The following is a 72089-nucleotide window of genomic DNA, read 5'->3' as shown; positions in this document are numbered from 1 at the left end:
CTTGTACTTTCTAAACTCCTCTAGGCTTTCTGCAGTATTGAGCTCTTGATGTCTGACATAAGTTTACCTTTTTTGCCTTATCTTACCCTGTATGTTCCTTGTCATTCTGGGGGCTCTAGATTTTTCTTTATGGGAACATGTTCACTCTGAGCCCCTTGAATCTCCCCTTTGATTGCCTCCCACTGCTCTGACACTGATATACCTTCAAGCAGCTGTTTCCAGTCCAATTTTGCTAACTCACATCTCAGCTTAGTAAAATTGGCCTTTGCCCAATTTAGAACTTTTACTCCTATTCTATCTTTTCCTTTTCCATAACTATGCTAAATCTAACTGAATTATGATCACTACCAGCAAAATGCTCTCCCACTGATACTCCTTCCACCTGCCCAGTTTCATTCCCTAAAACTAAATCCAGAACTGCACCCCCCACCCACCGCCCCCCCCCCAACCCACCCTGTTGGGTTTGCTACATACTGGCTAAAAACATTCTCCTGATTGCTATTTAAGAATTCTGCACTCCATATACCTTTTGCACTGATTGTATCCCAGTTAATATTAGGGTTGTAAAAATCCCTAATGTTACTGCCCTATTGTTTTTGCACTTCTCAGAAATTTGCCTACATATTTGCTCTTCTATCTCCCTCTGACTGTTTGGGGGTCTATAGTACACTCTCAGCAGTGTGACTTCCCTCTTTTTTTCTTTAGCTCAAACCATATGGCCTCATTTGATTATCCTTCTAACACATCAACCCTCCTCACAGCTATAATTGTTTCTTTAGCCAATATTGTCCCCGCCTCCTTTTTATATCCCCCTTTCTATCTCGTCTGAAAATCCTGTAAAAAGGAATGTTGAGCTGCCATTCCTGCCCTGTTTATGCCATGTTTTGGTAATAGCTATGATATCATACTTCCACATAACCATTTGTGCCCTTAGCTCATCTGCCTTATTCACCATATTCCTTGCCTTGAGGTAAATACTGCCAAAATCCTTTGTTGTCTGATTTCTAACCTTTCTTTCCAATGCCTTCCAAACACATTTACTAATTTTCTGCCTTCCATTTCCAGCTCTGCTTCTCTCCCTTCTGAATCTACGCTCAGGTTCCCATCCCCCTGTGAAGCTAGTTTAAACCCTCCCCCACAGCACTAGCAAACCTCCCTTCGAGGATATTGGTCCCGGCCCGGTTGAGGTGCAACCCATCCGGCTTGTACAGGTCCCACCTCCCCTGAACTGGTCCCAGTGCCCCAGGAATCTAAAGCCCTCCCTCCTGCACCATTTCTCGAGCCACGCATTCATATTCTCTGTCCTCCTACTTCTATACTCGCCACTGCGTGGCACCGGGAGTAATCCGAAGATTCCGAACATTGAAGTCCTGATTATTAATCTCTTTCTTAACTCCTTAAAATCTGCCTGCAGGACATCATCCCTCTTTCTACCTGTGTCGTTGGTACCGATGTGGACCACGACCTCTGGCTGTTCACCCTTCCCCTCAAGAATGTTCTGCAGCCGCTCAGTGAAATCCTTGACCCTGGCACCAGGGAGGCAACATACCATCCTGGAATTTTGGCTGTGGCTGCAGAAACGCCGATCTTTTCCCCTAAATATCGAATCCCCTATCACTATTCCTCTCCTGACATTTCTCCTCCCCCCCAGTACAGCTGAGCCACCCATGGTGCTGTGGACTTGGCTCAGGAACCCTCCACCCACATCAGTATTCAGAACTGGACACTGGTTAGAGAGCGAGATGTCCTCAGGGGACTCCTGCTCTACCTGCCTGGTCTTCCTTGTCTGTCTGCAGTCACTCAGTCCCTCTCTGCCTGCACTCTCTTAAGCTGTGTGGTGACCACCTCCTGAAACGTGCTATCCACGAAAATCTCAGCCTCGCGGACGCCAGCTGTTGTTCAAGCTCCGAAGCCCGGATGCTCTGCTCTTCCAGCTGATGACACTTCCTGCACCTGTGGTTGTCCAGGATACGGGCGCCGTCCTTGAGTTCCCGTGTGGAACAGGATGTGCTTTCGACGGGACTGAGGTGCCCTGCCAGGCCTCGATTTATTATATTATTAACTAAACTTAACCAAAATAAACTTAAGACTTAAAAAAAAACTCACCAAAAAAAGAACACTCACCAGTTACTCACCAATCAGCTCCTTCCCTTGCGCTGACGTCATTTCAGGTGTTTTTTCACATCTCTCCCCGCTCGTGCTCCACTCTCTCTCTCCACCTTTTATCACTGATCACACGCTCCGCTCTCTCTCTCCTCTCTCTCCACCTTTTATCACTGATCACACGCTCCACTCTCTCCTCTCTCTCTCCACCTTTTATCACTGATCACACGCTCCACTCTCTCCTCTCTCTCTCCACCTTTTATCACTGATCACACGCTCTGCTCTCTCCTCTCTCTCTCCACATTTTATCACTGATCACACGCTCTGCTCTCTCCTCTCTCTCTCCACCTTTTATCACTGATCACACGCTCCACTCTCTCCTCTCTCTCTCCACCTTTTATCACTGATCCCACGCTCCGCTCTCTCTCTTTCTCCTCCTTTTATCACTGATCACACGCTCCACTCTCTCCTCTCTCGCTCCTCCTTTTATCACTGATCCCATGCTCCGCTCTCTCTCTTTCTCCTCCTTTTATCACTGATCCCACGCTCTGCTCTCTCTCTTTCTCCTCCTTTTATCACTGATCCCATGCTCCGCTCTCTCTCTCTTTCTCCTCCTTTTATCACTGATCCCATGCTCCGCTCTCTCTCTCTCTCCTCTCTCGCTCCTCCTTTTATCACTGAACCCATGCTCTGCTCTCTCTCCTCTCTCGCTCCTCCTTTTATCACTGTCATGTTGTTCCTATTAATCCTTAATATTAAGCTGTGGATGTGGAATAAGCAGACAGAGAGGACAGCTCTCAGTCAATGAATGGCACCTTTGACAGTAGGACATTGCCTCACTACTGCATGGGACTGTCAGCAGGAATTGTGTCCTCAAGTCTGCAAAAGGAGTTGAACTCACTGATTTGTGATTCTGCAGCAAGAATACTTCTAACTGAGCTGGTACAGTTTGTTCTCATTGTTATCTCAAAATGAGAGAATCAGTTCTAGATTTCAGGATTGGAAAATTGCCGTTAATCCACTTGCAGCCGATCTGTGGTTTCAAATTGATTCAATGGCAGCAAATACAAATAATCAACCAAATCAGTGCAGACCAGTCATCTAACCTGGGACCACCCTTACCCAGAGAATGGATAGAATGTGGAACTTGCTAACACATGGATGAGTTTAGACGAATAGTGTAGATGCAATTAAGGGGAAGCTGGATAAGTACATGAGGGAGAGAGGAATAGAAGGATATCCTGATAGGCTTAGATGAAATAGGGTCGGAGGAGTTTCCTGTGGAGCATAAACACCAGCACAGACCAGTTGGGATGAATGGCCTGTTTCTGTGCTGTAAATTCAATGTAATTCTATGTAATTCATGATCTGTGTGGTTCAGAGGCAGCAGCTAACAATGGACACAAGGACTTAGATAAAATCAGAAATAGAAAACCAGTGACAGATCAAATTCAATGTTGACACGTGGAAGATACTAAACATTGGAAAAAGGAACGGGTGTCACAATTATCCTGTGGGTACTATCGAAAAAAAGCTAAAGATGAAATGACAAGAGATCTTGGACCATTAACATGTCAAACCACAGCAAGAAGTAAAGTGAACAGAATGATTAATTATGTGGCTGGCTCAGTTGAGAAAAATTCAGAAGATGAGGAGTCTTATAAAGTTGCCAGAAGAAGTAGCAAGCCTGAGGATTGGGAGCAGTTTAGAATTCAGCAAAAAAGGACCAAGAGGAAAAGTAGAGTATGAGAGTAAAGAGGAAAAGATTAGTAAAGACAAATGTAGGTCCCTTACAGTCAGAAACAAGGGAATTTGTAATGGGGAACAAGGAAATGGCAGAACAATTAAACAAATACTTAGGTTCTGTCTTCATGGAAGAGGGGACAAATAACTTCCCAGAAGTGCTCGGGAACCAAGGGTTGAGTGAGAAGGGGAATTAAAGGAAGTTAGTTTTAGTAAAAAAAAAGTGCTGGAGAAATTAATGGGACTGAAAGCCAATAAATCCCCAGGGCCTGATAATCTGCATCCCAGAGTGCTAAAAGAGGTAGCCATGGAATAGTGGATGCATTGGTTATCACCTTCCAAAATTCTATAGATTATGGAACAGTTCCTGCAGATTGGAGGGTGGCAAATGTAACCCCACAATTTGAAAAAGGAGGGAGAGAGAAAACAGGGAACTACAGACCGGTTAGCCTAACATCAGTAGTAGGGAAAATGCTAGAGTCTATTATAAAGGATGTGATAACAGGACACTTAGAAAATATCGACGGGATTAGATAAAGTCAACATGGAATTATGAAAGGGAAATTGTGTTTGACAAACCTACTGGAGTTTTTTGAGGATGTATCTGGTCGAATAGATAGGGGAGAACCAGTGGATGTGGTGTATTTGGATTTTCAGAAGGCCTTTGGTAGAGTCTCACAAAAGAGGTTAGTGTGCAAAATTAAAGCACATGGGATTGGGGGGAATATACTGGCATGGATTGAAAATTGGTTAACAAACAGGAAACAGAGTAGGAATAAATGGGTCTTTTTCAGGGTGGCAGGTGGTGACTAGTGGGGTACCGCAGGGATCAGTGTTTGGGCCCCAATTATTCACAATATATATCAATGATTTGGATGAGGGAACCAAATGTAATATTTCCAAGTTTGCTGACGACACAAAACTAGGTGGGATTTTGAGTTGTGTGGAGGATGCAAAGAGGCTTCAAGGCAATTTAGACAAGTTGAGTGAGTGAGCAAATACATGGCAGATGCAGTATAATGTGGATAAATGTGAAGTTATCCACTTCGGAAGGAAAAACAGAAAGGCAGAATATTAATTAAATGGTGATAGATTGGGAAATGTTGATGTACAAAGGAACCTGGGTGTCCTTGTATTCCAGTCACTGAAAGCAACCATGCAGGTGCAGCAAGCAGTTAGGAAGGTGAATGGATGTTGGCCTTCATTGCAAGAGGATTTGAGTAGAGGAGCAAGGATGTCTTACTGCAGTTATACAGGGCCTTGGTGAGACCACACCTCGAGTATTGTGTGCAGTTTTGGTCTCCTTACCTAAGAGAGGATATATTTGCCATGGAGGGGGTGCAGCATAGGTTCACCAGACTGATTCCTGGGATGGCAGGACTGTCGTATGAGGAGAGATTGGGTCGACTTGGCCTGTATTCACTTGAGTTTAGAAGAATGAGAGGGGATCTCATTGAAACGTATAAAATTCTGACACGGCTGGACAGACTGGATGCAGGGAGGATATTTCCTCTGGCTGGGGGGCCTAGAATGTGGGGTCACAGTCTCAGGATACGGGGCAGGACATTTAGGACTGAGATGAGGAGAAATTTCTTCTCTTGGGGTAGTGAACCTGTGGAATTCTCTATCACAGAAGGCTGTGGAGGCCAAGTCACTGAATATGTTTAAGAAGGAGCTCGATAGATTTCTAGACACAAAAGGCATCAAGAGGTATGGGGAGAGAGCGGGAACATGGTATTGAGATAGAGGATCAGCCATGATCATATTGTATGGCGGAGCAGGCTCGAAGGGCCGAATGGCCTACTCCTGCTGCTATTTTCTATGTTTCTATGTGCTAAAACCATACAGTGTCTTCATCACCTCAGTATGTGGTGAATGTTGGCCACCAGGACGTGAAGGAAACATTTAAACCATGGAGACAGTGCAAAGAGGAGGCAGAATACTGAATCTTAGTGTCAAAGAATTGAGTTCTGAGGAAAGACTGAAGAAATTAATGCTCAATAACCTTGAAGGGAGCTGACTGAGAGGCGACCTTATAGAAGCATGCAACATGTTAAACGGTATAGAAAGATTGTAAACAATTTTACAACACCAAGTTATAGTCCAGCAATTTTATTTTAAATTCACAAGCTTTCGGAGGCTTCCTCCTTCCTCAGGTGAACGTTGTTGGAAATGAAATCCTCTAAATGAAATCGCATTTATAAATCACAGAACAATGCTTGGTGATTACAGACAGTTTTTTCAACTGCCTGTTGCCAAGGCAATCAGTGTGCAGACAGACAGGTGTTACCTGCAAGGTCTCCGAATATACAAATCACCAAAAAAAAAAGAGATAGAGAGGTAGAAACATAGAAAAGACAGCAACTGACCCGTTATATTAAAAACAGATAACATTTGTTCGCTGGTGGGGTAACGTGTAGCGTGACATGAACCCAAGATCCCGGTTGAGGCCGTCCTCATGGGTGCGAAACTTGGCTATCAATTTCTGCTCAACGATTTTGCGTTGTCGTGTGTCTCGAAGGCCACCTTGGAGTACGCTTACCCGAAGGTCGGTGGCTGAATGTCCTTGACTGCTGAAGTGTTCCCCGACTGGGAGGGAACCCTCCTGTCTGGCGATTGTTGCGTGGTGTCCGTTCATCCGTTGTCGCAGTGTCTGCATGGTCTCGCCAATGTACCATGCTCTGGGGCATCCTTTCCTGCAACGTATGAGGTAGACAACGTTGGCCGAGTCACAGGAGTATGAACCATGCACCTGGTGGGTGGTGTCCTCTCGTGTGATGTTGGTATCTGTGTCGATGATCTGGCATGTCTTGCAGAGGTTACCGTGGCAGGGTTGTGTGGTGTCGTGGACGCTGTTCCCCTGAAAGCTAGGTAATTTGCTGCGAACGATGGTCTATTTGAGGTTGGGTGGCTGTTTAAAGGCGAGTAGTGGAGGTGTGGGGATAGCCATAGCGAGGTGTTCGTCGTCATTGATGACATGTTGAAGGCTGCGGAGAACATGGCGTAGTTTCTCCGCTCCGGGGAAGTACTGGACGACAAAGGGTACTCTGTTGGTTGCGTCCCGTGTTAGTCTCCTGAGGAGGTCTATGCGATTTTTCGCTGTGGCCCGTCGGAACTGTCAATCGATGAGTCGAGCGTCATATCCCATTCTTACTAGGGCGTCTTTCAGCGTCTGTAGGTGTCCATCGCGTTCCTCCTCGTCTGAGCAGACCCTGTGTATTCGCAGGGCCTGTCCATAGGGGATGGCCTCTTTGACGTGGTTAGGGTGGAAGCTGGAAAAGTGGAGCATCGTGAGGTTGTCCGTGGGCTTGCGGTAGAGTGAGGTGCTGAGGTGCCCGTCTTTGATGGAGATTCGTGTGTCCAAGAAAGAAGCACTTGCTTTTATAAATACCTTTCATGTCCTCGGGACATCCCAAAGCACATCACAGACAGCAGATTACTTTTCAAGTGCAGTTCTGTGGGCCATCGCAGCAGCCAATGTGCAGACAGCAAGATGCCGCAAACAACAATGAGCTAAATGACCAGTTAACCTGTTTTGATGGTGCTGGTTGAGGGATAAATGTTGGCCAGAACAGCTCCTCTGCTCTTCTTTGAATAGTGCCATGGGATCTTGTACATCCACATAAACAGGCAGACAGGGCCTCGTCTCATCGGAAAGACAGCACCTTTGACAGTGCAGCACACCCACAGTACAGCCTAGAATATGCCCCCAAGTTCTGCCCAGAAGGTTCTGCCTCAGAGGTGACAGCTGTACTCCTGACTAAGCCCTCGAGAACATCAGTCTCCAGTGTGACTTTACAGTGTGCCAGGATAGTGGGAGAAAGATCACAGGATACCACGTCCACACCGAAAATGTTTGGACATCCCTGTTCTAGAGGCATCGGTAATTCAGACCACGCCTGTGCATATCACTAATATCTCACTGAGTTATATCATTTATGTGCTTTAATACAGCTCAGAATTTGGGTTAATTGCCCCCAATTTTGTGGGGCTCCCGCTTTGATTTGACAGAGCAGCTCCCCTGAGTCACAAAATCGAAACGAGGACCCTATTCTCTCACCTCCCATCATTTGCTGGTTTGAGGTTGAATCTGTAAGAACCGTCCTCGCCCATGAGTCCTAATACTGAAGCAAAGATACCATTGAATCATTCACTCCATCATTCCCCACACTGCTCCATCACAAGGTTTAATCTCCACCATGAGACTGCACCAGATGGCAATGTGACCTTAAAGCATCATTTTATGCAATGTGGCCTGTTTAGACTCTTAACACTTTCCCTACACATTGTGTTGTCTTTAGGAATATCACTTATTTAACAAAGAGAATGGCACTTATCACATGACATGAAATAGCTTTATTTATTTAATGGGGTTGTTATTTTATGCCGAATTTTATGGGTTGTGATCGGCGGGGAATCGGGTGCAAAACCGGGGAAGGGGCGGGTCGGTCCGGGCAGAATGCACACGGAGCACCGAAGTGAATCAGCGGTTCCAGGTGGGAATTGCACCCGTCTCCTTCACTCAGAACACGACCCCAAAATATTCCTCAATAACAGCAATTTCCCAACATTTCCTGTGCGATCACCGTGAGTCTGAGCGTCTGCAGCACGTTTCACACCCACGGTCTGGGGGGTCCAGGACTGCATCTTCTGTTTTACGTTTTATTTCCCTTTTCACTCTGGATATCTTTTAGTTCCTGTGTTTCAGATTGTTCTCCCAGGTCAGCCCCAGCTCCCCATGTCCCAGAGAATTGTTCCACTTGCCTTGATATCTACAAGAGTTTGTATTCATGGCGTTTTCAACGTTGAAAAACGTCCCGAGGTTAATAAAAGGGACCCCCAGAGACGAAAGGTCATCGACCTGAAACGTTAACTCTGTTTCTCCCTCCACAGATGCTGCCTGACCTGCTGAGTGACTCCAGCATTTTCTGTCTTTATTTCAGATTTCCAGCGTCCACAGTATTTTGCTTTTTCAAAGAAGCAGAGACTCTTTCAAGGGGAGCCAAGATCTAAGATTTGTTAATATAGATCGTTTATCAGGGTCCTTTCTGATTCTAAATATTTACAGAGTTACTGAGAACAAATTCCAGTGTAGTTCAATCTTTAAACAGACAGGAAGGTGCACACGGTCCAAAGGTGACCTGAACTCCTCGCTCTGTGAACAGGCTCCTCACACTGACCGGGGGACTGGTCAATTCTCACCTCTCCAAACACGGCGGGTGTGAAACGTGCTGCAGATGAAAACACTTTATGAATGAAATCACTTTATGAATGAAAACTCTTGTAGACATCAAAGAAACTGGGAAAACTCTCTGTGACACAGGGAGCTGGGGTTGACCTGAAACTGAAACACGGAAACAAAAAAAATTATCCAGAGTGAAAGCGATAAATAAAACCTAAAACAGAAGATGCAGTCCTGGACCCCCCAGACCGTGGGTGTGAAACGTGCTGCAGACGCTCAGACTCACGGTGATCGCACAGGAAATGTTGTGAAATTGCTGTTATTGAGGAATATTTTGGGGTCGTGTTCTGAGTGAAGGAGACGGGTGCAATTTCAACCTGGAACCGCTGATTCACTTCGGTGCTCCGTGTGCATTCTGCCCGGACCGACCCGCCCCTTCCCCGGTTTTGCACCCGATTCCCCGCCGATCACAACCCATAAAATTCGGCTCCGATGCAGCAAACGGCACAAGATCGAGAAACGCTGATTCGGTGACGGCTCCAAACTGAAGAGGAAGTTAGTGAAATGTCTGACTCTAAGGCCTGTGTCTGCCTGGATGGTGAGTGGAGACTAGTCAGTCCTTTCAGCTCAGTGTCCCCGCTCAGTGTCACTGAGGTGGAGCAGGATTGGAGGGGAGGCTGTTTATTAAATTAACTGGAGATCAGAGGGTGACAAAGAGCCGGGGCTCCTCCACGCGGTGGGGATTTCTCAGGGTTTAAATCCCAACTCTGTGTCTTTATATTTGTTTGTTTTCCCTGTTTTCAGGATCCTGCTCCTGTGAAAACACCTGCAGGTGCTCCGACTGCCGATGTCCCACCAGCAAAGCTGGACGCTGCCGGAAAAGTGAGTAACTGTGGGACTGTTTAAAACCCCTCACATTGTATTTATGTGACTGATGGTTCTGGGCAGAACTCAGAATGGAACAGAATGTGAAGGTACAAGGTCGTCGGCATTTCACTCCAAACAGTTTGGCTGCAGTGTCTGGATTTAAGTTAACTCTAAACCTAACACCAAGGCTAACTCTAACGTTAACCCTAATCCTATCTCTAAGCGTAACCCTAACTCTAACCTTAACCTTAACTCTAACCCTAACCCGAATCATAAACCCCAGGCAAGCTCTAACCCTAACACTACCCCCTAAACCTAACTCCTACCTAACCCTAATCCTAACCATAGCTCTACCCCTCTGACCCTAATCCGATACGCTAACCATAAAATACCTCCAACCAAAAAAAAACCCAATCCCAACCCTGGCCCTAAAGCTGGAACAGATTTACCCTCTTTCAAGGATCCATACCCAAACTCCTGATGTTTAAGTTAATCCACAACAATCAAATAAACGGCACCCGCTAAGCAAATAACCCTAATATTAAAAGCATTCATTTGATAGGGATTGGTCACTGATCAGATGCAACCTCAGTGAGTCCGGATGGGTTATTGCTCCGATCTTCAAGCTGCTCCAATGGGCAGTACAGTAACGCTGATGACCCGTATCGCCCGCTATTGAGCTAAATTATTCCTTCAAGACATTGTTTCGCTTCAGACTAAACTATTATCAGATAAGGACAGAACATTTTCACCTACCAACGCTTAACTCGCTGCTGCTACATTCCTGTCGGTGCTATTTCCCCCCTGATTTACAGCAGCAACCGCAGCTTGCATTTATACAGCACCTTTTAACGTAGGAAAACGTCTCAGTGTTTCACGCAGATAAGAAGGGTGCATCCCAAATCGGGGAACAGCAGTGTTTAATAGAGCTCACAGGAATGGAGTTCCAGCTGCTTAAAGGTCCACACGTGAAACAAGCTGGTGGGAAGTTTTACTCTGAAGAGTTGATCACTGAACAGTGGGTGGGACAGACTGATGATATCACAAGGTCCCAAATCTTACCACAAATATAGAAGCTGGGAGATTGACAGGCAGGGCTTCTGAGGTGGGGCATTTTCAGATGGGTTATTTGGAGATATGACACAGTTTAGTTTTCAGTCTTGTAATGGGAGGGTCTGTGGGTGTTTCAGTGAATGATTCATTGTTACTGATTTCTGCCTTTTCCCTCTCCTCTCTCAGGTTGCTGCTCTTGCTGTCCTGCCGGATGCACTAACTGCGCCAATGGCTGTGTGTGCAAAGGGAAAACCTCCGATAAATGTAGCTGCTGCTCCTGAACAACTGGCTCTTCAGGCACAATATATAAAGTATTCTCCACACGTACTGTATTAAACAAGCCGCATGTCCTCGATATGTATGTCCTGATGAGTTGCATATTTATATAAACTAATGAAAAATGAATTAATTGTTTTTGAAAGTTTCATGTTTGGTATCAGTAAATAAAACAAAGCTATTTCAAGTCCTGTGATAAGTGGCATTCTCTTTGTGAAGTATGTGATATTCCTAATGACATCATGTGTAGGGAACGAGTTGCAGCCTAAACTGGTTACATTGCATAAAAGGATGCCGTGAAACCACATTACCATCTGGTGATGGAGCAGTGTGGGGAATGATGGAGTGAATGATTCAATGATATCCTTGCTTCAGTATTAGGACTCGTGGATGAGGACGGTTCTTACAGATTCAACCTCAAACCAGCATATGATGGAAGGTGGGAGAATAGGGGCCTTGTTTCCATTTTGTGACTCAGGGGAGCTGCCTGTTACCTCAAAGAGGGAGCCCCACAGAGCAGTGGCAAAAAATTCAAATTCTGATTTCTGAGGTGTATTAAAGCATAAAAATGATATAACTCAGTAAGATATTTTTTTTTTCCAAAAAATATACTTTATTCATAAAATTTGCAGCAGTACATACAATACAGTTGTCATATCACTTTCCAAACGTACACAATACAGATTATACAATTTGCAGGTTACGTCAAGTACAGTTCAATGAACACATTGGACATAATTACAGTTCATGACACTCTAGGGTGTCTCATTGCATCATACTCAACACAGATTATTGCTTACAGATTAATTTCAGATTCATTACAGGTACATTACAGCAATTTGAATTTTACATTCTGCCCGAGGGGGTTTTTCCCTGATTGCAGCCCCTCGGTTTACAATGGCGGGAAGGCTCTAAACGGTTGCCTTTCCCCACAGGGCCTTTGCGGCGGCCGCACCCATCCTCAGTGCATCCCTCAGCACGTAGTCCTGGACCTTGGAATGTGCCAGTCTGCAACACTCGGTCGAGGACAGCTCCTTGTGCTGGAAGACCAGCAAGTTTCGGGCAGACCAAAGGGCGTCTTTCACCGAGTTGATGGTCTTCCAGCAACAGCCGATGTCCGTCTCAGTGTGCGTCCCCGGGAACAGCCCGTAGAGCACAGAAACCTGTGTTACGGAACTGCTCGGGACGAACCTGGACAGATACCACTGCATCTCTCTCCAGACCTTCTTTGCAAAGGCACATTCCATAAGGAGATGGGTGACGGTCTCGTCTCCACCGCAGCCTCCTCTGGGACAGCGCGCGGTGGCGCTGAGAGTCCGGGAGTGCATGAAGGATCTGACGGGAAGGGCCCTTCTCACCACCAGCCAAGCAAGGTCTTGGTGCTTGTTTGAAAGCTCTGGCGATGAGGCGTTCTGCCAAATGACATTGACAGTCTGCTCGGGGAACCAACCGACAGGATCCACCATCTCCTTTTCCCGCAGGGTCTCGAGGACGTTACGTGCGGACCACTTGCTGATCGCCTTGTGGTCAAAGGTGTTTTCCTGCACAAACCTTTCCACGAAGGACAGGTGGGGCATGATATAACTCAGTAAGATATTAGTGACATGCGCTGATGTGGTCTGAATGAATGATGTCTCTGGAACAGGGGAATCCAAACCCCTTTCTCCGTGGACCACTTCACTGTGGATATGGTATCCTGTGGGTTGCATATTAACAATTACAACACAAAACACTAAAACTAAACTAAAGCCGTCAGTTGTGATATGCCACTTAATTTTCTACAATCAGCAGTCATTCATATTCACTTTCAAATAGAGAATTTTCTACACCTTTCCTCATTAATATTTTATAGAATACATTTTACAAATTCGCTCTTCCTACATGGAGCTTAGTTGACCGGAACACTTATTGAGAGTTCGGCTGTGCACTGTCCTCTCACAATTTCCATCCAGTAAAATAAAAATGCAAAGGAAGCTGGAAGAGATATTTATGTCCTGATACATTCATGGGGGGAGGGCAGAAGATCAGAAATCTGCTGCAGCTCAGAATCTTCTGTGGAACAACGTGGGAAGCCTGGTGGTATCTAAATTTCTAACTGATGTGAGCGGGTTGTGACAGCTGTAGGCTCTGTATGCACCAAATACTCAACACTCTCTGACTTGTCAGAATATTTGTGCAATGAAAAATGTTTACGTGTGCCAATTGAAATTGGTTGCGAAACTGGATGACACAGGTTAAGATGTCCAGCTATAACATAGAATGGTGCTGGTGGCTTTGTGTGTGTATGTCTTTAGGGCGGCTAAGAAAAATACGACTAGCTGTAACTCAATGTCCTGCAGGGCGCTGAGGTCAAATATATCTGCAGGGACATTTTCAAATGATGGGAGAGAGTTGTTAGTGGTCAGGATGTATGTCACTAATATTCAGGATTCAGAGTTGGAATTAGAATGAATACTAAATCTCACTCCCACTATTAGCTGAATTTGCAGTATCTAGCTATGTACACTAAATGGTATCGGACCAATCTTCACCCTTTTTCCTAACACATATACATAGAAAGTAAACTAAAATCTACCATTTATTTCTAAGGTTGTTAAGATTCCTCAATTAGCATCCCTTTAAGCCATCTTAGGACAGGTGACCAAAAGCTTGGTCAAAGAGGTAGGCTTTAAGGGGTGTCTTAAAGGAGAAGAGAGAGGCGGAGCAGTTTAGGGAGGGAATTTCAAAATTTAGGGCCTAGGCAGCTGAAGGCACAGCCGCCAATGGTGGAGCTTTTAAAATCAGGGATGCTCAAGAGGCAAGAATTGGAGGAGCACAGAGATCTCAGAGGGATGTAGGGCTGGAGGAGGTTACAGAGAAAGGGAGGGGCGAGGACATGGAGGGATTTGAAAAGAAAGATGAGAATTTTAAATTCGAGGCATTCCCAGACTGGGAGCCAATGTAGGTCAGCGGGGACAGGGATAATGGGTGAACGGGACTTGGTGCGAGTTAGGATACCGGCAACAGAGTTTTGGATGAGCTCAAGTTTATGGAGGGAGGAAAATGGGAGGCCGGCCAAGAGCGCATTGTAATAGTCAAGTCTAGAGGTAACAAAGGCAAGGATGAGGGTTTCAGCAGCAGATGAGCTGAGGCAGGAGAGGAGATGGGCGATGTTATGGAGGTAAAAGTTCACCTGAGGAAGGAGGAAGCCTCCGAAAGCTTGTGAATTTCAAATAAAATTGCTGGACTATAACTTGGTGTTGTAAAATTGTTTACAATTGTCAACCCCAGTCCACCACCGGCATCTCCACATCGAGGTAAAAGTAGGCAGTCTTGATGGTGAAGTGGATATGTGGTCAGAAGCTCATCAGCGTCAAATAGGACACCAAGGTTGTGAATGGTCTGGTTCAGCCTCGGACAATGGCTAGGGCGAGGGATGGAATCAGTGGCTAAGGAATGGAGTTTGTGGCACTATAGCGATATAGAGAAAGACATACGTACAGTTTTAGTTAATATTGGACAAGAAGGTGACTGACAAAGGGAGACAATGACCACAGACGGCAATGTGCTGTGGACATCCCCAGAGGTGAAGCTGAGCATCTCAGAGGAAGTAATAACATCCACTGAAGCAAGCACGAAGCTACTAGAAAGCCAAAGTTATAAGCCTATGTGCATATCACAGAGGGATGGCCTAAATATTCAAAGCTTGGTATTTATCAGTGATGTGTTGAATAGAATCTGTACACGTAACCATCCTAAGCCAATTTATATCCTCAGACATTGAACATACTTTGCTAAGTTATAAATAAGGGAACCCAGCTAGCGTTTAGATATTCATGATTCACTTAGTTCACAATTGTGCCCATAATTATCTAGTCTCTTTCACTGATCTTGTTAAATAAAAGTGTTAGTTAAAGCATCCCTGTATCTGTCCATGTCCTTAAAGTTTCTGTCAAAAAAAAGTTAACTAATATCACTTAGTATTGTATTGTGATGCCATGGTGATTGGACTGAGTACCATAAGATGGCTCAAAGTCATGTCAATAGAGGAATCTTATCAGCCTTAAAAGTAAATCATAGATTCCACTCTACTTTCTATGTATATGTGTTAGGAAAAGGGCTGAAGATTGGTCTAACACCCTTTAGTGTACATAGCCAGATAATGCAAATTCAGCTAATATATTCCTCACATAGTGGGGGTGGGATTTAGTATTCATTCTAATTCCAATTCTGAATCCTGAATATTAGTGCCCTACATCCTGACCACTAACAACTCTCTCCATCATTTGGAAATGTGCCAGCAGATATGTTTCCCCTCAGTGCCATACAGGACATTGAGTTATAGGTAGTAGTGATTTTCTTAACAACCCCACAAACACACACAAACAAAACCACCAGCACCATTCTATGTTATATATGGACATGTTACCCTGTGCCATCCAGTTTTGCAGACAATTTCTTTGCAGATTTCATTGCACAAAAATTTGGACAAATTAGAGGTCACTCCGTTAAGTGGGTGTTGAGTAGTTTGTGCATAAAGTGTCTACAGCAGTCACAACCCTCTCCCATCAGTTAGAAACTTTGATACCACCAGCCTTCCCACGTCGTTCAATGGATGATTCTGAACTTCTGCTCTCCCCCCATGAATTACATCAGGACATAAATATCTCTTCCAGCTTCCTTTGTATTTTTATTGTATTGAATGAAAAATCATGGAAGGACGGTGCACACCTGTTAACGAATACTTGTAGTAAGCAGAATACGGTAGGCTTCTTCCAATTAAAAGAAAGTCTATCCTGTATTAAGAGCAGTTCAACAAACAGGGTACAATCAAATGTATATATGTGTTCTTTAATTCCAGCCTGTCTCTGGACACGGTACAGTAGAGACAGCAACTTAAGTATTGTGCACAACTAACAGCCAAAGCTACCTATTCCTCATAGTTGGGACACGCCTACCAAAACTTATTTAATCTATTTTAACAGATTGATTAGTTTCTGTCTGCCATTTAAACACCACTTGAAACCAACTCGCTTTGGAGCAGCCATTTCCTTACAAAGATTTTGTGTCTTTGTTCACCTCAATTAGGTGTGAGCTTTCTCCCAGCAAAGCTTGATCTTGCACAGATCACTGTGTCCTGTTAAGAGTGACGTGCGACTTCCCTGTATTTGACTGATCTTTGTTTCCTAGACTAGCTGTCTCCATTTGTCATTCACCAATTCAAAGTATATTTTTCCTGGGCTTTGAGTAATACCCAATTTGCATCTGTACAATAGGAAGTCAACAGCTAGCAAAGACATGTCTTGACTTGTCTTTAGTTGGGTGGCTGTTCTACCCTATCAGTCTTCACACTGTTTCTTCCCCTAATCCATGTCTCAACAACACCCGAATTCTCAATAGGTGCTCCTGCCATGCAAAGCTCCATGTAGGAAGAGCTAATTCTAAAATGTACCTTGTAAAATATAATTGAGGAAATAAGTAGAAAGCTCTCTATTTGAAAGTGAATCAGAATACTTATAATAAATTTAGGGTCAAAGATTTACTTTTTAAAAGCAATGACTTCATTGTAGAAAATTAACTGGAAGCTCTTGGCATTAGTTTAATGTTGGTGTTTGGTGCTGTAATAGTTAATATTTCTTATGTTCTTATTTGGCCCACAAGTAACATGTCCACAGTGAAAATGTTTGGACACCCCTGTTCTAGAGACATCAGTAATTCAGACCACATCTGCCCATGTCATTAATATCTGATTGAGTTATATCACTTTTGTGCTTTAGAATTTGAATTTATTGCCCCAGCTCTGTGGGGCTCCCTCTTTGATGTTAAAGAGCAGCTCTCCTGAGTCATCAAATAGAAACAAGACCCCCTATTCTCCCACCTCCCAACATGTGCTGGTTTGAGGTTGAAGCTGTAAGAACCATCCTCGCCCATGAATCCTAATACTGAAACAAGGAAACCATTGAATCATTCACTCCATCATTCCCCACACAACACCATGACCACATGGTTTAACCTTTTCCATGAGACTGCACCAGATGGCAATGTGGCCGTAAAGTATCATTTTATGCAATGTGGCCTGTTTAGACTCTAACTCTTTTCCTACACATTGTGTTGTCATTAGGAATATCACATACTTCACAAAAAGAATGGCACTTATCACAGGACTTGAAATAGTTTTTTTATTTATTGATACCAAACATAATACTTTTAAAAACAATTAATTCATTTTTCATTAGTTTATAAAAACATACATAGTGATCAGGACATATATCCTGAGGACATGCAGCTTGTTTAATACAGTACATACAGAGAATACTTTACATATTGTGCCTGAAGGGCCAGTTGTTCAGGAGCAGCAGCTACATTTGTCGGAGGTTTTCCCTTTGCACACACAGCTATTGGCGCAGTTAGTGCATCCGGCAGGACAGCAAGAGCAGCAACCTGAGAGAGGAGAGGGAAAAGGCAGAAATCAGTAACAATGAATCATTCACTGAAACACCCCAGACCCTCCCATTACAGCACTGAGCTCCTCCCTAATAAACTAATCTGTGTTACATCTCCAAATAACCCATCTGAAAATGCCCCACCTCAGAAGCCCTACCTGTCAGTCTGTCAGCTGCTGTATTTGTGGTAAGATTTGGGACCTTGTGATATCAGCAGTTTGTCCCACCCACTTTCAGTGATCAACTCTTCAGGGTAGAACTTGCAACCCACGAGTTTCACATGTACCCCATTCCTGTGAGCTCTATTAAGACGCTGTTGGTCCTATGTTCAGTATGCGCCCTCCCTTTCTCCGCTGTGAAGCACCTTGAGATATATTTCTACATTAATAGGTGCTGTATAAATGCAAGCTGCAGTTCCTGCTGTAAATCCTGGGTAAAAATAGCACCGACAGCAATGTAGCAGCAGCAGGGTAAGCGCTGGTAGGTGAAGAGGTTCTGTCCTTATCCAATAAGGGTTTAATCAGAAGCGAAACCGTGACTTTAAGGATTAATTCGTTCAGTAGGGGGCAATATGGGGCACCTCAGTTACTGCACTGTCCACTGGAACAGCCTGAAGATCGGACAAATAACCCATCCGGGCTCACTGGGGCTCCATCAGTCCAGTGGGCATTTCTTATGTTAGGATTAGAGTTATAGTTAGAACTTCAGTTTGGGTTAGAGTTACAGTTAGTGTTGGGGTAGAGTCAGAGTTGGGGTTAAATTAATTCCCGACACTGCAGCCAAACTGATTTGAATGAAAACTCGGACACCTTGTAATTTTCCATTCCGTTCCAGTCTGAGTCCTGCCCAGAACCATCAGTCACATAAATACAATGTGAGGGGTTTTAAACAGTCCCACAGTTACTCACTTTTCCGGCAGCGTCCAGCTTTGCTGGTGGGACATCGGCAGTCGGAGCACCTGCAGGTGTTTTCACAGGAGCAGGATCCTGAAAACAGGGAAAACAAACAAATATAAAGACACAGAGTTGGGATTTAAACCCTGAGAAATCCCCACCGTGTGGAGGAGCCCCGGCTCTTTGTCACCCTCTGATCTCCAGTTAATTTAATAAACAGCCTCCCCTCCAATCCTGCTCCACCTCAGTGACACTGAGCGGGGACACTGAGCTGAAAGGACTGACTAGTCTCCACTCACCATCCAGGCAGACACAGGCCTTAGAGTCAGACATTTCACTAACTTCCTCTTCAGTTTGGAGCCGTCACCGAATCAGCGTTTCTCGATCTTGTGCCGTTTGCTGCATCGGAGCCGAATTTTATGGGTTGTGATCGGCGGGGAATCGGGTGCAAAACCGGGGAAGGGGCGGGTCGGTCCGGGCAGAATGCACACGGAGCACCGAAGTGAATCAGCGGTTCCAGGTGGGAATTGCACCCGTCTCCTTCACTCAGAACACGACCCCAAAATATTCCTCAATAACAGCAATTTCCCAACATTTCCTGTGCGATCACCGTGAGTCTGAGCGTCTGCAGCACGTTTCACACCCACGGTCTGGGGGGTCCAGGACTGCATCTTCTGTTTTAGGTTTTATTTACCGTTTTCACTCTGGATATCTTTTAGTTCCTGTGTTTAAAGATTGCTCTCCCAGGTCAGCCCCAGCTCCCTGTGTCCCAGAGAATTTTTCCAGATGCCTTGATATCAACAACAAGAGTTTGCATTGATATAACGTTTTCAACGTAGAAAAATATTCCCGAGGTTAATAAAAGAATGAGCCCCCAGAGAAGGAAGGAGATATTAGGAGGGCTAACCAAAAGCAAAAATGTAGTCAAAAGTAGGTTTTCTGGAGGGACTTAAAGGAAAGTGTGGTGGAGGGTTTTAGGGAGGTAATTGTCGAGCGTGGGCCATAGATGGCTGAAGGCCGCCAATCGATGAGAAAAGGGACGGGAGATGCACAAGAATCAGAGTCAGAGGATCGGAGAGTTTTTTGGAGGGGATAGGGGGTGTATTAGGACTCGAGGAGATTGTAGCGATATGGAAAGGTGAGGCCATGAAGTGATTTAAACATGAGGATTTTAAATTTGAAGCACTGGGGACCGTGAGCCAATGCAAGTCAGCAAGTGATGAGGACCAGGACCTGGGGCAGGATAGGATACAGGCAGCAGAGTTTTGGAAGAGTTGACATTTACAAAGGATGAAGAATGGGAGACCAGCTGTTAGAGCATTGGAATTGTAGAGTCTCAAGGTGACAAATGCATGGATGAGGGTTTCAGCAATGGATTGGATGAGGTAGAGTAGGAAGCAGGTGATGTTACGGAGGTGGAAGTAGTAAGCAGTGTTTGTAATGACAAGGCTGTGGGGTGGAAAGCTGAGCTTGGGGTCGAATAGTGCATGAGGTTGGGAACAGTCCAGTTCAGCCTGAAACAGTGGGCACAGAAGGGATGGTATTGGAATTGGTGGCAAGAGTACAGGATTTGTGGTGGGGCCAAAGACTTGGATTTGGTCTTCCCAGTGCTTACCTGGAGGAAACTGTGTCGCATCTGAGACTGGATTTTGGACAAGCAGTCTGACAACAAAGGGGCTGTGGAGCGGTTGAGACTGGTGGTAGAGAGATGGAGCTGGGTATCATCAGTATACATGTGGAAACTGACCCCATCTGGTTGATGTCAGCAAGGAGCAGCACGTAGATGAAGAAAGGGGAGTGTGTCAAGGATAGATCCTTGTTGAACTCCAGAAGTAATGGTGCAGGGGTGGGAGGGGAAGCCAGTGCTAAAAATGCTCTGGTACAATCAGATAGGTCAGAGTGGAACGAAGTGAGAGAAAATCCCACTGAGCAAGGCAGTGAAAGAGAGATGTTGGATGAGGAGGTGTGCTTGACCATGTTAAAGGCTGCAGAGGTTGAGGAGGATGAGGAGGGCTAATGGACTATCATTACAGTCATTTGTGACTTTGGTTAGAGCTGTTTCAGTGCTAAAACTGGATTGGAAAGATCCAAACTGGGAATTGTGGAAAAGATGGACATCAATTTGGGAGGTGACAATTCATTCAAGGAATTTGGAGAGGTTAGCGAGGTTGGAGATGGGCACCAGTTTGCAAGGACAGAGAAGTCCAAAGTAGAGATGGTACTGAAAGTGAAATTTGGTGGTGAAGGAAGAGGTGTGGTTCACCATGTTAAAGGCTGTTGCTGTCAGAAGTAACCTTAAAAGTGCATAACTGAGGCTAAACATAAGAATCAAACATTCTTTCAGTACCACAGCTGTAGGAGGGCAGTCAGAGAAGAGGCAAAAATGATAAGAGATGCAACAGATGAGGAAGATGGTAGTGGTTGTTGGAGGCCAATCATCTCACCCCAGACATTGCTGCAGGAGTTCCTCAGGGCAGTGTGCTAGGCCCAACCATCTTCAGCTGCTTCATCAATGACCTTCCCTCCATCATAAGGTCAGAAATGGGGATGTTGGCTGATGATGCAGTGTATTCAGCTTCATTCGCAACCCCTCAAATAATGAAGCAGTCCGAGCCCGCATGCAGCAAGACCTGGACAACATCTAGGCTTGGGCTGATAAGTGGCAAGTAACATTCGCAGCACATAAATGCCAGGCAATGACCATCTCCAACAAGATAGAGTCTAACCACCTCCCCATGACATTCAACGGCATTACCATCGCCGAAATATGCACCATCAACTTCCTGGGGGTCACCATTGACCAAAAACTTAACCGGACCAGCCATATAAATACCGTGGCTACAAGAGCAGGTCAGAGGCTGGGTATTCTGTGGCGAGTGACTCATTTCCTGACTCCTGAAAGCCTTTCCACCATCTACAAGGCACAAGTCAAGAATGTGATGGAATACTCTCCACTTGCCTGGATAAGTGCAACTCCATCAACACTCAAGAAGCTTGACACCATCCAGGACAAAGCAGCCCGCATGATTGGCACCCCATCCACCATCTTAAACATTCACTCCCTCCACCACTGGTGTACCATGGCTGCAGTGAGTACCATCCACAGGATGCACTGCAGCAACTCGTCAAGGCTTCTTCGACAGCACCTCCCACACCGCGACCTCTACCACCTAGAAGGACAAGGGCAGCAGGCACATGGGAATACCACCATCTGCACATTCCCTTCCAAGTCACACACCATCCCGACTTGGAAATATATCGCCGTTCCTTCATCATCATTGGGTCAAAATCCTGGAACTACCTACCTAACAGCACTGTGGGAGAACCTTCACCACACGGACTGCAGCGGTTCAAGATGGCGGCTCACCACCACTTTCTCAAGGGCAAGTAGGGATGGGCAATAAATGCTGGCTTTGCCAGCAATGCTCACATCCTATGAATAAATTTTTTAAAAGGGTTCCAAACTGAAGTTGAGTATCAAACAGTAAATCATAACAAAAACATGAAATACTTTGGAAGAGTAGTCACTGTTGTAATGCAGGGTAACAACACTGTCAATTTGCACCCTGCAAGGTCCTATAAATAGTTAAATGACCAAGTAATCTGATTTTACATAAAATAGACAGCACAGAAACAGGCCATTCAGCCCAACTGGTCTGTGCCTGTGTTTATGCTCGACATGGGCCTCCACTCTCCCTACTTCATCTAGCCCTATCAGCATATCCTTCTATTCCTTTCTCCCACATATACATATCTAGCTTCCTCTTAAATGCATCCATGCCATTCGCCTCAACTACTCCACGTGGTAGCAAGTTCCATATTTTAACCACTGTCTGGGTCAACAAGTTTCTCCTGAATTCCCTATTAGATTTATTAGTGACTATCTTATACTTGTGTCCCCTAATTTTGGACTTCTCCATAAGGAACAATAGAGGAGCTATTACGCTACTGGGTGTATACCAGAGGCCACCAAATAGTGGGAATGAGATAGAGGAGGAAATTTGCAGGCAAATTACAGAAAGATGCAAGAACTATAGAGTAGTGATAATGGGGGACTTAAATTATCCTAATGTAGACTACACAGGACAGTAAAAGGGCAAAGGGGAGAGGAATTCCTGAAATGTGTACAACAGAACTTTCTGGAACAGTGTGTTTCCAGCCAAACGAGGAAGCAAACAGTGCTGGATCTAGTTCTGGGGAATATATGGGGCAGGTGGAGCATGTTTAAGTAGGGGAGCATTTGGGGAAGAGTGTTCATAATATCATTAGGTTTAGAATAGTTATGGAAAAGGACAAGGAAAAATCAAGCATCAAAATTCTTAACCAGAGGAGGGCTAATTTCAGTGAAATAAAAGGGATCTTGCCCAGGTGGTTTGGAATCAAAAATTGGCAGGCAAAACAGTAATTGAACAATGAGAGGCCTTCAAGGAGTTGGTTTGGGTACAGAGGAGAGACATTCCTACGGGGGAAGGAAGGGCATCCAAAGCTGGAGCTCCCTGGATGACTAAAGATATAGAGATTAAAATGAAACAGAAAAAGGAGGCTTATGACAAATGTAAGGTTCATAATACAGTATAGAACCAAGTTAAATACAGAAAGTACAGAGGAGATTTAAAAAAGGGAATAAGAGGGGCAAAGAGAGAGTATGAGAATAGATTAGTGGCTAAAATAAAAAGGACCCCTAAAGTCTTTTTATAAATATATAATTAGCAAAAGGGAAGTCAAAGGAAGAGTGGGACCGATTAGGGACAAAAAGATCTTCTTGTGGGGGCAGAGGGCATGGCGCGAGGTACTAAATGAATACTTTGCATCCGTCTTCACTAGAGAAGAGGATGCTGCCATTGTAACAGTAAAGGGGGAGGTAGTAGCGATATTGGATAGGATAAAAATAGATAAAGAGGAGATAGATTAAACAATTTATAGATTAAACAATTGACAGTAATCAAAGTAGAAAGGTCACCCAGTCCAGATGGGATGCATCCTAGGTTACTGGGGGAAGTAAGGATGGTAATTGGGGAGTCTCTGGCCACAATCTTCCAATCCTCCTTAGATATGGGGATGGTGCCGGAGGACTGGAGGATTGCAAATGTTACACCCTTGTTCAAAAAATGGAAAAGGGATAAACCCGGCAATTACAGGCCAGTCAGCCTAACGTCGGTAGTGGTGAAACATTTAGAGACAATAATCCAGGACAAAATTAATTGGCACTTGGAAAAGTATGGGCTAATAAATGAAAGTCAGCATGGATTTGTTAAAGGAAAATCGTGTTTTACTAACTTGATTGAGTTCTTTGATGAAGTAACAGAGAGGGTTGATGAGGATAGTGCGGTTGATGTTGTGTACATGAACTTTCAAAAGGCATTTGATAAAGTGCCACATAATAGACTTGTCAGCAAAATTGAAGCCTATGGGATTAAAGGGACAGTGGCAGCATGGATACAAAATTGGCTAAGGGACAGAAAGCAGAGAGTAGTGGTTAATGGTTATTTTTCCTACTGGAGGGAAGTATACAGTGGTGTTACCCTGGGGTCAGTATTAGGACCACTGCTCTTTTTGATATATATTAATGACCCGGACTTGGGTATAGAGGGTGTAATTTCAAAGTTTGCAGATGACATGAAACTCGGAAATGTAGTAAACAATGTGGAAGATAGTAACAAACTTCAGGAGGACATAGACAGACTGGTGAAATGGGCAGACACACGGCAGATGAAATTTAATAGAGAGAAGTGCGAAGTGATACATTTTGGTAGGAAGAATGAGGGGAACAATATAAACTAAATGGTACAATTTTAAAGGGGGTGCAGGAACAGAGAGGCCTGGGGGTGCACACAGACAAATCTTTGAAGGTGGCAGGACAAGTTAAGAAGGCTGTTAAAAAAGCATATGGGATCCTGGGCTTTATTAATAGAAGCATAGAGTATAAAAGCAAGTTATGCTAAACCTTTATAAAATACTGGTTAGGCCTCAGCAGGACTATTGTGTTCAATCCTGGGCACCACACTTTAGGAAGGATGTCAAGGCCTTAGAGAGGGTGCAGAAGAGATTGATGAGACTGGTACCAGAGACTTCAATTATGTGGAGAGACTGGAGAAGCTGGGGTTGTTCTTCTTAGAACAGAGAAGGTTAAGGGGAAATTTGATCGAGGTGTTCAAAATCATGAATGGTTTTGACAAAGTAAATAAGGAGAAACTGTTTCCAGTGGCAGAAGGGTCGATAACCAGAGGACACAGATTTAAGGTGATCGGCAAAAGAGCCAAAGGAGAGATGAGGAAACATTTTTTTTTATGAGCGAGTTGTAATGATCTGGAGTGCACCGCCTGAAAGAATAGTGGAAGCAGATTCAATAGTAATTTTCAAAAGGGAACTAGTTAAACACTTGAAGGGAAAAAATTTACAGGACTATGGAGAAAGCAGGGGAATGGGACTAATTGCCAGCTCTTTCAAAGAGTCGGCAGAGGCACGATGAGCTGAATGGCCTCCTCCTGTGATGTACCTACTATGATATTAAGATCTTCTCTTTGTCTATCCTATCAAATCCTTCATAATTTTAACGATCTCTATTAGATCAACCCTCAGCCTTCTCTTTTCTAGACAAAAGAGCCCCAGCCTGTTCTGTCTTGCCTGATAGTTATAACCTCTCAGTTCTGGTATCATGTAAATCAATTTTGCACCTTCTCTAGTGCATCTATATCCTTATTTAATATGGAGACCAGAACCATGCACAGTACTCTAAGTGTGGTCTAACCAAGGTTCTGCACAAGTTTAACATAACATCTCTGCTTTTCCATTCTATTCCTCTAAAAATGAACCAGGTACTTTGCATTTTTATGACCTTGTTAACCTTTTATTTCGAATGATTTGTCAATATATACCCCAAAATCCGTTTGCTCCTCCACCCATTTAGATTCTTATTTCCCATGGAGTATGTGGTCTCCTTATTCCTACTACTAAAATGTGTCACCTCACACTTACCTATATTGAAATTCATTCGCCATTAGTGATGTTGGTTGCAGGATTGGTGTTGGTCAGGATGTTGGGAAACTCGAAAGTACCATTTTGGAAAGTTCAATAATTTCCAAGAGTAGGAATCATGCCGGTTTCTCTCTCTCTTTCCCTAACCCAATAAATGTGGTCTCTCAGGCTTATTAGCTGAACGACCGGTGGAGAAAACGAGAAGACCCAGGCACGGAGAGACGAGAGGCAACCGTGTGCAACAGTGAACATTAAACCAACTCAGCGCTAATTAAACTTTAACTAAGCTGAATTGGTGAGAATGAACGGGCACCTGTGCTCGTGTTTACAGCGTTGAAGCCTGGTGCTGGGGATTGATGGGAGCCGACTCAGAGAAGCAGAGACTCTTTCAAGGGGAGCCAAGATCTGAGATTTGTTATTATAGATCGCCATCAGGGTACTTTCTGATTCTAAATATTTACAGAGTTGCTAAAAACAAACTCCAGTGTCGTTCACTCTTTAAATAACCAGGAAGGTGCACACGGTCCAAAGGTGACCTGAACTCCTCGCTCTGTGAACAGGCTCCTCACACTGACCGGGGGACTGGTCAATTCTCACCTCTCCAAACACGGTGGGTGTGAAACGGGCTGCAGATGAAAACACTTTATGAATGAAAACTCTCGTTGCAGATATTAAGGCAAGTGGGAAAACTCTCTGGGACATAGTGAGCTGGGGCTGACCTGGGAGAGCAATCTGAAACACAGGAACTAAAAAATATCGAGTGAAAACGGTAAATAAAACCTAAATCAGAAGATGCAGTCCTGGACCCCCCAGACCGTGGGTGTGAAACGTGCTGCAGACGCTCAGACTCACGGTGATCGCACAGGAAATGTTGTGAAATTCCTGTTATAAACAAATATTTTGGGGACGTGTTAAGAGTGAAGGAGACGGGTGCAATTCCAACCAACAACCGCTGATTCACTTCGGTGCTCCGTGTGCATTCTGCCCGGACCGACCCGCCCCTTCCCCGGTTTTGCACCCGATTCCCCGCCGATCACAACCCATAAAATTCGGCTCCGATGCAGCAAACGGCACAAGATCGAGAAACGCTGATTCGGTGACGGCTCCAAACTGAAGAGGAAGTTAGTGAAATGTCTGACTCTAAGGCCTGTGTCTGCCTGGATGGTGAGTGGAGACTAGTCAGTCCTTTCAGCTCAGTGTCCCCGCTCAGTGTCACTGAGGTGGAGCAGGATTGGAGGGGAGGCTGTTTATTAAATTAACTGGAGATCAGAGGGTGACAAAGAGCCGGGGCTCCTCCACACGGTGGGGATTTCTCAGGGTTTAAATCCCAACTCTGTGTCTTTATATTTGTTTGTTTTCCCTGTTTTCAGGATCCTGCTCCTGTGAAAACACCTGCAGGTGCTCCGACTGCCGATGTCCCACCAGCAAAGCTGGACGCTGCCAGAAAAGTGAGTAACTGTGGGACTGTTTAAAACCCCTCACATTGTATTGATGTGACTGATGGTTCTGGGCAGGACTCAGACTGGAACAGAATGTGAAGGTACAAGGTCCCCGGGATTTCACTTCAATCAGTTTGTTCCCAGTGTCTGGATTTAATTTAATTTAACCCTAACTCTAAGCTGAATCCTAAACCTAAGGTAAACTCTAATCCTAACACTAACCCTAAACCTAACTCTTACTTAACCCTAACCCAACCCTAACTCTAACCTGCAGGACTCTGACCCTAATCCGCTATGCTATCCCTGAAACACCTCCAACCAAAAAACCCCACCCTTAATCCCAATCCTATCTCTAAACCTGCACCAGATTTACCCTCTTTCAAGGATTCATACCTCAACTCCTAATGCATAAGTTAATCCACAACAATCAAATAAATGGCAAACAACCCTAATATAGGGAGCCATCATTTTATAGGGAATGGTCACTGACCAGATGGAACCCATGGCATCTGGTTGGGTTATTGCTCTGATCTTCAGGCAGCTGCAATGGGCAGTACAGTGACTGTGATGTCCCCTATTTTCTGCTTTTGAAGTAAATTAACAGTGGGTGGGACAGACTGATGATATCACAAGGTCCCAAATCTTACCACAAATACAGCAACTGACAGACTGACAAGTAGGGCTTCTGAGGTGGGGCATTTTCAGACGGGTTACTTGGAGATGTGACACAGATTAGTTTATTAGGGAGGAGCTCAGTGTTGTAATGGGAGGGTCTGGGGTGTTTCAGTGAATGATTCATTGTTACTGATTTCTGCCTTTTCCCTCTCCTCTCTCAGGTTGCTGCTCTTGCTGTCCTGCCGGATGCACTAACTGCGCCAATGGCTGTGTGTGCAAAGGGAAAACCTCCGACAAATGTAGCTGCTGCTCCTGAACAACTGGCCCTTCAGGCACAATATATAAATTATTGTCCATATATACTGTATTAAACAAGCCGCATGTCCTCAGGATGTGTGTCCTGATCAGTTGTGTATTTATATTGTGTATTTAATGAAAAGTGAATTAATTGTTTTTGAACGTATCATTTTTGGTGTCAGTAAATAAAAAAAACAATTTCAAGTCCCGTGATAAGTTCCGTTCTCTTTGTGAAGTATGCAATATTCCTAATGGCAGCACAATGTGTGGGGAAAGAGTTAGAACCTAAACAAGGCATATTGCATGAAATGATGCCTTAAAACCACACTGCATCTGGTGCAGACTCATGGAAGAGGCTAAATCATGAAGTTATGGAGTGGTGTGGGGAATGATGGAGTGAATGATTCGATGATATCCTTGCTTCTGTATTAGGACTCGTGGGTGAGGAGGGTTCCCGCAGCTTCAATCTCTGATGGGAGGTGGGAGAATAGGGGCATGTTTCTACTTTGTGACTCAAGGGAGCTGCTCAAAGAGAGAGCACCACAAAATAGGTTGCATTAAATTCAAATTCTGAGAAGTATTAAAGTACAAAAGTGATATAACTCAGTCAGATATTAGTGACGTGCAGATGTGGTCTGAATTAGTGATGTCTCTCGATTCATCACAGGGGAGTCCAAACCACTTTTTCTATGGAACACTTCACTGTGAATGTGGTATCCTGTGGGCCGCATATTAACAAGTACAACAACAAACACTAAAATTAAACTAAGGCTGTCAGCTGTGAAAAGTAGGTGTTGGTCCCTGGAGGCTGAGACAGGAGAAATTATAATGGGGAATCAGGAAATGGCAGATGCGTTAAACAAATATTTTGTAGCTGTCTTCACAGAAGACACAAAAAGCATACCAGAGATAGTGGGGAATCAGAGGGGTTAATGATAGTGAGGAACTTAAAGTAATTATTATCAGTAGAGAAATAGTACTTGAGAAACTAATGGGACTAAAAGCCAATAAATCCCCTGGACCTGATGGCCTACATCCAAGGGTTCTAAAAGAGGTGGCTGCAGAGATAGTGGATGCATTGGTTATGATCTTCCAAAATTCACTAGATTCTAGAACGGTCCCAACGGATCGGAAGTTGGTAAATGTAACCCCGCTATTCAAGAAAGGATAGAGAGAGAAAACAGGGCCAGTTATCCTGACATCAGTCATCGGGAAAATGCTGGAATCCATTATTAAGGAAGTGGTAACAGGACACTTAGAATATCATAATATGATTAGGCAGAGTCATGGTTTTATGAAAGGGAAATCGTGTTTGACAAATTTATTAGAGTTTTTTGAGGATGTAACTAGTAGGGTAGATAAAGGGGAACCAGTGGATGTAGTATATTTGGATTTTCAAAACGCATTCGATAAGGCGCCACACAAAAGGTTGTTACGCAAGAAAAGGGCTCATGGGGTTGGGGTATCATATTTAGCATGGATAGAGGATTGGTTAACAGACGGAAAACAGAGAGTAGGGATAAACGGGTCATTTTCAGGTTGGCAGGGTGTAACTGGTGGGGTACCGCAAGGATCAGTGCTTGGGCCTCAGCTATTTACAGTCTAAATGACTTGGATGAAGGGACCGAGCGTAATGTATCCAAGTTTACTGACGATACAAAGCTAGGTGGGAAAGTAAGCTGTGAGGAGGACAGAACGTCTCTTCAAAGGGATATAGACAGGTAAAATGAGTGGGCAAGTAGGTGGCAGATGGAGTATAATGTGGGGAAATGTGAGGTTATTCATTTTGGTAGGAAGAATAGAAAAACAAAATATTTTTTAAATGTTGAGAAACTGTTAAATGTTGGCATCCAGAGAGACTTGGTTGTCCTGGTACAAGAAACACAAAAAGTTAGCATGCAGGTACAGCAGGCAATTAGGAAAGCAAATGGCATGTTGGCCTTTATTGCAAGGGGGTTGGAGGACAAGAGTAAAGAAGTCTTACTACAATTGTATAGGGCTTAGGTGAGACCTCACCTGGAGTACTGTGTACAGTTTTGCTCTCCTTACCTAAGGAAGGATATACTTGCCTTGGAGGCAGTGCAACGAAGGTTCACTATATTGATTCCTGGGATGAGAGGGTTGTCCTATGATGAGAGGTTGAGTAGAATGGGCCTATACTCTCTGGAGTTTAGAAGAATGAGAGGTGATCTCATTGAAACATATTAGATTCTGAGGGGGCTTGACAGGGTAGATGCTTAAAGGCTGCTTCCCCAGCCTGGATAGTATAGAACTAGAAGGCATAGTCGCAGGATAAGGGGTTGGCCATTTACAACTGAGATGAGGAATCTCTTCACTCAAAGGGTTGTGAGCCTTTGGAATTCTCTACCCCAGAGGGCTGTGGATGCTGAGTCATTGAGTATATTCAAGGCTGAGATTGATAGATTTTTGGAATCTAGGGGACTCAAGGGATATGGGGATTGAGCAGGAAAATGGAGTTGAGGTCGAAGATCAGCCACGATCTGATTGAATGGCGGAGCAGGCTCGAAGGGCTGTATGGCCTACCCCTGCTCCTATTTCTTATAAGTTAGTTAATTTCCTACAATCTGAGTTGTAGCTTAGGCAGATTTCTGATCTTGAAGACATGAATATCTCTTCCAGCTTCCTTTGCATTTTTAATTTTGCTGAATCGAAAATCATGGGAGGACGCTGCACAGATGAATTCTCAATAACTACTCCCGGCAGTTGAAGCTCCATATAGGAAGAGCTCATTTGTAAAATGTAACCTGTAAAATATTAATGAGGAAATGTGTAGAAAGCCCTCTAGTTGAAAGTGAATACTCATTATAATAAATTTAGGGTCAAAGATTTATTCTTTAAGAGTAATGACTGCTGATTGTAAAAATTTAACAGGCTGTTCAGTGACAGCGTCAGTATAATTTTAGTGTTTGCTGTTATAATAGTTAATATACGGCCCACAGGACACCATGTCCACAGTGAAGTGATCCACAGAGAAAGGGGTTGGGTAGGCTACTCTAGACTTAGCAGTAGTTCAAACGAGGCCTGCGCATGTCATCAATATCTGACTGAGTTATATCACTTTTGTGCTTCAATATACCTCAAAATTTGCAATTATTGCCCCTGCTCTGTGGGGCTCCATCTTTGATGGTGACAGGGCAGCTCCCCTAAATCACAAATTGCTGATTTGAGGTTGAAGCTGTAAGAACCCTCCTCGCCCACATGAGTCCTAATACTGAAGCAAGGATACCATTGAATCATTCACTCCATCATTCCCCACACTGGTCTATCACCACAAGGTTAATCCTCTTCCATAAGACTGCACCAGATGGCAAAGTGGCCTTAAAGTATCATTTTATGCAATGTGGTCTTTAGGCTATAACTATTTCCCTACACATTGTGTTGGCTTTAGGAATATCACTTATTTAACAAAGAGAATGGCACTTATCATAGGCCTTGAAACAGTTTTTTTTATTTAATGATACCAAAAATGATACTTTCAAAAACAATGAATTCACTTTTCATTTCTTTATATCAACACACATCTCATCAGGACATACATATTGAGGACAAGCGGCTTGTGTAATACAGTAAATGTGGACAATACTTTATATATTGTGCCTGAAGGGCCAGTTGTTCAGGAGCAGCAGCTGCATTTGTCGGAGGTTTTCCCTTTGCACACACAGCCATTGGCGCAGTTAGTGCATCCGGCAGGACAGCAAGAGCAGCAACCTGAGAGAGGAGAGGGAAAAGGCAGAAATCAGTAACAATGAATCATTCACTGAAACATCCCCAGACCCTCCCATCACAGCACTGAGCTCCTCCCTAATAAACTAATCTGTGTCATATTTCCAAATAACCCATCTGAAATTGCCCCACCTCAGAAGCCCTTGTCTGCTGCTGTATTTGTGGTAAGATTTGGGACCTTGTGATATCATCAGTCTGTCCCACCAAGTGTTCAGTGATCAACTCTTCAGAGTAAAACTTCCCACCAGCTTGTTTCACATGTGGACCGTTAAGGGGCTGATACTCCATTCCTGTGAGCTCTATTAAACGCTGCTGTTCCCCTGATCAGGATGTGCCCTCCCTTTCTCCTCTGTGAAACAGCTTGAGATGTTTTTCTACATTATAGGTACTGTATAAATACAAGCTACGGTTGCTACTGTAAATCCTGGGTAAAAATAGCACCAACAGGAATTTAGCAGCAGCGGGTTAATTGCTGGTAGGTGAAGAGGTTCCGTCCTTACTTGATAAGGGTTCACTCAGAAGTGAAACAGCGACTTTCGGAGTTAATTTAGTTCAATAACAGACAATACGGGGCATCACAGTTACTGTACTGCCCATTGCAGCAGCCTGAAGATCGGAGCAATAGCCCATCGGGAATCGCTGGGCTCCATCTGGTCAGTAACCATTCCCTATCAAATGATGGCTCCCCATATTAGGGTTGTTTGCTCAGCGGACGCCTTTATTTGAATGTGGGTTGATTTAAGCATCAGGAGTTGGGGTTGGGGCCTATCCTGAATCATTGAAATAGGGTAAATGTGGTTCAGGGTTGGGGTTCAGGATTAGGATTAGCATTGGGGTTTGTTTGGGGTTGCGGGTAATTTAAGGTTAGCATGTCAGATTAGGGTCAGAGTCCTGCGGGTTAGAACTAGGATTAGGTTTAGGATTAAGCTTCGGGTTAGGGTTGGATTAGGTTTTGGATTCGATTTAGGGTTAGAGCTAACATTAGGATTAGGGTTAAATTTGGTCCTGATACTGGAGCCAAACTGATTCTAATGAAAGCCCCAGGACCTTATACTTTTCCATTCTGTTTTGCTGCTGGAACATTAGCAGTCGGAGCACCAGCAGGTGTTTTCACAGGAGCAGGATCCTGAAAACAGAGGAAACCAACAAAGCTAAAGACGTTGAGTTGGCATTAAAACCCTGAGAAATCCCTACTTTCTGTTCCCTGGTTAATTTAATAAACATCCTCTCTTACAATCCAGATCCGCCTCAGTGACACTGAGCGGGGACACTGAGCTGAAAGGACTGGCTAGTCTCCACTCACCATCCAGGCAGACACAGGCCTTAGAGTCAGACATTTCACTAATGTCTTCTTCAGCTTAGAGCCGGCACCAAATCAGCAGTTGGATGAGCTCAAGTTCATGGGGGGTGGAATATGGGAGTCCAGCCAGGAGAGCATTGGAATAATCAAGTCATGGTAACAAAGGCATGGATGAGGGTTCCAGCAGCAGGGGTGGAGACGGGCGATGTTACGGAGGTGGAAGTAGGTGGTCTTGGTGATAGAGTGGATATATGGTCAGAAGCTCATCTCAGGGTCAAATAGGATGCTAAGGTTGTGAACAGTCTGGTTCAGCTCAGACAGTGGCCAGGGAGAGGGATGGAGTTGGTGCCTAGGGAACGGATTTTATGGCGGGGACTGAAGACATTGGCTTCGGTCTTCCCAATATTTAGTTGGAGGACATTTTTGCTCATCCAGTACTGGATGTCGGACAAGCAGTGTGCCAAATCGGAGACAATGGAGGGGGGTCGAGGGAGGTGGTGTTGAGGTAGAGCTGGGTATTGTCAGCGTACATGTGGAACCTGATGTGTTTTTGGATGATGTCGCTGAGGGGCAGCATGTAAATGAGAACTAGGAGGGAGAAAAAATAGATCCTTTGGGGACTCCAGAGGTAATGGTGTGGGAAAGGGGAAGAGAAGCCATTGCAGGTGATTCTCTGTCTATGGCTGGATAGATAAGAATGGAACCAGGTGAGTGCAGTCCCACCCAGCTGGACGACAGAGGAGAGGCGTTGGAGGAGGATGGTGTGGTCAACCATGTCAAAGGCTGCAGACAGGTCGAGAAGGATGAGGAGGGATAGTTTACCAAGTCACAGTCACATAGGATGTCATTTGTGACTTTGATAAGGACCGTTTCAGTACTGTGGCAGGGATGAAAACCTGATTGGAGGGATTCAAACATGGAGTTGCGGGAAAGATGGGCAGGGATTTGGGAGGCGACAACACGTTCAAGGATTTCGGAGAGGAAAGGGAGGTTGGAGATAGGGCGGTAGTTTGCAAGGACAGAGGGGTCAAGGGTGGGTTGATGAAAGTGACTAAATAATTATAGGCACAATTGTGAATTAAGTGAATCATAATATATTAGCACTAGCTGGGTTCTCTTGTTTACAGCGTAGCAAAGTTATGTTCAAAGTCTAAGGTTATAGCATGGCTTAGAAAGGTTACATTTACAGTTTGTATTCAAAACATCACTGGTAAATATCGAGCTATGAATATTAAGGCTATCCCTCTGTGATATGCATGTAGGCTTACAACTTTGGCTTTCTAGTAGATCAGTACTTGGTGCAATAGAAGTTATTTCTTCCTCTGGGATTCTCAGCTTCACCTCTGGGGATATCCATAGCCCATTGTCATCTGTGGTCATTATCTTCATTTAAGATAAGACATAAGAAATAGATGTAGGAGTAGGCCATATGGCCCCTCGAGCCTGCTCCGCCATTCAATAAGATCATGGCTGATCTTCGCCCTCAACTCCACTTTCCCGCCCGATCCCCATATCCCTTGATTCCCCTAGATTCCAAACATCTATCTATCTCAGCCTTGAATATACTCAACGACTCAGCATCCACAACCCTCTGGGGTAGAGAATTCCAAGGATTCACAACCCTCTGAGTGAAGAAATTCCTCTTCATCTCAGTCTTAAATAGCTGACCCCTCATCCTGAGACTATGCTCCCTAGTTCTGGACTCTCTAGCCAGGAGAAACAACCTCTCAACATCTATCCTGACAAGCCCCCTCAGAATCATATGGGGGAAAAGCTGGATATGGGCTGTTTTCGGGCGGGGCTAGCATGATGCGCTAGTACCCCACTCCCGATGGCCCTTGCGCAGGCAGGGGGAGACTTTTGTCAGGCCTGTGTTGGAAATCAGTGTTGAACTAGGATTCCATGCAATTTGCACTTTCCACCAGCAGGCGGAGCTCAATCTCTTAAAGGCAGGCCGTCTATTGGAAATCTCTCAAAGGTAGCTGGTACCTGTTATTTGCTGAAAATAACAGTCTGCTGTCTGCACGGAGTCTGAACGGAGATCAGACATCACACACAAAAAATACAGATGCAGGTCCTGTCCCTACATTTACAAACTGATGAGTTATGTTAAAATATTGAATAAAAGTTGCGCAGCACTAAATCCCATATCCTCCAATCTGCACGCCACACCTCACCAATCTGTCATCTGAGTTTGTACTAGGCCTGTGAGAGTGCGTGCACCAAGGTTCTCTGCTGATGAACTAGAGGCCTTAGTGCAAGAGGTGGACAGAAGGAGGGACATCCTATATCCTCAGGAGTGGGAGGGTGGGGCGGACAAGAGCCCCTCCAGACATATACCCAAAAGGCAGTGGGAGGCAGCGGGGGACGAAGTCAATGCCAGGGTCACAGCATCATGAACATGGATGCAGTGCAGGAAGAAGTTCAATACTTTGACATGAGTGGTCAAGGTGAGTGAGGTCAACTGTCAAGTGGTGACTCCTACCAACTACACTACTAGCCGCATCCACTGCTCCACCCCCCCACCAACAAACTCTTTCCATCAATACTCAACTCTTCCAATCAGATGCTTCCTCTCACCCTTACACATTACCACTGTTTCAAGCCGCCGACCCACAACTCACAGGCCACACAGATTGGCAGCTATTCAACCATGTCAGGCACATCACCTAGACACACGTCCCACTTTCTTGCAGGAGAAGGTGGCGCATATCAGGAGGCAGCAAGTAGCAGTGGCATTTAGCCCCTCGAGCCTGTTCCGCCATTCAATGAGATCATGGTGGACCTGTGACCTAACTCCATATACCCACCTTAGCCCCATAACCCTTAATACCTTTAGTTTACAGAAATCTATCAGTCTCAGATTTAGAATTCATAATTGAGCTAGCATCAACTGCCATTTGCAGAAGAGCATTCCAAACTTCTCCCACCCTTTGAATGTAGAAGCATTTCCTAACTTCACTTCTGCATGTCCTGGCTGTAAAAGTTAGGCTATGTCCCCAGCTCCCCTGAATCACAAAATTGAAACAAGGACCCGATGGGGTCACCTCCCATCTTTTGCTGGTTTGAGGTTGAAACTGTATGAACTGTCCTCACCCACAAGTCCTAATACTGAAGCAAGGATACCATTGAATCATTCACTCAATCATTCCCCACTCTGCTCCTTCACCACATGGTTTAACCTCTTCCACAAGGCTACACCAGATGGCAATGTAGCCTTAAAGCATAATTTTATGCAATGTGGTATGTTTAGGCTATAAATATTTCCCTACACATTGTGTTGTCTTTAGGAATGTCACTTATTTAACAAAGAGAATGGCACTTATCATAGGCCTTGAAAAAGTTTTTTATTTAATGATACCAAAAATGATACATTCAAAAACAATTCATTCACTTTTCATTGGTTTATATAAACACACATCTCATCATTATATACATAGAGGACAAAAAACTTATTTAATATAGTAAATATGGACAATACTTTATATATTGTGCCTGAAGGGCCAGTTGTTCAGGAGCAGCAGCTACATTTGTCAGAGGTTTTCCCTTTGCACACACAGCCATTGGCGCAGTTAGTGCATCCAGCAGGACAGCAAGAGCAGCAACCTGAGAGAGGAGGGGGAAAAGGCAGAAATCAGTAACGATGAATCATTCACTGAAACACGCCCATATCCTACCATTACAGCACTGAGCTCCTCCCCAATAAACTAATCTGTGTCATATCTCCAAATGCCCCATTTCAGAAGCCCTACCTGTCAGTCTGTCAGCTGCTGTATTTGTGGTAAGATTTGGGATCTTGTAATATCAGCAGTCTGTCCCAACCACTGTTCAGTGATCAACTCTTCAGGGAAGAACTTCCCACCAGCTTGTCTCACATGTGGACCGTTAAGGGGCTGGTACTCCATTCCTGTAAGCTCTATTAAACACTAATGTTCCCCTACTTGGGATGCGGCCCCCGCCCCCTTTCTCCTTTGTGAAACACCCTGAGGTATTTTTCTACATTAAAGGGTTCTGTATAAACGCAAGTTGCGGTGGCTGCTATAAATCCTGGGTAAAAATTGCATCGTCAGGAATGTAGCAGCAACGGGTTAACCGCTGGTAGGTGAAGAGGTTCTGTCAAATTCAAGAGACAAATTGATTTGAATGAAAACTCGGGAACTTTGTGATTCTCCATTCTGTTCCAGTCTGAGTCCTGCCCAGAACCATCAGTCACATAAATACAATGTGAGGGGTTTTAAACAGTCCCACAGTTACTCACTTTTCTGGCAGCGTCCAGCTTTGCTGGTGGGACATCGGCAGTCGGAGCACCTGCAGGTGTTTTCACAGGAGCAGGATCCTGAAAACAGGGAAAACAAACAAATATAAAGACACTGAGTTGGGATTTAAACCCTGAGAAATCCCCACCGTGTGGAGGAGCCCCGGCTCTTTGTCACCCTCTGATCTCCAGTTAATTTAATAAACAGCCTCCCCTCCAATCCTGCTCCACCTCAGTGACACTGAGCGGGGACACTGAGCTGAAAGGACTGACTAGTCTCCACTCACCATCCAGGCAGACACAGGCCTTAGAGTCAGACATTTCACTAACTTCCTCTTCAGTTTGGAGCCGTCACCGAATCAGCGTTTCTCGATCTTGTGCCGTTTGCTGCATCGGAGCCGAATTTTATGGGTTGTGATCGGCGGGGAATCGGGTGCAAAACCGGGGAAGGGGCGGGTCGGTCCGGGCAGAATGCACACGGAGCACCGAAGTGAATCAGCGGTTCCAGGTGGGAATTGCACCCGTCTCCTTCACTCAGAACACGTCCCCAAAATATTCCTCAATAACAGCAATTTCACAACATTTCCTGTGCGATCACCGTGAGTCTGAGCGTCTGCAGCACGTTTCACACCCACGGTCTGGGGGGTCCAGGACTGCATCTTCTGTTTTAGGTTTTATTTACCCTTTTCACTCTGGATATCTTTTAGTTCCTGTGTTTCAGATTGCTCTCCCAGGTCAGCCCCAGCTCCCTATGTCCCAGAGAGTTTTCCCACTTGCCTTAATATCTGCAACGAGAGTTTTCATTCATAAAGTGATTTCATTCATAAAGTGTTTTCATCTGCAGCACGTTTCACACCCGCCGTGTTTGGAAAGGTGAGAATTGACCAGTCCCCCGGTCAGTGTGAGGAGCCTGTTCACAGAGCGAGGAGTTCAGGTCACCTTTGGACCGTGTGCACCTTCCTGGTTATTTAAATATTGAACTACACTGGAGTTTGTTTTTAGCAACTCTGTAAATATTTAGAATCAGAAAGTACCCTGATGGCGATCTATAATAACAAATCTCAGATCTTGGCTCCCCTTGAAAGAGTCTCTGCTTCTCTGAGTCGGCTCCCATCAATCCCCAGCACCAGGCTTCAACGCTGTAAACACGAGCACAGGTGCCCGTTCATTCTCACCAATTCAGCTTAGTTAAAGTTTAATTAGCGCTGAGTTGGTTTAATGTTCACTGTTGCACACGGTTGTCTCTCGTCTCTCCGTGCCTGGGTCTTCTCGTTTTCTCCACCGGTCGTTTAGCTAATAAGCCTGAGAGACCACATTTATTGGGTTAGGGAAAGAGAGAGAGAAACCGGCATGATTCCTACTCTTGGAAATTATTGAACTTTCCAAAATGGTACTTTCGAGTTTCCCAACATCCTGACCAACACCAATCCTGCAACCAACATCACTAATGGCGAATGAATTTCAATATAGGTAAGTGTGAGGTGACACATTTTAGTAGTAGGAATAAGGAGACCACATACTCCATAGGAAATAAGAATCTAAATGGGTGGAGGAGCAAACGGATTTTGGGGTATATATTGACAAATCATTCAAAATAAAAGGTTAACAAGGTCATAAAAATGCAAAGTACCTGGTTTATTTTTAGAGGAATAGAATGGAAAAGCAGAGAAGTTATGTTAAACTTGTACAGAACCTTGGTTAGACCACACTTAGAGTACTGTGCATGGTTCTGGTCTCCATATTAAATAAGGATATAGATGCACTAGAGAAGGTGCAAAATTGATTTACATGATACCAGAACTGAGAGGTTATAACTATCAGGCAAGACAGAACAGGCTGGGGCTCTTTTGTCTAGAAAAGAGAAGGCTGAGGGTTGATCTAATAGAGATCGTTAAAATTATGAAGGATTTGATAGGATAGACAAAGAGAAGATCTTAATATCATAGTAGGTACATCACAGGAGGAGGCCATTCAGCTCATCGTGCCTATGCCGACTCTTTGAAAGAGCTGGCAATTAGTCCCATTCCCCTGCTTTCTCCATAGTCCTGTAAATTTTTTCCCTTCAAGTATTTATCTAGTTCCCTTTTGAAAATTACTATTGAATCTGCTTCCACTATTCTTTCAGGCGGTGCACTCCAGATCATTACAACTCGCTCATAAAAAAAATGTTTCCTCATCTCTCCTTTGGCTCTTTTGCCGATCACCTTAAATCTGTGTCCTCTGGTTATCGACCCTTCTGCCACTGGAAACAGTTTCTCCTTATTTACTTTGTCAAAACCATTCATGATTTTGAACACCTCGATCAAATTTCCCCTTAACCTTCTCTGTTCTAAGGAGAACAACCCCAGCTTCTCCAGTCTCTCCACATAATTGAAGTCTCTGGTACCAGTCGCATCAATCTCTTCTGCACCGTCTCCAAGGCCTTGACATCCTTCCTAAAGTGTGGTGCCCAGGATTGAACACAATAGTCCTGCTGAGGCCTAACCAGTATTTTATAAAGGTTTAGCATAACTTGCTTTTATACTCTATGCTTCTATTAATAAAGCCCAGGATCCCATATACTTTTTTAACAGCCTTCTTAACTTGTCCTGCCACCTTCAAAGATTTGTCTGTGTGCACCCCCAGGCCTCTCTGTTCCTGCACCCCCTTTAAAATTGTACCATTTAGTTTATATTGTTCCCCTCATTCTTCCTACCAAAATGTATCACTTCGCACTTCTCTCTATTAAATTTCATCTGCCGTGTGTCTGCCCATTTCACCAGTCTGTCTATGTCCTCCTGAAGTTTGTTACTATCTTCCACATTGTTTACTACATTTCCGAGTTTCATGTCATCTGCAAACTTTGAAATTACACCCTCTATACCCAAGTCCGGGTCATTAATATATATCAAAAAGAGCAGTGGTCCTAATACTGACCCCAGGGTAACACCACTGTATACTTCCCTCCAGTAGGAAAAATAACCATTAACCACTACTCTCTGCTTTCTGTCCCTTAGCCAATTTTGTATCCATGCTGCCACTGTCCCTTTAATCCCATAGGCTTCAATTTTGCTGACAAGTCTATTATGTGGCACTTTATCAAATGCCTTTTGAAAGTTCATGTACACAACATCAACCGCACTATCCTCATCAACCCTCTCTGTTACTTCATCAAAGAACTCAATCAAGTTAGTAAAACACGATTTTCCTTTAACAAATCCATGCTGACTTTCATTTATTAGCCCATACTTTTCCAAGTGCCAATTAATTTTGTCCAGGATTATTGTCTCTAAATGTTTCACCACTACCGACGTTAGGCTGACTGGCCTGTAATTGCCGGGTTTATCCCTTTTCCATTTTTTGAACAAGGGTGTAACATTTGCAATCCTCCAGTCCTCCGGCACCATCCCCATATCTAAGGAGGATTGGAAGATTGTGGCCAGAGACTCCCCAATTACCATCCTTACTTCCCCCAGTAACCTAGGTTGCATCCCATCTGGACTGGGTGACCTTTCTACTTTGATTACTGTCAATTGTTTAATCTATAAATTGTTTAATCTATCTCCTCTTTATCTATTTTTATCCTATCCAATATCGCTACTACCTCCCCCTTTACTGTTACAATGGCAGCATCCTCTTCTCTTGTGAAGACGGATGCAAAGTATTCATTTAGTACCTCGCGCCATGCCCTCTGCCCCCACAAGAAGATCTTTTTGTCCCTAATCGGTCCCACTCTTCCTTTGACTTCCCTTTTGCTAATTATATATTTATAAAAAGACTTTAGGGGTCCTTTTTATGTTAGCCACTAATCTATTCTCATACTCTCTCTTTGCCCCTCTTATTCCCTTTTTTAAATCTCCTCTGTACTTTCTGTATTTAACTTGGTTCTATACTGTATTATGAACCTTACATTTGTCATAAGCCTCCTTTTTCTGTTTCATTTTAATCTCTATATCTTTAGTCATCCAGGGAGCTCTAGCTTTGGATGCCCTTCCTTCCCCCGTCGGAATGTCTCTACTCTGTACCCAAACCAACTCCTTGAAGGCCTCTCATTGTTCAATTACTGTTTTGCCTGCCAATTTTTGATTCCAAACCACCTGGGCAAGATCCCTTTTATTTCACTGAAATTAGCCCTCCTCTGGTTAAGAATTTTGATGCTTGATTTTTCCTTGTCCTTTTCCATAACTATTCTAAACCTAATGATATTATGAACACTCTTCCCCAAATGCTCCCCTACTTAAACATGCTCCACCTGCCCCATATATTCCCCAGAACTAGATCCAGCACTGTTTGCTTCCTCGTTGGGCTGGAAACACACTGTTCCAGAAAGTTCTGTTGTACACATTTCAGGAATTCCTCTCCCCTTTGCCCTTTTACTGTCCTGTGTAGTCTACATTAGGATAATTTAAGTCCCACATTATCACTACTCTATAGTTCTTGCATCTTTCTGTAATTTGCCTGCAAATTTCCTCCTCTATCTCATTCCCACTATTTGGTGGCCTCTGGTATACACCCAGTAGCGTAATAGCTCCTCTATTGTTCCTTATGGAGAAGTCCAAAATTAGGGGACACAAGTATAAGATAGTCACTAATAAATCTAATAGGGAATTCAGGAGAAACTTGTTGACCCAGACAGTGGTTAAAATATGGAACTTGCTACCATGTGGAGTAGTTGAGGCGAATGGCATGGATGCATTTAAGAGGAAGCTAGATATGTATATGTGGGAGAAAGGAATAGAAGGATATGCTGATAGGGCTAGATGAAGTAGGGAGAGTGGAGGCCCATGTCGAGCATAAACACAGGCATAGACCAGTTGGGCTGAATGGCCTGTTTCTGTGCTGTCTATTTTATGTAAAATCAGATTACTTGGTCATTTAACTATTTATAGGACCTTGCAGGGTGCAAATTGACAGTGTTGTTACCCTGCATTACAACAGTGACTACTCTTCCAAAGTATTTCATGTTTTTGTTATGATTTACTGTTTGATACTCAACTTCAGTTTGGAACCCTTTTTAAAAATTTATTCATAGGATGTGAGCATTGCTGGCAAAGCCAGCATTTATTGCCCATCCCTACTTGCCCTTGAGAAAGTGGTGGTGAGCCGCCATCTTGAACCGCTGCAGTCCGTGTGGTGAAGGTTCTCCCACAGTGCTGTTAGGTAGGTAGTTCCAGGATTTTGACCCAATGATGATGAAGGAACGGCGATATATTTCCAAGTCGGGATGGTGTGTGACTTGGAAGGGAATGTGCAGATGGTGGTATTCCCATGTGCCTGCTGCCCTTGTCCTTCTAGGTGGCAGAGGACGCGGTGTGGGAGGTGCTGTCGAAGAAGCCTTGACGAGTTGCTGCAGTGCATCCTGTGGATGGTACTCGCTGCAGCCATGGTACACCAGTGGTGGAGGGAATGAATGTTTAAGGTGGTGGATGGGGTGCCAATCATGCGGGCTGCTTTGTCCTGGATGGTGTCAAGCTTCTTGAGTGTTGATGGAGTTGCACTTATCCAGGCAAGTGGAGAGTATTCCATCACATTCTTGACTTGTGCCTTGTAGATGGTGGAAAGGCTTTCAGGAGTCAGGAAATGAGTCACTCGCCACAGAATACCCAGCCTCTGACCTGCTCTTGTAGCCACAGTATTTATATGGCTGGTCCAGTTAAGTTTTTGGTCAATGGTGACCCCCAGGAAGTTGATGGTGCATATTTCGGTGATGGTAATGCCGTTGAATGTCATGGGGAGGTGGTTAGACTCTATCTTGTTGGAGATGGTCATTGCCTGGCATTTATGTGCTGCGAATATTACTTGCCACTTATCAGCCCAAGCCTAGATGTTGTCCAGGTCTTGCTGCATGCGGGCTCGGACTGCTTCATTATTTGAGGGGTTGCGAATGAAGCTGAATACACTGCATCATCAGCCAACATCCCCATTTCTGACCTTATGATGGAGGGAAGGTCATTGATGAAGCAGCTGAAGATGGTTGGGCCTAGCACACTGCCCTGAGGAACTCCTGCAGCAATGTCTGGGGTGAGATGATTGGCCTCCAACAACCACTACCATCTTCCTCATCTGTTGCATCTCTTATCATTTTTGCCTCTTCTCTGACTGCCCTCCTACAGCTGTGGTACTGAAAGAATGTTTGATTCTTATGTTTAGCCTCAGTTATGCACTTTTAAGGTTACTTCTGACAGCAACAGCCTTTAACATGGTGAACCACACCTCTTCCTTCACCACCAAATTTCACTTTCAGTACCATCTCTACTTTGGACTTCTCTGTCCTTGCAAACTGGTGCCCATCTCCAACCTCGCTAACCTCTCCAAATTCCTTGAATGAATTGTCACCTCCCAAATTGATGTCCATCTTTTCCACAATTCCCAGTTTGGATCTTTCCAATCCAGTTTTAGCACTGAAACAGCTCTAACCAAAGTCACAAATGACTGTAATGATAGTCCATTAGCCCTCCTCATCCTCCTCAACCTCTGCAGCCTTTAACATGGTCAAGCACACCTCCTCATCCAACATCTCTCTTTCACTGCCTTGCTCAGTGGGATTTTCTCTCACTTCGTTCCACTCTGACCTATCTGATTGTACCAGAGCATTTTTAGCACTGGCTTCCCCTCCCACCCCTGCACCATTACTTCTGGAGTTCAACAAGGATCTATCCTTGACACACTCCCCTTTCTTCATCTATGTGCTGCTCCTTGCTGACATCAACCAGATGGGGTCAGTTTCCACATGTATACTGATGATACCTAGCTCCATCTCTCTACCACCAGTCTCAACCGCTCCACAGCCCCTTTGTTGTCAGACTGCTTGTCCAAAATCCAGTCTCAGATGCGACACAGTTTCCTCCAGGTAAGCACTGGGAAGACCAAATCCAAGTCTTTGGCCCCACCACAAATCCTGTACTCTTGCCACCAATTCCAATACCATCCCTTCTGTGCCCACTGTTTCAGGCTGAACTGGACTGTTCCCAACCTCATGCACTATTCGACCCCAAGCTCAGCTTTCCACCCCACAGCCTTGTCATTACAAACACTGCTTACTACTTCCACCTCCGTAACATCACCTGCTTCCTACTCTACCTCATCCAATCCATTGCTGAAACCCTCATCCATGCATTTGTCACCTTGAGACTCTACAATTCCAATGCTCTAACAGCTGGTCTCCCATTCTTCATCCTTTGTAAATGTCAACTCTTCCAAAACTCTGCTGCCTGTATCCTATCCTGCCCCAGGTCCTGGTCCTCATCACTTGCTGACTTGCATTGGCTCACGGTCCCCAGTGCTTCAAATTTAAAATCCTCATGTTTAAATCACTTTATGGCCTCACCTTTCCATATCGCTACAATCTCCTCGAGTCCTAATACACCCCCTATCCCCTCCAAAAAACTCTCCGATCCTCTGACTCTGATTCTTGTGCATCTCCCGTCCCTTTTCTCATCGATTGGCGGCCTTCAGCCATCTATGGCCCACGCTCGACAATTACCTCCCTAAAACCCTCCACCACACTTTCCTTTAAGTCCCTCCAGAAAACCTACTTTTGACTACATTTTTGCTTTTGGTTAGCCCTCCTAATATCTCCTTCCTTCTCTGGGGGCTCATTCTTTTATTAACCTCGGGAATATTTTTCTACGTTGAAAACGTTATATCAATGCAAACTCTTGTTGTTGATATCAAGGCATCTGGAAAAATTCTCTGGGACACAGGGAGCTGGGGCTGACCTGGGAGAGCAATCTTTAAACACAGAAACTAAAAGATATCCAGAGTCAAAACGGTAAATAAAACCTAAAACAGAAGATGCAGTCCTGGACCCCCCAGACCGTGGGTGTGAAACGTGCTGCAGACGCTCAGACTCACGGTGATCGCACAGTAAATGTTGGGAAATTGCTGTTATTGAGGAATATTTTGGGGTCGTGTTCTGAGTGAAGGAGACGGGTGCAATTCCCACCTGGAACCGCTGATTCACTTCGGTGCTCCGTGTGCATTCTGCCCGGACCGACCCGCCCCTTCCCCGGTTTTGCACCCGATTCCCCGCCGATCACAACCCATAAAATTCGGCTCCGATGCAGCAAACGGCACAAGATCGAGAAACGCTGATTCGGTGACGGCTCCAAACTGAAGAGGAAGTTAGTGAAATGTCTGACTCTAAGGCCTGTGTCTGCCTGGATGGTGAGTGGAGACTAGTCAGTCCTTTCAGCTCAGTGTCCCCGCTCAGTGTCACTGAGGTGGAGCAGGATTGGAGGGGAGGCTGTTTATTAAATTAACTGGAGATCAGAGGGTGACAAAGAGCCGGGGCTCCTCCACACGGTGGGGATTTCTCAGGGTTTAAATCCCAACTCAGTGTCTTTATATTTGTTTGTTTTCCCTGTTTTCAGGATCCTGCTCCTGTGAAAACACCTGCAGGTGCTCCGACTGCCGATGTCCCACCAGCAAAGCTGGACGCTGCCGGAAAAGTGAGTAACTGTGGGACTGTTTAAAACCCCTCACATTGTATTGATGTGACTGATGGTTCTGGGCAGGACTCAGACTGGAACAGAATGGAAAATTACAAGGTGTCCGAGTTTTCATTCAAATCAGTTTGGCTGCAGTGTCGGGACTTAATTTAACCCCAACTCTGACTCTACCCCAACCCTAACTGTAACTCTAACCCAAACTGAAGTTCTAACTGTAACTCTAATCCTAACATAAGAAATGCCCACTGGACTGATGGAGCCCCAGTGAGCCCGGATGGGTTATTTGTCCGATCTTCAGGCTGTTCCAATGGACAGTGCAGTAACTGAGGTGCCCCATATTGCCCCCTACTGAACGAATTAATCCTTAAAGTCACGGTTTCGCTTCTGATTCAACCCTTATTGGATAAGGACAGAACCTCTTCACCTACCAGCGCTTACCCTGCTGCTGCTACATTGCTGTCGGTGCTATTTTTACCCAGGATTTACAGCAGGAACTGCAGCTTGCATTTATACAGCACCTATTAATGTAGAAATATATCTCAAGGTGCTTCACAGCGGAGAAAGGGAGGGCGCATACTGAACATAGGACCAACAGCGTCTTAATAGAGCTCACAGGAATGGGGTACATGTGAAACTCGTGGGTTGCAAGTTCTACCCTGAAGAGTTGATCACTGAAAGTGGGTGGGACAGACTGATGATATCACAAGGTCCCAAATCTTACCACAAATACAGCAGCTGACAGACTGACAGGTAGGGCTTCTGAGGTGGGGCATTTTCAGATGGGTTACTTGGAGATATGAAACAGATTAGTTTATTAGGGAGGAGCTCAGTGCTGTAATGGGAGGGTCTGGGGTGTTTCAGTGAATGATTCATTGTTACTGATTTCTGCCTTTTCCCTCTCCTCTCTCAGGTTGCTGCTCTTGCTGTCCTGCCGGATGCACTAACTGCGCCAATAGCTGTGTGTGCAAAGGGAAAACCTCCGACAAATGTAGCTGCTGCTCCTGAACAACTGGCCCTTCGGGCACAATATGTAAAGTATTCTCTGTATGTACTGTATTAAACAAGCTGCATGTCCTCAGGATATATGTCCTGATCACTATGTATGTTTTTATAAACTAATGAAAAATGAATTAATTGTTTTTAAAAGTATTATGTTTGGTATCAATAAATAAAAAAACTATTTCAAGTCCTGTGATAAGTGCCATTCTTTTTGTGAAGTATGTGATATTCCTAATGACAACACAATGTGTAGGAAAAGAGTTAGAGTCTAAACAGGCCACATTGCATAAAATGATACTTTACGGCCACATTGCCATCTGGTGCAGTCTCATGGAAAAGGTTAAACCATGTGGTCATGGTGTTGTGTGGGGAATGATGGAGTGAATGATTCAATGGTTTCCTTGTTTCAGTATTTGGATTCATGGGCGAGGATGGTTCTTACAGCTTCAACCTCAAACCAGCACATGTTGGGAGGTGGGAGAATAGGGGTCTTGTTTCTATTTGATGACTCAGGAGAGCTGCTCTTTAACATCAAAGAGGGAGCCCCACAGAGCTGGGGCAATAAATTCAAATTCTAAAGCACAAAAGTGATATAACTCAATCAGATATTAATGACATGGGCAGATGTGGTCTGAATTACTGATGTCTCTAGAACAGGGGTGTCCAAACATTTTCACTGTGGACATGGTACTTGTGGGCCAAATATTAACTATTACAACACCAAACACCAACATTAAACTAATGCCAAGAGCTGCCAGTTAATTTTCTACAATGAAGTCATTGCTTTTAAAAAGTAAATCTTTGACCCTAAATTTATTATAAGTATTCTGATTCACTTTCAAATAGAGAGCTTTCTACTTATTTCCTCAATTATATTTTACAAGGTACATTTTAGAATTAGCTCTTCCTACATGGAGCTTTGCATGGCAGGAGCACCTATTGAGAATTCGGGTGTTGTTGAGACATGGATTAGGGGAAGAAACAGTGTGAAGACTGATAGGGTAGAACAGCCACCCAACTAAAGACAAGTCAAGATATGTCTTTGCTAGCTGTTGACTTCCTATTGTACAGATGCAAATTGGGTATTACTCAAAGCCCGGGAAAAATATACTTTGAATTGGTGAATGACAAATGGAGACAGCTAGTCTAGGAAACAAAGATCAGTCAAATACAGGGAAGTCGCACGTCACCCTTAACAGGACACAGTGATCTGTGCAAGATCAAGCTTTGCTGGGAGAAAACTCACACCTAATTGAGGTGATGTGGAGATGCCGGTGATGGACTGGGGTTGACAATTGTAAACAATTTTACAACACCAAGTTATAGTCCAGCAATTTTATTTTAAATTCACAAGCTTTCGGAGATTTTCTCCTTCCTCAGGCAAATGTTTCAAGAGCTCCTTGAAGCCTACGCATTTATACATATAGAACAATACATGGTGTTTACAGACTGCCCCTGCAACTGCCCGTTGCCAAGGCAATCACCGTGTTCAGACAGAGAGGTGTCACCTGCAGAACCCCCGAATACACATTCAACAAAAAAACAAACAGGGAAAAAAAACAGAGAAAAAAAAACACAGAGAGAGGCAGAAACATCCGGAAGGCAGAGAGAGCCAGCAAATGACCCATTATATTAAAAACAGATAACATTTGTTCGCTGGTGGGGTAACGTGTAGCGTGACATGAACCCAAGATCCCGGTTGAGGCCGTCCTCATGGGTGCGGAACTTGGCTATCAATTTCTGCTCGACGATTTTGCGTTGTCGTGTGTCTCGAAGGCCGCCTTGGAGTACGCTTACCCGAAGGTCGGTGGATGAATGGCCATGACTGCTGAAGTGTTCCCCGACTGGGAGGGAACCCTCCTGTTTGGCGATTGTTGCGCGGTGTCCGTTCATCCGTTGTCGCAGCGTCTGCATGGTCTCGCCAATGTACCATGCTCTGGGGCATCCTTTCCTGCAACGTATGAGGTAGACAACGTTGGCCGAGTCACAGGAGTATGAACCATGCACCTGGTGGGTGGTGTCCTCTCGTGTGATGGTGGTATCTGTGTCGATGATCTGGCATGTCTTGCAGAGGTTACCGTGGCAGGGTTGTGTGGCGTCGTGGACGCTGTTCTCTTGAAAGCTAGGTAGTTTGCTGCGAACGATGGTCTGTTTGAGGTTGGGTGGCTGTTTAAAGGTGAGTAGTGGAGGTGTGGGGATGGCCATAGCGAGGTGTTTGTCCTCATTGATGACATGTTGAAGGCTGCGGAGAACATGGCGTAGTTTCTCCGCTCCGGGGAAGTACTGGACGACAAAGGGTACTCTGTTGGTTGCGTCCCGTGTTAGTCTCCTGAGGAGGTCTATGCGATTTTTTGCTGTGGCCCGTCGGAACTGTCGATCGATGAGTCGATCGACAGTTCCGACGGGCCACAGCAACAATTGAGGTGAACAAAGACACAAAATCTTTGTAAGGAAATGGCTGCTCCAAAGCGAGTTGGTTTCAAGTGGTGTTTAAATGGCAGACAGAAACTAATCAATCTGTTAAAATAGATTAAATAAGTTTTGGTAGGCGTGTCCCAACTATGAGGAATAGGTAGCTTTGGCTGTTAGTTGTGCACAATACTTAAGTTGCTGTCTCTACTGTACCGTGTCCAGAGACAGGCTGGAATTAAAGAACACATATATACATTTGATTGTACCCTGTTTGTTGAACTGCTCTTAATACAGGATAGACTTTCTTTTAATTGGAAGAAGCCTACCGTATTCTGCTTACTACAAGTATTCGTTAACAGGTGTGCACCGTCCTTCCACGATTTTTCATTCAATACAATAAAAATACAAAGGAAGCTGGAAGAGATATTTATGTCCTGATGTAATTCATGGGGGGAGAGCAGAAGTTCAGAATCATCCATTGAACGACGTGGGAAGGCTGGTGGTATCAAAGTTTCTAACTGATGGGAGAGGGTTGTGACTGCTGTAGACACTTTATGCACAAACTACTCAACACCCACTTAACGGAGTGACCTCTAATTTGTCCAAATTTTTGTGCAATGAAATCTGCAAAGAAATTGTCTGCAAAACTGGATGGCACAGGGTAACATGTCCAGATATAACATAGAATGGTGCTGGTGGTTTTGTTTGTGTGTGTTTGTGGTGTTGTTAAGAAAATCACTACTACCTATAACTCAATGTCCTGTATGGCACTGAGGGGAAACATATCTGCTGGCACATTTCCAAATGATGGAGAGAGTTGTTAGTGGTCAGGATGTAGGGCACTAATATTCAGGATTCAGAATTGGAATTAGAATGAATACTAAATCCCACCCCCACTATGTGAGGAATATATTAGCTGAATTTGCATTATCTGGCTATGTACACTAAAGGGTGTTAGACCAATCTTCAGCCCTTTTCCTAACACATATACATAGAAAGTAGAGTGGAATCTATGATTTACTTTTAAGGCTGATAAGATTCCTCTATTAACATGACTTTGAGCCATCTTATGGTACTCAGTCCAATCACCATGGCATCACAATACAATACTAAGTGATATTAATTAACTTTTTTTTGACAGAAACTTTCAGGACATGGACAGATACAGGGATGCTTTAACTAACACTATTTTATTTAACAAGATCAGTGAAAGAGACTAGATAATTATGGGCACAATTGTGAACTAAGTGAATCATGAATATCTAAACGCTAGCTGGGTTCCCTTATTTATAACTTAGCAAAGTGTGTTCAATGTCTGAGGATATAAATTGGCTTCGGATGGTTACGTGTACAGATTCTATTCAACACATCACTGATAAATACCAAGCTTTGAATATTTAGGCCATCCCTCTGTGATATGCACATAGGCTTATAACTTTGGCTTTCTAGTAGCTTAGTGCTTGCTTCAGTGGATGTTATTACTTCCTCTGAGATGCTCAGCTTCACCTCTGGGGATGTCCACAGCACATTGCCGTCTGTGGTCATTGTCTCCCTTTGTCAGTCACCTTCTTGTCCAATATTAACTAAAACTGTACGTATGTCTTTCTCTATATCGCTATAGTGCCACAAACTCCATTCCTTAGCCACTGATTCCATCCCTCGCCCTAGCCATTGTCCGAGGCTGAACCAGACCATTCACAACCTTGGTGTCCTATTTGACGCTGATGAGCTTCTGACCACATATCCACTTCACCATCAAGACTGCCTACTTTTACCTCGATGTGGAGATGCCGGTGGTGGACTGGGGTTGACAATTGTAAACAATTTTACAACACCAAGTTATAGTCCAGCAATTTTATTTGAAATTCACAAGCTTTCGGAGGCTTCCTCCTTCCTCAGGTGAACTTTTACCTCCATAACATCGCCCATCTCCTCTCCTGCCTCAGCTCATCTGCTGCTGAAACCCTCATCCTTGCCTTTGTTACCTCTAGACTTGACTATTACAATGCGCTCTTGGCCGGCCTCCCATTTTCCTCCCTCCATAAACTTGAGCTCATCCAAAACTCTGTTGCCGGTATCCTAACTCGCACCAAGTCCCGTTCACCCATTATCCCTGTCCCCGCTGACCTACATTGGCTCCCAGTCTGGGAATGCCTCGAATTTAAAATTCTCATCTTTCTTTTCAAATCCCTCCATGTCCTCGCCCCTCCCTTTCTCTGTAACCTCCTCCAGCCCTACATCCCTCTGAGATCTCTGTGCTCCTCCAATTCTTGCCTCTTGAGCATCCCTGATTTTAAAAGCTCCACCATTGGCGGCTGTGCCTTCAGCTGCCTAGGCCCTAAATTTTGAAATTCCCTCCCTAAACTGCTCCGCCTCTCTCTTCTCCTTTAAGACACCCCTTAAAGCCTACCTCTTTGACCAAGCTTTTGGTCACCTGTCCTAATATCTCCTTATATGGCTCGGCTTCAAATTTTGTTTGAAAATCGTTCCTGTGAAATGCCTTGGGTCATTTTACTACGTTAAAGGCGTTATATAAATGCGGGTGGTTGTTGTAGTTGTTGTTGTTGTAAGGATTAGTTATATTAGTTAAAGTATCTCTGTGTCTGTCTTTCTCTTTGACGTCTCTGTCAAAATGAAGTTAACTAATTTCACTCAGTATGGTACTGTGATGATGATTGGACTAAGATGGCTTAAAGGGATGCTAATTGAGGAATCTTAACAACCTTAGAAATAAATGGTAGATTTTAGTTTACTTTCTATGTATATGTGTTAGGAAAAAGGGTGAAGATTGGTCCGATACCATTTAGTGTACATAGCTAGATACTGCAAATTCAGCTAATAGTGGGAGTGAGATTTAGTATTCATTCTAATTCCAACTCTGAATCCTGAATATTAGTGACATACATCCTGACCACTAACAACTCTCTCCCATCATTTGAAAATGTCCCTGCAGATATATTTGACCTCAGCGCCCTGCAGGACATTGAGTTACAGCTAGTCGTATTTTTCTTAGCCGCCCTACAGACATACACACACAAAGCCACCAGCACCATTCTATGTTATAGCTGGACATCTTAACCTGTGTCATCCAGTTTCGCAACCAATTTCAATTGGCACACGTAAACATTTTTCATTGCACAAATATTCTGACAAGTCAGAGAGTGTTGAGTATTTGGTGCATACAGAGCCTACAGCTGTCACAACCCTCTCACATCAGTTAGAAATTTAGATACCACCAGGCTTCCCACGTTGTTCCACAGAAGATTCTGAGCTGCAGCAGATTTCTGATCTTCTGCCCTCCCCCCATGAATGTATCAGGACATAAATATCTCTTCCAGCTTCCTTTGCATTTTTATTTTACTGGATGGAAATTGTGAGAGGACAGTGCACAGCCGAACTCTCAATAAGTGTTCCGGTCAACTAAGCTCCATGTAGGAAGAGCGAATTTGTAAAATGTATTCTATAAAATATTAATGAGGAAAGGTGTAGAAAATTCTCTATTTGAAAGTGAATATGAATACTCATTATAATGAATTTAGGGTCAAAGATTTATTCTTTAAAAGTAATGACTGCTGATTGTAGAAAATTAAGTGGCATATCACAACTGACGGCTTTAGTTTAGTTTTAGTGTTTTGTGTTGTAATTGTTAATATGCAACCCACAGGATACCATATCCACAGTGAAGTGGTCCACGGAGAAAGGGGTTTGGATTCCCCTGTTCCAGAGACATCATTCATTCAGACCACATCAGCGCATGTCACTAATATCTTACTGAGTTATATCATTTTTATGCTTTAATACACCTCAGAAATCAGAATTTGAATTTTTTGCCACTGCTCTGTGGGGCTCCCTCTTTGAGGTAACAGGCAGCTCCCCTGAGTCACAAAATGGAAACAAGGCCCCTATTCTCCCACCTTCCATCATTTGCTGGTTTGAGGTTGAATCTGTAAGAACCGTCCTCATCCACGAGTCCTAATACTGAAGCAAGGATATCATTGAATCATTCACTCCATCATTCCCCACACCACTCCATCACCAGAAGGTAATGTGGTTTCACGGCATCCTTTTATGCAATGTAACCAGTTTAGGCTCCAACTCGTTCCCTACACATGATGTCATTAGGAATATCACATACTTCACAAAGAGAATGCCACTTATCACAGGACTTGAAATAGCTTTGTTTTATTTACTGATACCAAACATGAAACTTTCAAAAACAATTAATTCATTTTTCATTAGTTTATATAAATATGCAACTCATCAGGACATACATATCGAGGACATGCGGCTTGTTTAATACAGTACGTGTGGAGAATACTTTATATATTGTGCCTGAAGGGCCAGTTGTTCAGGAGCAGCAGCTACATTTATCGGAGGTTTTCCCTTTGCACACACAGCCATTGGCGCAGTTAGTGCATCCGGCAGGACAGCAAGAGCAGCAACCTGAGAGAGGAGAGGGAAAAGGCAGAAATCAGTAACAATGAATCATTCACTGAAACACCCCCAGACCCTCCCATTACAAGACTGAAAACTAAACTGTGTCATATCTCCAAATAACCCATCTGAAAATGCCCCACCTCAGAAGCCGTGCCTGTCAATCTCTCAGCTTCTGTATTTGTGGTAAGATTTGGGACCTTGTGATATCATCAGTCTGTCCCACCCACTGTTCAGTGATCAGCTCTTCAGAGTAAAACTTCCCACCAGCTTGTTTCACATGTGGACCTTTAAGCAGCTGGAACTCCATTCCTGTGAGCTCTATTAAACACTGCTGTTCCCCGATTTGGGATGCACCCTTCTTATCTGCGTGAAACACTGAGACGTTTTCCTACGTTAAAAAGTGCTGTATAAATGCAAGCTGCGGTTGCTGCTGTAAATCTGGGGGGAAATAGCACCGACAGGAATGTAGCAGCAGCGAGTTAAGCGCTGGTAGGTGAAAATGTTCTGTCATTATCTGATAATAGTTTAGTCTGAAGCGAAACAATGTATTGAAGGACTAATTTAACTCAATAGCGGGCGATACGGGTCATCAGCGTTACTGTACTGCCCATTGGAGCAGCTTGAAGATCGGAGCAATAACCCATCCGGACTCACTGAGGTTGCATCTGATCAGTGACCAATCCCTATCAAATGAATGCTTTTCATATTAGGGTTATTTGCTTAGCGGGTGCCGTTTATTTGATTGTTGTGGATTAACTTAAACATCAGGAATTTGGGTATGGATCCTTGAAAGAGGGTAAATCTGGTCCAGCTTTAGGGCCAGGGTTGGGATTGGTTTTTTTTTTGGTTGGTGGTATTTTATGGTTAGCGTATCAGATTAGGGTCAGAGGGGTAGAGCTATGGTTAGGATTAGGGTTAGGTAGGAGTTAGGTTTAGGGGGTAGTGTTAGGGTTAGAGCTTGCCTGGGGTTTATGATTCGGGTTAGGGTTAGAGTTAAGGTTAAGGTTAGAGTTAGGGTTACGCTTAGAGATAGGATTAGGGTTAACGTTAGAGTTAGCCTTGGTGTTAGGTTTAGAGTTAACTTAAATCCAGACACTGCAGCCAAACAGTTTGGAGTGAAATGCCGACGACCTTGTACCTTCACATTCTGTTCCATTCTGAGTTCTGCCCAGAACCATCAGTCACATCAATACAATGTGAGGGGTTTTAAACAGTCCCACAGTTACTCACTTTTCCGGCAGCGTCCAGCTTTGCTGGTGGGACATCGGCAGTCGGAGCACCTGCAGGTGTTTTCACAGGAGCAGGATCCTGAAAACAGGGAAAACAAACAAATATAAAGACACAGAGTTGGGATTTAAACCCTGAGAAATCCCCACCGTGAGGAGGAGCCCCGGCTCTTTGTCACCCTCTGATCTCCAGTTAATTTAATAAACAGCCTCCCCTCCAATCCTGCTCCACCTCAGTGACACTGAGCGGGGACACTGAGCTGAAAGGACTGACTAGTCTCCACTCACCATCCAGGCAGACACAGGCCTTAGAGTCAGACATTTCACTAACTTCCTCTTCAGTTTGGAGCCGTCACCGAATCAGCGTTTCTCGATCTTGTGCCGTTTGCTGCATCGGAGCCGAATTTTATGGGTTGTGATCGGCGGGGAATCGGGTGCAAAACCGGGGAAGGGGCGGGTCGGTCCGGGCAGAATGCACACGGAGCACCGAAGTGAATCAGCGGTTCCAGGTGGGAATTGCACCCGTCTCCTTCACTCAGAACACGTCCCCAAAATATTCCTCAATAACAGCAATTTCACAACATTTACTGTGCGATCACCGTGAGTCTGAGCGTCTGCAGCACGTTTCACACCCACGGTCTGGGGGGTCCAGGACTGCATCTTCTGTTTTAGGTTTTATTTACCCTTTTCACTCTGGATATCTTTTAGTTCCTGTGTTTCAGATTGCTCTCCCAGGTCAGCCCCAGCTCCCCATGTCCCAGAGAATTGTTCCACTTGCCTTGATATCTACAAGAGTTTGTATTCATGGCGTTTTCAACGTTGAAAAACGTCCCGAGGTTAATAAAAGGGACCCCCAGAGATGAAAGGTCATCGACCTGAAACGTTAACTCTGTTTCTCCCTCCACAGATGCTGCCTGACCTGCTGAGTGACTCCAGCATTTTCTGTCTTTATTTCAGATTTCCAGCGTCCACAGTATTTTGCTATTTCAGAGAAGCAGAGACTCTTTCAAGGGGAGCCAAGATCTGAGATTTGTTATTATAGATCGTTTATCAGGGTCCTTTCTGATTCTAAATATTTACAGAGTTACTGAGAACAAACTCCAGTGCAGTTCAATCTTTAAACAGACAGGAAGGTGCACACGGTCCAAAGGTGACCTGAACTCCTCGCTCTGTGAACAGGCTCCTCACACTGACCGGGGGACTGGTCAATTCTCACCTCTCCAAACACGGCGGGTGTGAAACGTGCTGCAGATGAAAACACTTTATGAATGAAATCACTTTATGAATGAAAACTCTTGTAGACATCAAAGAAACTGGGAAAACTCTCTGGGACATAGTGAGCTGGGGCTGACCTGGGAGAACAATCTGAAACACAGGAACTAAAAATTATCCAGAGTGAAAAAGGAAATAAAACCTAAAACAGAAGATGCAGTCCTGGACCCCCCAGACCGTGGGTGTGAAACGTGCTGCAGACGCTCAGACTCACGGTGATCGCACAGGAAATGTTGGGAAATTGCTGTTATTGAGGAATATTTTGGGGTCGTGTTCTGAGTGAAGGAGACGGGTGCAATTCCCACCTGGAACCGCTGATTCACTTCGGTGCTCCGTGTGCATTCTGCCCGGACCGACCCGCCCCTTCCCCGGTTTTGCACCCGATTCCCCGCCGATCACAACCCATAAAATTCGGCATAAAATAACAACCCCATTAAATAAATAAAGCTATTTCATGTCATGTGATAAGTACCATTCTCTTTGTTAAATAAGTGATATTCCTAAAGACAACACAATGTGTAGGGAAAGTGTTAAGAGTCTAAACAGGCCACATTGCATAAAATGATGCTTTGAGATCACATTGCCATCTGGTGCAGTCTCATGGCGGAGATTAAACCTTGTGATGGAGCAGTGTGGGGAATGATGGAGTGAATGATTCAATGGTATCTTTGCTTCAGTATTAGGACTCATGGGCGAGGACGGTTCTTACAGATTCAACCTCAAACCAGCAAATGATGGGAGGTGAGAGAATAGGGTCCTCGTTTCGATTTTGTGACTCAGGGGAGCTGCTCTGTCAAATCAAAGCGGGAGCCCCACAAAATTGGGGGCAATTAACCCAAATTCTGAGGTGTATTAAAGCACATAAATGATATAACTCAGTGAGATATTAGTGATATGCACAGGCGTGGTCTGAATTACCGATGCCTCTAGAACAGGGATGTCCAAACATTTTCGGTGTGGACGTGGTATCCTGTGATCTTTCTCCCACTATCCTGGCACACTGTAAAGTCACACTGGAGACTGATGTTCTCGAGGGCTTAGTCAGGAGTACAGCTGTCACCTCTGAGGCAGAACCTTGTGGGCAGAACTTGGGGGCATATTCTAGGCTGTACTGTGGGTGTGCTGCACTGTCAAAGGTGCTGTCTTTCCGATGAGACGAGGCCCTGTCTGCCTGTTTATGTGGATGTACAAGATCCCATGGCACTATTCAAAGAAGAGCAGAGGAGCTGTTCTGGCCAACATTTATCCCTCAACCAGCACCATCAAAACAGGTTAACTGGTCATTTAGCTCATTGTTGTTTGCGGCATCTTGCTGTCTGCACATTGGCTGCTGCGATGGCCCACATAACTGCACTTGAAAAGTAATCTGCTGTCTGTGATGTGCTTTGGGATGTCCTGAGGACATGAAAGGTATTTATAAAAGCAAGTGCTTCTTTCTTGGACACGGACAACCTCACGATGCTCCACTTTTCCAGCTTCCACCCTAACCACGTCAAAGAGGCCATCCCCTATGGACAGGCCCTGCGAATACACAGGGTCTGCTCAGACGAGGAGGAACGCGATGGACACCTACAGACGCTGAAAGACGCCCTAGTAAGAATGAGATATGACGCTCGACTCATCGATTGACAGTTCCGACGGGCCACAGCGAAAAATCGCATAGACCTCCTCAGGAGACTAACACGGGACGCAACCAACAGAGTACCCTTTGTCGTCCAGTACTTCCCCGGAGCGGAGAAACTACGCCATGTTCTCCGCAGCCTTCAACATGTCATCAATGAGGACAAACACCTCGCTATGGCCATCCCCACACCTCCACTACTCGCCTTCAAACAGCCACCCAACCTCAAACAGACCATCGTTCGCAGCAAATTACCCAGCTTTCAGGGGAACAGCGTCCACGACACCACACGACCCTGCCACGGTAACCTCTGCAAGACATGCCAGATCATCGACACAGATACCAACATCACACGAGAGGACACCACCCACCAGGTGCATGGTTCATACTCCTGTGACTCGGCCAACGTTGTCTACCTCATACGTTGCAGGAAAGGATGCCCCAGAGCATGGTACATTGGCGAGACCATGCAGACACTGCGACAACGGATGAACGGACACCGCGCAACAATCGCCAAACAGGAGGGTTCCCTCCCAGTCGGGGAACACTTCAGCAGTCAAGGACATTCAGCCACCGACCTTCGGGTAAGCGTACTCCAAGGCGGCCTTCGAGACACACGACAACGCAAAATCGTCGAGCAGAAATTGATAGCCAAGTTTCGCACCCATGAGGACGGCCTCAACCGGGATCTTGGGTTCATGTCACGCTACACGTTACCCCACCAGCGAACAAATGTTATCTGTTTTTAATATAACGGGTCAGTTGCTGTCTTTTCTATGTTTCTACCTCTCTATCTCTTTTTTTTTTGGTGATTTGTATATTCGGAGACCTTGCAGGTAACACCTGTCTGTCTGCACACTGATTGCCTTGGCAACGGGCAGTTGAAAAAACTGTCTGTAATCACCAAGCATTGTTCTGTGATTTATAAATGCGATTTCATTTTGAGGATTTCATTTCCAACAACGTTCACCTGAGGAAGGAGGAAGCCTCCGAAAGCTTGTGAATTTAAAATAAAATTGCTGGACTGTAACTTGGTGTTGTAAAATTGTTTACAATCTTTCTATACCGTTTAACATGTTGCATGCTTCTATAAGGTCGCCTCTCAGTCAGCTCCCTTCAAGGTTATTGAGCATTAATTTCTTCAGTCTTTCCTCAGAACTCAATTCTTTGACACTAAGATTCAGTATTCTGCCTCCTCTTTGCACTGTCTCCATGGTTTAAATGTTTCCTTCACGTCCTGGTGGCCAACATTCACCACATACTGAGGTGATGAAGACACTGTATGGTTTTAGCACATAGAAACATAGAAAATAGCAGCAGGAGTAGGCCATTCGGCCCTTCGAGCCTGCTCCGCCATACAATATGATCATGGCTGATCCTCTATCTCAATACCATGTTCCCGCTCTCTCCCCATACCCCTTGATGCCTTTTGTGTCTAGAAATCTATCGAGCTCCTTCTTAAACATATTCAGTGACTTGGCCTCCACAGCCTTCTGTGATAGAGAATTCCACAGGTTCACTACCCCAAGAGAAGAAATTTCTCCTCATCTCAGTCCTAAATGTCCTGCCCCGTATCCTGAGACTGTGACCCCACATTCTAGGCCCCCCAGCCAGAGGAAATATCCTCCCTGCATCCAGTCTGTCCAGCCGTGTCAGAATTTTATACGTTTCAATGAGATCCCCTCTCATTCTTCTAAACTCAAGTGAATACAGGCCAAGTCGACCCAATCTCTCCTCATACGACAGTCCTGCCATCCCAGGAATCAGTCTGGTGAACCTATGCTGCACCCCCTCCATGGCAAATATATCCTCTCTTAGGTAAGGAGACCAAAACTGCACACAATACTCCAGGTGTGGTCTCACCAAGGCCCTGTATAACTGCAGCAAGACATCCTTGCTCCTCTACTCAAATCCTCTTGCAATGAAGGCCAACATACCATTCACCTTCCTAACTGCTTGCTGCACCTGCATGGTTGCTTTCAGTGACTGGAATACAAGGACACCCAGGTTCCTTTGTACATCAACATTTCCCAATCTATCACCATTTAATTAATATTCTGCCTTTCTGTTTTTCCTTCCGAAGTGGATAACTTCACATTTATCCACGTTATACTGCATCTGCCATGTATTTGCTCACTCACTCAACTTGTCTAAATTGCCTTGAAGCCTCTTTGCATCCTCCACACAACTCAAAATCCCACCTAGTTTTGTGTCGTCAGCAAACTTGGAAATATTAGATTTGGTTCCCTCATCCAAATCATTGATATATATTGTGAATAGCTGGGGCCCAAGCACTGATCCCTGCGGTACCCCACTAGTCACCACCTGCCACCCTGAAAAAGACCCATTTATTCCTACTCTGTTTCCTGTTTGTTAACCAATTTTCAATCCATGCCAGTATATTCCCCCCAATCCCATGTGCTTTAATTTTGCACACTAACCTCTTTTGTGAGACTCTACCAAAGGCCTTCTGAAAATCCAAATAAACCACATCCACTGGTTCTCCCCTATCTATTCTACCAGATACATCCTCAAAAAACTCCAGTAGGTTTGTCAAACACAATTTCCCTTTCATAATTCCATGTTGACTTTATCTAATCCCGTCGATATTTTCTAAGTGTCCTGTTATCACATCCTTTATAATAGACTCTAGCATTTTCCCTACTACTGATGTTAGGCTAACCGGTCTGTAGTTCCCTGTTTTCTCTCTCCCTCCTTTTTCAAATTGTGGGGTTACATTTGCCACCCTCCAATCTGCAGGAACTGTTCCATAGGCCCTGGGGATTTATCGGCTTTCAGTCCCATTAATTTCTCCAGCACTTTTTTTTTACTAAAACTAACTTCCTTTAATTCCCCTTCTCACTCAACCCTTGGTTCCCTAGCACTTCTGGGAAGTTATTTGTCCCCTCTTCCATGAAGACAGAACCTAAGTATTTGTTTAATTGTTCTGCCATTTCCTTGTTCCCCATTACAAATTCCCTTGTTTCTGACTGTAAGGGACCTACATTTGTCTTTACTAATCTTTTCCTCTTTACTCTCATACTCTACTTTTCCTCTTGGTCCTTTTTTGCTGAATTCTAAACTGCTCCCAATCCTCAGGCTTGCTACTTCTTCTGGCAACTTTATAAGACTCCTCATCTTCTGAATGTTTCTCAACTGAGCCAGCCACATAATTAATCATTCTGTTCACTTTACTTCTTGCTGTGGTTTGACATGTTAATGGTCCAAGATCTCTTGTCATTTCATCTTTAGCTTTTTTTCTATAGTACCCACGGGATAATTGTGACACCCGTTCCTTTTTCCAATGTTTAGTATCTTCCACGTGTCAACATTGAATTTGATCTGTCACTGGTTTTCTATTTCTGATTTTATCTAAGTCCTTGTGTCCATTGTTAGCTGCTGCCTCTGAACCACACAGATCATGAATTACATAGAATTACATTGAATTTACAGCACAGAAACAGGCCATTCATCCCAACTGGTCTGTGCTGGTGTTTATGCTCCACAGGAAACTCCTCCGACCCTATTTCATCTAAGCCTATCAGGATATCCTTCTATTCCTCTCTCCCTCATGTACTTATCCAGCTTCCCCTTAATTGCATCTACACTATTCGTCTAAACTCATCCATGTGTTAGCAAGTTCCACATTCTATCCATTCTCTGGGTAAGGGTGGTCCCAGGTTGGATGACTGGTCTGCACTGATTTGGTTGATTATTTGTATTTGCTGCCATTGAATCAATTTGAAACCACAGATCGGCCGCAAGTGGATTAACGGAATTTTCCAATCCTGAAATCTAGAACTGATTCTCTCATTTTGAGATAACAATGAGAACAAACTGTACCAGCTCAGTTAGAAGTATTCTTGCTGCAGAATCACAAATCAGTGAGTTCAACTCCTTTTGCAGACTTGAGGACACAATTCCTGCTGACAGTCCCATGCAGTAGTGAGGCAATGTCCTACTGTCAAAGGTGCCATTCATTGACTGAGAGCTGTCCTCTCTGTCTGCTTATTCCACATCCACAGCTTAATATTAAGGATTAATAGGAACAACATGACAGTGATAAAAGGAGGAGCAAGAGAGGAGAGAGAGCAGAGCATGGGTTCAGTGATAAAAGGAGGAGCGAGAGAGGAGAGAGAGAGAGAGCGGAGCATGGGATCAGTGATAAAAGGAGGAGCAAGAGAGGAGAGAGAGCAGAGCATGGGTTCAGTGATAAAAGGAGGAGCGAGAGAGGAGAGAGAGAGAGAGCGGAGCATGGGATCAGTGATAAAAGGAGGAGAAAGAGAGAGAGCGGAGCATGGGATCAGTGATAAAAGGAGGAGCGAGAGAGAGAGAGTGGAGCGTGTGATCAGTGATAAAAGGTGGAGAGAGAGAGGAGAGAGCGGAGCGTGTGATCAGTGATAAAAGGAGGAGAAAGAGAGAGAGCGGAGCATGGGATCAGTGATAAAAGGAGGAGAAAGAGAGAGAGCGGAGCATGGGATCAGTGATAAAAGGAGGAGAAAGAGAGAGAGCGGAGCATGGGATCAGTGATAAAAGGAGGAGAAAGAGAGAGAGCGGAGCATGGGATCAGTGATAAAAGGAGGAGCGAGAGAGAGAGAGTGGAGCGTGTGATCAGTGATAAAAGGTGGAGAGAGAGAGGAGAGAGCGGAGCGTGTGATCAGTGATAAAAGGTGGAGAGAGAGAGGAGAGAGTGGAGCGTGTGATCAGTGATAAAAGGTGGAGAGAGAGAGGAGAGAGTGGAGCGTGTGATCAGTGATAAAAGGTGGAGAGAGAGAGGAGAGAGTGGAGCGTGTGATCAGTGATAAAAGGTGGAGAGAGAGAGTGGAGCGCGAGCGGGGAGAGAGGTGAAAAAACACCTGAAATGACGTCAGCGCAAGGGAAGGAGCTGATTTGTAAGTAGCTAGTGAGTGTTCTTTTTTTGGTGAGTTTTTTTTTAAGTCTTTAAGTTTATTTTGGTTAAGTTTAGTTAATAATATAATAAATCGAGGCCTGGCAGGGCACCTCAGTCCCGTCGAAAGCACATCCTGTTCCACATGGGAACTCAAGGACGGCGCCCGTATCCTGGACAACCACAGGTGCAGGAAGTGTCATCAGCTGGTAGAGCAGGGCATCCGGGCTTCGGAGCTTGAACAACAGCTGGCGTCCGCGAGGCTGAGATTTTCGTGGATAGCATGTTTCAGGAGGTGGTCACCACACAGCTGAAGAGAGTGCAGGCAGAGAGGGACTGAGTGACTGCAGACAGACAAGGAAGACCAGGCAGGTAGAGCAGGAGTCCCCTGAGGGCATCTCGCTCTCAAACCAGTGTCCAGTTCTGAATACTGATGTGGGTGGAGGGTTCCTGAGCCAAGTCCACAGCACCATGGGTGGCTCAGCTGTACTGGGGGGGAGGAGAAATGTCAGGAGAGGAATAGTGATAGGGGATTCGATATTTAGGGGCAAAGATCGGCGTTTCTGCAGCCACAGCCAAAATTCCAGGATGGTATGTTGCCTCCCTGGTGCCAGGGTCAAGGATTTCACTGAGCGGCTGCAGAACATTCTTGAGGGGAAGGGTGAACAGCCAGAGGTCGTGGTCCACATCGGTACCAGCGACACAGGTAGAAAGAGGGATGATGTCCTGCAGGCAGATTTTAAGGAGTTAAGAAAGAGATTAATAAGCAGGACTTCAATGTTCGGAATCTTCGGATTACTCCCGGTGCCACGCGGTGGCGAGTATAGAAGTAGGAGGACAGAGAATATGAATGCGTGGCTCGAGAAATGGTGCAGGAGGGAGGGCATTAGATTCCTGGGGCATTGGGACCAGTTCAGGGGAGGTGGGACCTGTACAAGCCGGATGGGTTGCACCTCAACCGGGCCGGGACCAATATCCTCGCGGGGAGGTTTGCTAGTGCTGTGGGGGAGGGTTTAAACTAGCTTCACAGGGGGATGGGAACCTGAGCGTAGATTCAGAAGGGAGAGAAGCAGAGCTGGAAATGGAAGGCAGAAAATTAGTAAATGTGTTTGGAAGGCAGAGCAAACAAAGGTTAGAAATCAGACAACAAAGGATTTTGGCAGTATGTACCTCAAGGCAAGGAATATGGTGAATAAGGCAGATGAGCTAAGGGCACAAATGGTTATGTGGAAGTATGATATCATAGCTATTACCAAAACATGGCATAAACAGGGCAGGAATGGCAGCTCAACATTCCTGGTTACAGGATTTTCAGACGAGATAGAAAGGGGGATAAAAAAAGGAGGCGGGGGGCAATATTGGCTAAAGAAACAATTATAGCTGTGAGGAGGGTTGATGTGTTAGAAGGATAATCAAATGAGGCCATATGGGTTGAGCTAAAGTAAAAAAGTGGGAAGTCACACTGCTGGGAGTGTACTATAGACCCCCAAACAGTCAGAGGGAGATAGAAGAGCAAATATGTAGGCAAATTTCTGAGAAGTGCAAAAACAATAGGGCAGTAACATTAGGTGTTTTAACTACCCTAATATTAACTGGGATACAATCAGTGCAAAAGGTATATGGAGTGCAGAATTCTTAAATAGCAATCAGGAGAATTTTTTTAGCCAGTATGTAGCAAACCCAACAGGGCGGGTTGGGGGGGGGGGGCGGTGGGTGGAGGGTGCAGTTCTGGATTTAGTTTTAGGGAATGAAACTGGGCAGGTGGAAGGAGTATCAGTGGGAGAGCATTTTGCTGGTAGTGATCATAATTCAGTTAGATTTAGCATAGTTATGGAAAAGGAAAAGATAGAATAGGAGTAAAAGTTCTAAATTGGGCAACGGCCAATTTTACTAAGCTGAGATCTGAGTTCGCAAAAGTGGAATGGAAACAGCTACTTGAAGGTATATCAGTGTCAGAGCAGTGGGAGGCAATCAAAGGGGAGATTCAAGGGGTTCAGAGTAAACATGTTCCCATAAAGAAAAATCGAGAGCCCCCTGAATGACAAGGAACATACAGGGTAAGATAAGGCAAAAAAGGGAAGCTGATGTCAGACATGAAGAGCTCAATACTGCAGAAAGTCTAGAGGAGAATAGAGAGTACAAGGGTGAAATTAAAAAGGAAATTAGGAAAGCAAATAGATGGCATGAAAAAATACTGGCAAGTAAAATTAAAGAAAACAAAAAATGTTTGGTAAATACATAAAGAGCAAGAGGAGAACTAAGGAAAGAGTAGAGCCTATTAGAGACCAAAAAGGTAATCTATGTGTGGAGGCGGACGACGTGGGTATGGTTCTTAATGAATACTTTGCGTCTGTCTTCACAAAAGAGGGGGACTATGCAGGGATTGTAGTTACAGAGGAGGAGTGTGAAATATTGGATGAGAGAGGAAGTATTAAGGGGATTAGCATCTTTGAAAGTAGATAAATTACCAGGCCCGGATGAAGTGTATCCTAGGCTGTCAAGAGAAGCAAAGGAGGAAATAGCGGAGGCTCTGACCATCATTTTCCAATCCTCCCTGACTACCAGCATGGTGCCGGAGGATTGGAGGACTGCTAACATTGTACCGTTGTTTAAAAAGGGAGAAAGAGTTAGACTGAGTAATTATACGCCAGTCAGTCTAACCTCGGAAGTGGGCAAATCATTGGAATTGATTCTGAGGGACAGTATAAATCGTCACTTAGAAAGGCACGGGTTAATCAAGGACAGTCAGCATAGATTTGTTAACGGAAGGTCGTGTCTGACCAACTTGATTGAATTCTTTGAGCAGTTAACAAGGAAGGTCGATGAGAGTAATGTGTTTGATGTAGTGTATATGGATTTTAGCAGGGCTTTTGACAAGGTGCCACATGGCAGACTGGTCAAAAAAGTAAAAGCCCATGAGATCCAAGAGAAAGTGGCTAGTTGGATCCAAAATTGGCTCAGTGGCAGGAAGCAAAGAGTAATGGCTGACGGGTGTTTTTGCGACTGGAAGGCTGTTTCCAGTGGGGTCCCGCAAAGCTGAGTACTCGGTCCCTTGCTTTTTTGGTATATAATTAATGATTTGGACTTGAATGTGGGGGGCTTGATGAAGAAGTTTACAGATGATACAAAAATTGGCCATATGGTTGATAGTGAGGAGGAAAGCTGCAGACTGCAGGAAGATATCAATGGGCTGGTCAGGTGGGCAGAAAAGTGGCAAATGAAATTCAATCCAGAGCAGTGTGAGGTAATACATTTGGGGAGGGCAAAGAAGGCGAGGGAGTACACAATAATTGGAAGGATACTGAGAGGTGTAGAGGAACAAAGGGACCTTGGAGTGCATGTCCACAGATCCCTGAAGGTAGCAGGTTAGGTAGATAAGATGGTTATGAAGGTATACAGGATACTTCCCTTTATTGTCCAAGGCATAGAATATAAGAGCAGGTAGGTTATGCTAGAACTGTATAAAACACTAGTTGGGCCACAGCTTGAGTACTGCATACAGTTGTGGTCACCACGTTACAGGAAAGATGAAATTGCACTAGAGAAGGTACAAAGGAATTTTATGAGGATTTTGCCAGGGCTGGAGAATTTTAGCTATGAGAAAAGATTGGATCGGCTGGGGTTGTTTTCTTTGGAACAAAAGAGGCTGAGGGGACATTTAATTGAGGTTTGTAAAATTATGATGGGACTAGATAGAGTGGATAGGAAGGACCTATTTTCCTTAGTAGAGTGGTCAGTTACCAGAGTGCATAGATTTAAAGTAATTGATAGAAGGGTTAGAGGGGAGCTTAGGAGAAACTTTTTCACCCAGAGGATGGTGGGGGCCTGGAACTCACTGCCTGAAAGGGTAGTAGAGGCAGAAACCCTCAACACATTTAAAAAGTACTTGGATGTACACTTGAAGTGCAGTAACCTACAGGGCTATGAACCAAGTGCTGGAAAGTGGGACTAACCGAGATAGCTCTTTTTCGGCTGGCACAGGCATGATGGGCCAAATGGCCTCCTTCTGTGCCGTAACTTTCTCTGATTCTATGATTCTATTCCTTGGCACTATTGACAGAAGAGCAGGCAGTTACTTTGGTGTCCTGCCTCAACCAACCAAAATAGATGAATTGGTCATTCCTCTCATTGCTGTTTGTAGGTCTTGCTGTGTGTATAATGGATCCTGTGGTTGCTTAACTAAGAACAGTCACTGGTCTTTAAAATAAGACATGGTTGGTAGAGCAAAGCATTTTGAGAGCTTTCTGAACGATAAAAAGGTTTCTAGATCAATGCAAGTGTGTTCCTCTTTTGGCAGCAAAAATGATTAATACTGGGATTCTGGGAGATGGAGCAAGCTCTCACAGAGAAGATGCAACAGAGTCACACAGAAAGACAGACACTAAATGGTGCTAATGAACCCTGGATCCACATGGTGATAAATCTGTTAAGACTGAAAATCTAAAAGATACTTCATGGGTCATAATGTGGGAGCAAACAATTATCAGAGATGATTGGATCGGCTGGGGTTGTTTTCTTTCGAACAAAAGAGGCTGAGGGGACATTTAATTGAGGTATGTAAAATTATGATGGGACTGGATAGAGTGGATTAACAGAGATGATTTAAAGAAGACAATATTATCAGAAGATGGCTTTGATGATGTGATTTAGGTGCTGGAAGAGTTAGATTTTAGAGCATCTGATTGAAAGGCCTGGTCTGCACAAAGATACTTGAATTGTGAGTATTCGAGCTGCTTTCCATGTCTGCCCATTTGAATGAGACCTTGGTTGGTCACTATTAGTCATGTGCGCATAAGTTGGATTTGCTTTCTGAAATAATCATATGAACAGTTGTGCTTGGCCCGTCTAAACTGGAAGATTTTGAGAGCTGGTAGAAGTAGAATAAACCAAATCGTTCTGTGCAGAAATATTTTGGAGAATGGTCTCTAATCTAGAGATGGTGCTGAAAGTGAAAAATGGAAGGTTAGGGAAGGCTGATTAATTAACCTGACAGAAGTAAACTTGTAAAATGTATCATACTTATTATTTAATTGCTCATAACTTTGAGTGTGTGAGTAAAATAACAGTATAACAATATAAAGAAAGACATACGTACCGTTTTAGTTAATATTGGACAAGAATGCAACTGACAAAGGAAGACAATGACCACAGAGGCAACGTGCTACAGGCATCCCCAAAGGTGAAGCTGAGCATCGCAGAGGAAGTAATAACATTCATTGCACAAAGTACTGAGCTACTAGAAAGCCAAAGTCATAAGCCTGTGTGTATATGAGAGAGGGATAGCATTAACATTCAAAGCTCGGTATTTATCAATGATGTGTTGAATATAGACTGTAAATGTAACCTTCCTAAGCCATGTTGTAACCTTAGACATTGAACATAACATTGCTAAGTTATAAACAAGAGAATGCAGCTAATGTTAAAATATTAGGATTCACTTAATTCACAATTGTGCCTATAATTATCTAATCTCTTTCACCGACCTTGTTAAATAATGTAATAATGGTTAAAGCATCTCTGTGTCTGTCTATGTCCTTGAAACCTCTGAAAAAAAGATGTTAACTAATATAACTTAGTATTGTGCTGTGATGGATTGGTGATTGGACTGGGTACTTACTGTATATTTAAGGCTGAGCTGGATAGATTCCTGATTAACAAGGGAGTCAAAGGTTATAGTAGGTAGACGGGAAAGTAGAGTTGAGGTCGCAATCAAATCAGCCATGATCTTATCAAATGGCAGAGCAGGCTCGAGGGGCCGAATGGCCTACTCCTGCTTTTAATTCGTATGTTCGTAAGATGGCTCAAAGGGACGCAAACGCAGGAATCTTATCCTCTGAAGTAAATGGTAGATTTCAGTCGACTTTCTACGTATATGTGTCAAGAAAAAGGGTGAAGATTGGTCTAACACCCTTTAGTGTACATAGCTAGATACTCCAAATTCAGCAAATATATTCCTCAAATAGTGGGGGTGGGATTTAGTATTCAATATCTGAATCCTGAATATTAGTGACATACATCCTGACCACTAATAATTCTCTCCCATTATTTGGAAATGTGCCTGCAGATATGTTCGACCTCAGTGCCCTAAAGGACATTGAGTCCCAGTAATGATTTTCTCAACAGCTGACCCCCCCGCCCCCTGCCCTCACCACACACACACACACACACACACAACATCAGCACCATTGTGTATTATATCTGGACATGTTAACCTGTACCATCCTGATTTGGCAGCCTTTGCTGTGGTTGAACAAGAGCCTTGCATGTGGACATTTTTCATTACACAAATATTCAGACAAGTTAGAGGTCACTCCGTTAAGTGGGTGTTGAGTATTTAGTGCATGAAGTATCTGCAGCAGACACAACCCTCTCCCATCAGTTCGAAACTTTGAAACCACCAGCCTTCCCACATTGTTCCACGGAAGATACTGAGCTCGAGCTGGGGGAGATTTCTGATCTTCTGCTATCCCCCATGAATTATATCAAGACATAAATATCTCTTCCAGCTTCCTTTGTATTTTTATTGTACTGAATGGAAAATTGTGGGAGGACAATGCACAGCCAAATTCTCAATAAGTGCTCCCATCAGGTGAAGCTCCATGTCGGAAGAGCAAATTTGTAAAATGTACCCTATAAAATATTAGAATCATAAAATCATAGAATGGTTACAGCATGGAAGGAGGCTATTCGGCCCGTTGAGTCTGTGCCGGCTCTCTGCAAGAGCAATCCAACTAGTCCCACTCTCCCGCCCTATCTCCGTGGCCTTGCAAATTTTTTCCCTTCAAGTATTGATCCAGTTCCCTTTTGAAAGTCACGATTGTATCTGCGTCCACCACCCCCTCAGGAAGTGAATTCCAGATCACAACCACTCGCTGTGTATAAAAGCTTTTTCTCATGTCGCCTTTGTTCTTTTGCCAATCACCTTAAATCTATATCCTCTGGTTCCTGACCTCTCCGCCAATGGGAATAGTTTCTCTCTCTCTACTCTGTCCAGCCCCATCACGATTTTGAATACCTCTATCAAATCTCCTCTCAACCTTCTCTGCTCTGAGGAGAACAACCTCAGCTTCTCCAGTCGATGCACGTAACAAAAACAAATCTCTTCTGCACCCTCTCTAAGGCCTTCACATCCTTCCTATAAAGTGTGGTGCCCAGAACTTGACACAATACTCCAGCTGTGGCCAAATCATCATAACCTCTTTGCTTTTGTAGTCTATGCCTCTATTTATAAAGCCCAGGATCCCGTATGCTTTCTTAACGGCTTTCGCAACCTGGCCTGCCACCTTCAATGATTTGTGCACATATTACCCTTGATCTCTCTGTTCCTGTACCTCTTTAGTTTATATTGCCTCTCCTCATTCTTCCTACTGAAATGTATCACTTCACACTTTTCTGCGTTGAATTTCATCTGCCACGTGTCCGCCAATTCCACCAGCCTGTCTATATCCTCTTGAAGTCTATCACTATTCTCCTCACTGTTCACTACACTTCTAATTTTTGAGTCATCTGCAAATTTTGAAATTGTGCCCTGTACACCCAAGTCCAAGTCATTAATATATATCAAAAAAAGCAATGGTCCTAGGACCGACCCTTGGGGAACACCACTGTATACCTCCCATCAGTTGAAAAAACAACTGTTCATCACTTCTCTCTGTTTCCTGTCACTTAGCCAATTTGGTATCCATGCTGCCACTGCCCCCTTTATTCCATGAGCTTCAACTTTGATGACAAGCCTATTATGCGGCACTTTATCAAACACCTTTTGGAAGTCCATATACACATCAACCGCATTGCCCTGATCAACCCTCTCTGTTACCTTATCAAAAAACTCAATCAAGTTAGTTAAACACAATTTGCCTTTAACAAATCCATGCTGGCTTTCCTTAATTGATCTACACTTTTCCAAGTGACTGTTAATTTTGTCCTGGATTATCATTTCTAGAAGTTTCCCCACCACCGAGGTTAAAGTTACTGGCCTGTAGTTGCTTGGTTTATCCTTACACCCTTTTTTGGACAAGGGTGTAACATTTGTAATTCTCATATTTAAGGATGATTGGAAGATTATGACCAGATCCAGCAATGCCTCCTTCCTCGTTGGGCCGGAAACGTACCAGTCAAGGAAGTTCTCCTGAATACACTTCAAAAATTCCTCCCCCTCTTTGCCCCTTACACTATTCCTATCCCAGTCTATATTTGGATAGTTGAAGTCCCCCATTATCACTACTCTATGGTTCTTGCATATCTCTGTAATTTCCCTGCAAATTTGCTCCTCTATACCCTTCCCACTAGTTGGTGGTCTATAGACTACCCCCAGTAGTGTAATGGCACCTCTATTATTTCTTAACTCTGACCAAATAGGTTCTGTCTTTGACCCCTCCAGGACATCCTTTCTCTCCAGCACTGCAATATTCTCCTCAATCAAAACTGCCACCCAGCCCCCTCCTTTCCTTCCTTCCTGTTCTTTCCTCAACATATTATTGAGGAAATGTGTAGAAAGCTCTCTCTTTGACAAAGACTCAGAATACTCATTATAAATTTAGGGCCAAAGATTTATTCTTTAAAAGCAATGACTGTTGATTGTAGAAAATTAACTGGCAGCTGATGGCTTTACTTCAATTTTAGTGTTTGGTGTTGTAAAAGTTAATATGCGACCCACAGGATACCACAGCCACAGTGATGTGGTCCACAAGGAAAATGTTTCGAATCTCATGTACTAGAGATATCAATAATTCAAACCACATCTGCATATGTCACTAATATCTGACTGAGTTACGTAATTTTTGTGCTTCAGAATTTGAATTTACTGCCACTGCTCTGTGGGGTTCCCTCTTTGATTTGACAGAGCAGCTCCCCCGAGTCACAAAATAGAAACAAGGCCCCTATTCTCCCACTTCCCATCATTTGCTGCTTTGAGGTTGAAGCTGTAAGAACCGTCCTCGCCCATGAATCCTAATACTGAAGCAAGGATATCATTGAATCATTCACTCCATCATTCCCCACACTGCTCCATCACCACATGTTTTAATCTCTTCCATGAGACTGCACCAGATGGCAATGTGGCCATAAGACATAATTTTATGCAATGTGGCCTGTTTGGCTCTAACTCTTTTCCTACACTTGTGTTATCGTTAGGAATATCACATACTTCACAAAAAGAATGGCTCTTATCACAGGACTTGAAATAGATTTTTTTATTTACTGATACTTTATAAATTAATTCACATTTCATGAGATAATATCAACACACAACTGATCGGGACATACATCCCGAAGACATGCGGCTTTTTAAAAAACACAGTACATATGGAGAATACTTTATATATTGTGCCTGAAGGGCCAGTTGTTCAGGAGCAGCAGCTACATTTGTCAGAGGTTTTCCCTTTGCACACACAGCAATTGGTGCAGTTAGTGCATCCGGCAGGACAGCAAGAGCAGCAACCTGAGAGAGGAGAGGGAAAAGGCAGAAATCAGTAACAATGAATCATTCACTGAAACACCCCAGACCCTCCCATTACAGCACTGAGGTCCTCCCTAATAAACTAATCTATGTCATATTACCAAATAACTGGTCAGAAAATGCCCCCCTCAGAAGCCCTACCTGTCAATCTCTCAGCTTCTGTATTTGTGGTAAGATTTGGGAC

At 44.3% G+C, this 72089-nt stretch overlaps 7 long non-coding RNA genes across 7 annotated transcripts in view; 3 read left to right on the top strand and 4 right to left on the bottom strand.

Moving 5' to 3' along the window:
- The first annotated feature begins 8524 nt into the window (after window positions 1-8524).
- On the top strand, window positions 8525-11411 carry LOC137333558 (uncharacterized). The gene is made up of 3 exons (XR_010965921.1): window positions 8525-9626; window positions 9833-9910; window positions 11135-11411. It is a non-coding gene; the product is annotated as an uncharacterized lncRNA (long non-coding RNA).
- Window positions 11412-17368: 5957 nt separating this feature from the next.
- LOC137333556 (uncharacterized) lies at window positions 17369-19128 on the bottom strand. Its single transcript, XR_010965919.1, has 3 exons — window positions 18839-19128; window positions 18555-18632; window positions 17369-17644 (listed from the first exon to the last, which is right to left on the bottom strand). It is a non-coding gene; the product is annotated as an uncharacterized lncRNA (long non-coding RNA).
- Window positions 19129-26429: 7301 nt separating this feature from the next.
- Window positions 26430-28073, top strand: LOC137333557 (uncharacterized). The gene is made up of 3 exons (XR_010965920.1): window positions 26430-26678; window positions 26885-26962; window positions 27790-28073. It is a non-coding gene; the product is annotated as an uncharacterized lncRNA (long non-coding RNA).
- An 8166-nt stretch (window positions 28074-36239) lies between these two features.
- Window positions 36240-37858, bottom strand: LOC137333553 (uncharacterized). Its single transcript, XR_010965916.1, has 3 exons — window positions 37452-37858; window positions 37168-37245; window positions 36240-36515 (listed from the first exon to the last, which is right to left on the bottom strand). It is a non-coding gene; the product is annotated as an uncharacterized lncRNA (long non-coding RNA).
- A 7159-nt stretch (window positions 37859-45017) lies between these two features.
- LOC137333554 (uncharacterized) lies at window positions 45018-46779 on the top strand. The gene is made up of 3 exons (XR_010965917.1): window positions 45018-45309; window positions 45516-45593; window positions 46504-46779. It is a non-coding gene; the product is annotated as an uncharacterized lncRNA (long non-coding RNA).
- A 6391-nt stretch (window positions 46780-53170) lies between these two features.
- LOC137333555 (uncharacterized) lies at window positions 53171-55371 on the bottom strand. Its single transcript, XR_010965918.1, has 3 exons — window positions 54956-55371; window positions 54672-54749; window positions 53171-53447 (listed from the first exon to the last, which is right to left on the bottom strand). It is a non-coding gene; the product is annotated as an uncharacterized lncRNA (long non-coding RNA).
- A 16253-nt stretch (window positions 55372-71624) lies between these two features.
- The window catches only part of LOC137333552 (uncharacterized), a 2492-nt gene continuing 2027 nt past the window's right edge, over window positions 71625-72089 (bottom strand). Inside the window, exon 3 of the long non-coding RNA XR_010965915.1 lies at window positions 71625-71887. This is a non-coding gene — a long non-coding RNA (uncharacterized lncRNA). The remainder of the gene's footprint in view (window positions 71888-72089) is intronic.

Source organism: Heptranchias perlo, chromosome 16 (genome assembly GCF_035084215.1).
Source record: "Heptranchias perlo isolate sHepPer1 chromosome 16, sHepPer1.hap1, whole genome shotgun sequence".
Classification (NCBI taxonomy): domain Eukaryota; kingdom Metazoa; phylum Chordata; class Chondrichthyes; order Hexanchiformes; family Hexanchidae; genus Heptranchias; species Heptranchias perlo.
This window is presented reverse-complemented; position numbering and strand designations above follow the sequence as displayed.